Source organism: Aquarana catesbeiana, linkage group LG13 (genome assembly GCF_042186555.1).
Source record: "Aquarana catesbeiana isolate 2022-GZ linkage group LG13, ASM4218655v1, whole genome shotgun sequence".
NCBI classification, from domain to species: Eukaryota; Metazoa; Chordata; class Amphibia; order Anura; family Ranidae; genus Aquarana; species Aquarana catesbeiana.
In genome coordinates, this window is record NC_133336.1 from 31480974 (window position 1) to 31553062 (window position 72089).

Consider the following 72089-nt stretch of genomic DNA (forward strand, 5'->3'; position numbering starts at 1 on the left):
TCTGCTCTATATTCCGCTCAGAAGCGCCCCGGAAATGTCTGCCGTGTGCTTATACAGCCCCTCTCTTGGTTCGTCTCGCTCCCTGATCCGGATCTGGGAATCCCACCGAAATGTCTTCATCCCAGTAAGGGGCAATTTTGACATCTGCTCCAAGCATGTGGAATATGAAGCAGCCTCTTGTTGTTACCCCAGTCCCACTCCAACCCCCAATATTCCTGAATGCGCTAATGTTATACCGAACAACATCCGCCGCTGGATACATGGCGTCTTATTGAATCTCGGTGTCGGACAAGTTCACAAGAGACCTAAAGGGTTAAAGCCGAGACATTCCTGGGAGCCGGTAACCTAGCAACACGGAGACCCGGACTCACAGGGGATCCGGCCTAATTAATCCTAACAATGCTATCTCCATAGCAACAATAATTTGATCAGAGCATCCGTTTGATGCTTGGAAAATGGCCGTGCCTGACTCTGCACTCATCTGCTGCACATCGCCCTGCAGGAAGCCTGCCCAGAGCTACAGGGACAAGATGGAGGACGGTTGGGGCTCATGTGACTGAATGGGGAAAAGGTGACCTGTCAGGGAGCTGCCTGGAGCATTCACGCCCCCTATGATGCTACAAACAGTATTTGCTGTATACCAAACAACCTCCATTAATCTTCTTCTAATTTCTCATTCTCTCATTCTACAAGTCTCAGCCCCCCCCCTCCTTCCCTTTCCTCCTCCAATGCTGCTCTTTCTGTTGTATGTGCTTACATAAGAGGCCCACAGCATCCCGCATGGCTGCCATGTGAGCGGTCATACTTGTACAACTTGTATTTTGTAACACTGCGGATGTGTGAGCTGTAATGGGGATGTTTTCATAGACTGCATGTAGGTAAAAGGGGACAGATTCCAATGTCACCCAGTGGACGGTCCAGCAGGTAAACAGCGCCCCACTGTGGCAGCTTTGCAACTCTGCAACTCAATACCAAATTGAGAGATTTGCTGCAGGCAAGGGTCACATGTGTGCTACATGTCTGACCGCATAAATACAGGAACTACCGCGCCGCACCACTATCAAGTCCTAAAACACAACGGCACATTGTCATTTGAGGTCTAATTATATATCAGCGTTACAGGAATTCGGGATTACATGATGAAACCATCTTGTATCACTTCTACTCAGACAAAGGGTGCCAGATTTGGTGGAAAGGGCTACAAGCTTTGTAAAGGGGCCGTGTGGCATGTAGAGAAGACTTTCTCAATCTTTTTGCCTTAGAGCAGTGGTTACCGACTTATGAGCTAAAGGCGGCCTCATACGTGGCTCCTGACATCACTAAAAGGGCCGCACATAATGTTTAATATGCACTGCCCACCCCTAAATTAGGTCTACCTTGCTAGTACCGGGTTGGACCCCCTTTTTCCTTCATTCTTCACGGCATAGATTCAGCAAGATGTTGGAAATGTTCCTCAGAGATTTTGCTCCATAGTGACATGATAGCATCACGCAGTTGCTGCAGGTTTGTCAGCTTCACATCCATGATGCCAATCCCCTGTTCCACCACATCCCAAAGGTGCTCTATTGGATGAGATGTGGTGAGTGTGGAGGCCATTGGAGTACAGGGACCTCATTGTCCAGTGGTGAGATGATTGGAGCTTTGTGACATGGTGCATTATCCTGCTGGAAGGAGCCTTCAGAAGATGGGGACACTCAAATATGATCCTTCAGTTTCACAGCTCTGTTGGCGATGTGGATCTGATATAGGCTCACTATTCCATATCTTCTGGCAATGTTCCTTAATACAACCTTTTTGGAATGATGTGCATTTACTTATAGAAAAGGTAACTGGGGTGTCTCTTCTGTTGGATCCTTTGAATTACCTTTTGGGTCTTCCCCCCTCGGGGGTATCAAAAAAGATAAACAAATTGATACCCTATATATTGCTAGCCGCCAGGAGGATTATCCCATTGTTCTGGTTATCTAATACACCTCCCCCATGGTCCGGGTTTCTACATTTAGTGGCTGAGATTCGGACAATGGAGTTCTTGAAGGCTTTGGTACATGACTGCACCCCCCAATTTAATAAAATATGGGAACCATGGGATCTTTCGGAATTCGGGACCCCCATACTACCAAATATGCCCTATTCCTAACCTAATTTAATTCTACGTTGCCTGTGTATATACTCTGAACTACTCGCGGGATTCTGGGTACTTCCCCGCAGTACGTTTATCGTATACATCATAAAGATTTGATTTAATGCATATATGTGCCTTGTTTCTGTAAACACTCTTTTATCACTTATACTTGTTTGTTTTTTTGTTTTTGTTTTCATTATGTTTGTTTATAATGCACTTATGTTGATAGTGCAATGTACACCTTGATACAATTTTGTACCTATTCTTTGATACTTCAATAAAAAATACAATTTAATAGAAAAAAAAGAAGATGGGGACACTGTAGTCATAAAGGGATGGACATGGTCAGCAACAATACTCAAGTAGGTCGTGGGGTTTAAACGATGATCAATTGGTACTAAGGGGCCCAGAGTGTACCAAGAAAATATCCCCCCACCATTATACCACCACCAGCCTGGTAATACAAGGCAGGATGGATCCATGCTTTCATGTTGTTTACACCAAATTCTGACCCGACCATCTGAATGTTGCAGCTGAAATCGAGACTCATCAGACCAGGCAACATTTTTCCAATCTTCTTTTGTCCAATTTTGGTGATCCTGTGTGAATTGTAGCCTCAGTTTCCTGTTCTTAGCTGACAGGAGTGGCACCCGATGTGGTCTTCTGCTGCTGTAGTCACTCTGCTTCAAGGTTGGATGTGTTGTGCGTTCAGAGATGGTATTCTGCATACCTTGGGTGTAACGAGTGGTTATTTGAGTTACTGTTGCCTTTCTATCATCTCCAACCAGTCTGTCCATTCTCCTCTGACCTCTGACATCAAAAAGGCATTTTTGTCTATACAACTGCCGCTCACTGGATAATTTCTCTTTTTCGGACCATTCTCTGTAAACCCGAGAGATGGTTGTGTAGATCAGCAGTTTTTGAAATTCTCAGACCAGCCTGTCTGGCACCAACAACCATGCCGCATTCAAAGTCACTTAAATCCCCTAGAGCAGCAGTCCCCAACCTTTTTGGCACCGGGGACCGGCTGCATGGAAGAAAATTGTGCCAAGGCCCAGGGGTGGGGGCAAGTGATTTTTCGCTGGCAATTTGTCAGGGCAATGGCTGATGTTGACACTTCAATCATCACAGCACCATGGTTGATATGGTGTCAGGATGATTGAAGCGCATTATTTCATTGTAATATAAAATGAAATTCAACTCACCATAATGCAGAATCAGTGGGTGCCCTGAGCGTGTCACTTGCCACAAGATGTGGATTGTCACCTGCCACGTCGCTTGCCACCAGATGCAGTTTGTTACTTGCCACCAGATGCAGATTGTCACTTGCCACGCTGCCTGCCACTAGATGCAGATTGTCACTTGCCAGGTTGCCTGCCACCAGATGAGGAATGTCACTTTCCATGCTGCCTGCCACCAGATGCAGATTATCTCTTGCCAAGCTGCCTGTCAGTGCCACCAGATGAGGAATATCACTTGCCACGTCGCCTGCCAGTGCCACCAGATGTGGATTGTCACTGCATTGGTGGCAGCACTGGTTCATTTAGCACAGAGGCCGGCCTCTGTGCAGTGGTCGCTTCTGAGAGAGGGCAGGAGAGTGGTGATGTGGGGCGGGCGGTGAGAGATGACATCTCTCTGCTCCTTGCCGTAGCTCCGACATTGAAGAGGCCCGCGCTGTGAGGGCAGAAGAGCGGTGATGCGGGGCAGGCGGAGAGAGATGATGTCATCCCTGTTCACCAGCCCACTTCTCTCATCCGCACACCTGCCTCTCTGATCCACCCGGGTCACTCATTCGCCTGCCCGCCTGCCTTGCTCTCTCATGCTGTCCGCCCCCGCCACACCCACGGCCCCAGCTGCAGCTGAGACCCTGGCCCGGTAGTGAGCCACGGCCCGGTGGTTGGGAACCCCTGCCCTAGAGGACCCCTTAAAATATATTTCAAATCTCTGGAAACTTTCACAGGGGGTCAGTGGGATCGAAGCCTCTTACATTGGTGGCCAGCAGTAAGATTACCCCTATTTACAATGGTGGTCCCAATGCCACCCTTACAGACAGCTTGATTATTGGTGTCATAAAGCTTGCTCAACCTCTTGCTCTGGAACTATGCAGGCACCATCAAAATGGGAGGTAAATCAACTACAGTTCAAGGGAGCCCTATCAACTTCTGGAGGAACCCTAGTTGACAATGGCTGATCTAGTAGAGGGTCTCTATTTCCAGTTGATGGAGGACAGAGAAGAGGCCCCTCCAATGCTATCCTGTAGGGGCAAAGCATGTCATCTTCTAAAACATGGTAAACCTTATATCACCACATTCTGTATGTACCCAGGAAAAGAGAGATACAAGAAAACATTTTCAATAACACATTTATAAGAAAGTGAAATGATATATGTTTATGAATGTAACACACAGCAATACATATCCTTCTCCTCGAGGTATGGGACTGAGTGATACATATTTCTCTTCTGGGTAAACCTTTGACAAATCATACCCCTCCCCCCCACACACATACTGTACTTCACACCCCCTATACATAATCACAGAACTTTTCCTGGAAATTATATTTTCTCTATCGTTTATTGAAGGACATAGCTTGATAATAAGCCACCTAGGACAGGGAGGTTGCTAGGATTGTAACAGACCTGGAGCACCTCTGGGCAACCCAAGGAAAGCAGTAATGCATCATGCTGTGTATGCTTCAGCAACCACTGAGTGTGGTCAAACGGTTAACAGTGGGAGGGGCTTAAGGGCCATGATTAGATAAAACCGGAGCCTCCTTGTACCTATAAGGTACATAAATATGCTTTGATTGCTGTGTCACAATTAAAGTGGTTGTAAAGGATTTTTTTTCTTTTTAAATAACAAACATGTCTATACTTACCTGATCTGTGCAATAGAATTTTATAGAGCTGCCCCAATCCTCCTCTTCTTGAGTCGCACTCCGGCACTCCTGGCTCCTCTTCTCTTGCTAGTGCCCCCAACTGGAAAAGGATTATTTTTCCAGACAGATCCTAAAACTGCTGAAGGTGGTTTTATGCAAGAAGGCACGCTCCTCCATATATGGTGGACGTGTACTACGATTTAAACATTCTGGGACTCTGTAGGTACAGAAAACAACCTGTAGCAGGTGCCGCTCAATCACCTGCAGCCCCGCACCTCCCACCGCCGGGATTCACATACTGACAGGCTCGCCAGGACACAGAGCCTGTCAGCAGCTGCAGGGGAATTCTCCCCCCTCCCTCTCCTATATAGCTATACAGTGAGCGAGCAGCGCTCACAGACACGCAGCCGCCTGTTCTGCTCTCTCTCCTGCTCCCTCATTGGCAGGAGGAGAGATCCAATCATGGGAGGACAAAGAGCAACAGGGGATTGTGGGATATGTAGTCCCCAGCGCAGGCGGCCCCATAGCTAATCCTGTGGGTAGGAACTATACAGCCCAGCATGCCCACTCTTGCAGAAGAAAAGTCACACAACAAGGCCTGTGGGAGAGAGGGGGAGACCACGAGGCGCTGGAAAAGACTGGAAAGTCACACAACGAGGCCTGCGGGAGAGAGGGTAAGACCACGAGGCAGTGGAGAAGACTGCAAAGTCACACAACGAGGCCTGTGGGAGAGAGGGTAAGACCACGAGGCAGTGGAGAAGACTGGACGCCGGAGAAGGGTGCTATGATCCTGAGTCGGTGTAACTTTTGCTGCCACAGCTCCAAGGTCAGTGACGAAATCCCACCAGGGAGGGGAACTTGGGTGCATCTCCAAGCGTTCCTGAAGGTATGAGGTGTTCCAGTGGTTAGGTAGCCAGTCGGGCGACCTGAAGAACCTGTCCCAGGACATCTGCTCCTTTGGGCCTTGGTCGCATTTGCTCGTTTCATCAAGCCCTGTGAGGGGACCTCCTTTGCATTAGTTTAACCCTGCTGTAAGGGATTATCCTTAAAGAGGAAATAAACTGCAGGGTTATTTTTTTTTATTTTTTTTTCTGACCTGCAAAGTAAAAGCATAATGTGCATTGCATACTAGCACATTATGTGAAACTTACCTGCAAGCAAAGCCCTCCACCGATGCATTGTCACCGCTGGTGACTGCAGCCATCTTCGCCCGTCTTCCTTCCAGGTCCACGGGCTCCGGCTGTGTGACTGACCGGAGCCGCGTGACGTTACCCCTGCAAATGCGCGTGGGAGCCGCCAGTCATGGTACAGGGCTCTGAAAGAACAGCACGGGTGTCCGTACCTTCCTAAACGGTGCAAAAAAAGGTTCAAGTTTAGGAGATGTTTATACTACCTATAGGTAAGCCTTATTATAGGCTTACCTATAGGTACAATTAATCTATGGGAGTTTACAACCACTTTAACCCATTTGCCAAGACATTTTCAAACACACTTTGAAGAGCTGGCTGACGATACCGGACATCTCCCCTGTGAGGACTTCCATGTTTTGTCTTAATTTACCCAAGAACCCAGTGACCACACTCATTAAGGCGGAACTCTAACTTTAAGCCTAATGCCGCGTACACACGAGCGGACTTTATGGCAGACTTTGCCCGGCGGACAGGATTTCGTCAGACAATTCGATCGTGTGTGGGCTCCAGCGGACTTTGTTTTCTCAAAAGTTGGACGGACTTAGATTTGAAACATGTTCTAAATTAATCCGTCGAAATCGAGTCTGGTCGAAAAGTCCGCTCGTCTGTATGCTAGTTCGACTAACAAAAAGCCACGCTAGGGCAGCTGTTGGCTACTGGCTATGAACTTCCTTGTTTTAGTCGTACGTCATCACGTATGAATTCGACAGACTTTGGTGGAGGCAAGTCCGTTCATTCAGAAAGTCCGTCGTAAAGTACGTCGAAAAGTCCGCCGGGCAAAGTCTGCCGTAAAGTCCAACCATGTGTACGCGGCATAAAGTGTATAATTCATACTGTTGCCTGTTTCTATCACGCATTTATTATAGCTCTGCCTTTAATACCATCATTGCAGATCGTTTGGTTGAAAAAACTGCAAAAATTGGATTTGCCGCCCTTTATTTGTTTTTGGATAAGGTATTTTTTGGTCCATCGCTCCATCGCTCACAGGTGGTCAAATTGGATAATTTTGTTTCTTCCAAACGAGAAATAAGTACTGGAGCACTGCAGGGTTGTGTTTTAAGTCCCTTTCTCTATGCACTGTACACATATGACTGTACCCCCTATTATGAGACCAATAGTATAGTTAAGTTTGCCGATGACACTACTGTAATCGTTTGTATCACTGGAGATGATGAGGAGCAATACAGGAGAGAGGTTGATAGGATAGTGGACTCATGTACAGCGAATAACCTGATCCTAAACACAGGGAAAACAAAGGAACTGATTCTAGATTTCAGAAGGAACAGGCCTGAACCAGCACCGCTTTTTATTAAAGGCGTGTGTGTGGAGCGGGTCTCTACCTTTAAGTTTTTGGGAACATGCATTTGTGAAAACTTCGTGGACAATCAAGATTAAAGCCATTATTAAGAAATCGCAACAGTATTTATATTTTTTGCGACTCCTTAGAAAGAATGGATTGGGAAGGAAGGTGCTAGAGACCTTCTATCGCTCTGCCATTGAGAGTACATTAACATATTGTATTCTAATTTGGTATCCTAGTTGTATGCAGAAAGATAAAAATGCTCTAATGCCGTGTACACACGAGCGGACTTTCCGGCTGACTAGGTCCGACGGTCTTTCTGACAGACTTTCGGCGGCGTTCCGACGGACTTTCCGAACCAACGGACTTGTCACACACGATCGGACTAAGTCCGTTTAAAAGTCCAGTCGGTTTGAACGTGATGACGTAAACGGGACTAAAAAAGGAAGTTCAATAGCCAGTAGCCAATAGCTTCCCTTGCGTCGTATTTGGTCCGTCGGACTAGCACACAGACGAACGGTTTTCCCTATTTTTAGTCAGTCGGACTTGAGTCCGTCGGACAGATTTGAAACATGTTCTATGTCTAGGTCCGTCGGATTTTTATCCCGAAAAGCTATCAGACTAGCCCACACACGATCGGATTGTCCGCCGGACTAATCCCCTTGGACCTAGTCCGCCGGAAAGTCCGCTCGTGTGTACGCGGCAAAATTGTAGGGTGTGAACTTGTTTCTCTAGAAGAAATATATGAGACTCGTTGCCTTTGTAAAGCAGGAAAAATAGTGAGAGACCGGACTCATCCTGGTTGTCATTTGTTTGAATTATTGCCATCTGAGAGACGTTTTAGGGTAATTTAAACAAGGACAAATAGATTTAAAGAGAGCTTCTTTCCCAGGGCCGTTAAGGCTATCAATGCAGGAATGAAATGAAAGAGGTTACACAGTTTTCATTGTCTTTTTTCGTTTTTTTGTTTTTTTGTTTTTATATGAGGGCACTTTTTATACTTTTATAATATGGGGACACTTTTATATATATTTATATATATTATACACTTTTCAGTATACCGTATATACTCGAGTATAAGTCGAGTTTTTCAGCACATTTTATTGTGCTGAAAGTGCCCCCCTCGACTTACTCGAGTCAAGCACTTTTCTGCAGCAAAAAATTTCATTTTCCGAACCGAATTTGGGGCCCCGTATCTCAGGGCCACTTGGTGCTAGGAACCCCAAATTTGGTGTGCAAACCCAGTGGAATTGGTACCATAACATATCCAAATATGGAGTTCCTAGCACTAAGTGGCCCCGAGATACGGGGCCCCAAAATCGGTTCGGAAAATGTCATTCTCTGCTGCAGAAAAGTGCTTGACATTTTCTGAACCGAATTTGGGGCCCCGTATCTAAAGGCCACTTAGTGCTAGGAACCCCAAATTTGGTGTGCAAACCCAGTGGAACTGGTACCATAACATATCCAAAGATGGCATTGCTAGCACCAAGTGGCCCCGAGATACGGGGCCCCAAATCCAGTTTGGAAAATGTCATTCTGTGCTACAGAAAAGTGCTTGACATTTTCTGAACCGACTTTGGGGCCCTGTATCTCAGGGCCACTTGGTGCTAGAAACCCCAGCTTTGGATATTTTATGGTGCTAGTTCCACTGGGTTTGCACACCAAATTTGGGGTTCTTAGCACTAAGTGGCCCCAAGATACCGGGCCCCAAATTCGGGCCAACTGTGTCCATCTGCAGCAATGTCATTTTGGGACCCTTTGGGTTCAGAGACCCCAAATTTTGGCTGCAGCTAGGGGGAATCTAGGAACCCTTAACTACCGAGTTTGAAGTTCGGGGGACCTATGGCTGCAAATGGGCACAGTGAGGCTGCAAATGGGCATTGTTGACCCTCTTTTCCACTTACAGTAGCTGTGCATTTCTCACCCTCGTCTTATACTCGGGTCAATAAGTTTTTCCCATTTTTTTGTGGTAAATTAGGGCCTCGACTTATACTCGGAACGACTTATACTCGAGTATATACGGTAATTAAATCCTATGTGGTAAATGCAGGTTGAAAATTGTGATGTATGAATAATGTGTGGAGTAGAAATATAATTTCATTGTGATTTGTTTTACAATGACAATAAATCTCATCTTATCTTATTTACCACCTGGGCCTGATTTCAGGATTTTAGGGAAATAGACTGACCTTCAAAAAGCCATTCTTATTTCCCTTCATGCCCGAGTCACATTCGAACCATTTGGTTTAACTGTGCTATTTAAAAATTTGCATGTGACTTTGTGCTATACTGACATGTATCAGAGTTTTTTTCTATTTCTGTCTACTGGGTTACACTATTACTGTTTGCAAGATGGTAAAAAGTCTTCCAGTAAACAAACGTTCTGGTTTACCACAGTCCGTGTCTATTTACTATTGTGTTCACTGTTTACAAGGTGTGCCAGAGGGGCTGGAGCTGTTCCTGGGGTTGTAAGGCAGAGTACAGAACCAAATTTACTCAAGCGGCTCCTTAGGGGGTGGCGCTGCCTAACCCCCCCCACTCCGATTTATTTTCCATGATATACCCTCGTCTATTAAATCATTTAGAAATAGTGCAACTCCTCACTTATTACACACAGCTAAAAGCCTAAGGCAGGCCATACACAGTGTGAATTTCTTTCTTTGCGAAATTTGCATGATTCCCCTCCTCAACACGATGATGACAGGGGAATGCTTCCTGCTGAGCAATTGTCTGCTCATCAGGAGGGAGGGGGGGCGTCCCCGCCGGGAGAAGACTGTGATCATCACTAGCGGCTATGGCCAAGATCAACTTGGGTACATTTAGCCTGCCCATTAACAGTTTGAATCTCGCCCGGTTCCTGCTGAACCAGCGAGATTCTAACCATGTATGGCTGGCCTAATTCCTAGGAATTAGAAACAAGAAAGGTGCCCACCTATTCTTAAATGGACGATGGAAGGATATCGGATAATGGAAGCAGAGCAGTGAGCACTCTTACCTCTAGAGACAAACAAGATAAATTTGAGATATCTGGTCAGGATGGATGTATTATTCCCATGAAATAGGGGACCGGGGTTAGCTTCTTTTTTTTTTTTTTTCATTTAAAGCTCTGAATTTATTAAAAGGCTAAATGTTGCACTTACAGGAAACAGCACTATTGGCAGTGCTAACCATATATCACTCGTCTTTGGCAATCACTAATGAGACAACTTGGTGCAGAGATGCGCGGGATGACGTCACATAGGAGGTTCCTCATCCTATACGTACGTTACTTCCTGGATTAGCTTCTTTAATTTGGAGCTCTGCTCTTCCGATGATAGATTTGTGGATTTACCATCGATGGAACCTCACGCCATTGTGTAAGATATATGAATACTGAGGATGTATGTGTAAGTATAATACTTTTATCACTTTAGACACAGAAATCTGTTATACACCTGGGATAGTAATAGCTTTATAAGTTTGCCATGAACATAAATATGCGTGTAGCTTATGTCGATTGACATCTGGCATTTGTTCTTAGTATTCATACTATACTTATTTGTTTTTCTTGTCCTCATCAACATGGGAACCTTGTTCCCATGTTGATGAGGACAAGGGCCCCATCCCTAAAACCTGGTGGCAGTGGGAGTCTGCAGGCAGGGGGCTTATCAGAATCTGGAATAATAATAAAGTGGCCCCCAGATACCACCTCCCCCCACACGAGTATAGGGTGCATAGTACTCCTTCTCATTCACAAAAAAAAAGTTGTAACCTAGAAAAAAAAAAGATACCAAATGTTTCAGAATTCCTTAATTAAAACTTTAAAAATCCCCCAAAAATGCCCCTCTTAAATCCATTTTCAATCACAATGCCTGCCACCTGTTGACTCTCTAAAAAAAAAAAAATGCCGCATATGATTCCAAAAGTTATGCCCCGTACACACGATCAGAATTTCCGCCAGCAAAAGTCCGAGAGCTTTTTGTCAGAAATTGTGACCGTGTGTATGCTCCATCGGACTTTTGCTGGCACAATTCCAGCCAGCAAAAGACTGAGAGCATGTTCTCTATTTTTCAGTCGGAAAAAGTTCCTATCCGAAAATGCGTTAATCTGTATGCAATTCGGACGCGCAAAAAATCACGCATGCTCGGAAACAATTTAACGCATGCTCGGAAGCACTGAACTTCAGTAGTGTTGTACGTTACCGCGTTCTTGACAGTCGAAAGTTCAGAGAACTTTGGTGTGACTGTGTGTATGCAAGCCAAGCATGAGCAGAATTCCATTGGAAAAACCATCCAAGTTTTTTCTGAAGGAATTTCCGCTCGTGTGTACGCGGCATTAGACATAGCCAAATAACAGCTCCCTGAGCTGTCATCAGCTATATACAGGAAGGGGCGGGGATATTGGTGACATCATTAACCAAACATAGCCATGACTGTATTAGGCAGTGGTGCCACTGCTATCCCCTCCCCTTTGCTTAAAAGGGTGGGGATTCCCTGTGATGTCAGCGTTTCCTAGGGGCCCCACAGGTGCAAAAACAACAGCTTCCTTAAGAACCAGTGACAGCAGGTCATATATAGAAGAGGTAAAAATTCTGCTTCTTTTACATGATTTTTAGCTCTTATCATGGCTCAAATCGAGCTAAAGTTTGGGTGTTCGTTGACTCATCCCTAATCCTTAGCTTTGCATAGCTGGTGTAAGAAATTACTTTTCCCCCACCACAACTTTAATGATTTTGATCAGTGAAGATCTGAAAAGATGGTCTCCATGAAGGGTAGCTGTAACAAGGCCTTCTTTCACTGTTACCCTGATGACCGGCGCTTAGGCCAGCTCATATCTGGATAGAAGAAAGGATTACCCAGAACATTACCCCAGCTGGCATCCAATGCCACAGTGCATAGATAATTCAACACTGCAAACATCTAGTCAACGCAACCAATGATTTGGGTGTCAACTACAGCAGCTAACACATCCCTACTGAGGAATTTTGACCAGTCAGCCAAAGTTTAGTAAATTAGAGAAGAAGTGAGTATAGGGTGAAGAACAGAAAAGAGTCCACCAAGGAGTGAATGGAATGAGATATACTTTTAATTTCTTGTCAATAGGGTCCCACAAGGAAGTAGCATCTTCTATAGGAATGGCTAGACCTTTGCTAAGGTGGGACGACTATGGGAGTTTCAGACCCAACCAGGACAGGAGATTTTGAAGGGGACTGCAGGGTAGCCTCTTGCCTACTTACTATGGGCCCTGGCTTTTGAGAGGGCTCTATTCTTGGAAGGTGTGTGCCTGGGGGGACCCTTGGAATGGTCTTGCTTCAGATTCTGGTCCATGTCTCCCCGAAACACACAGACTCTGGGAATCTAGGACCAGGATACAGATTTGGGCCCTTTTTGCCCAAACCAGCAATGACTGCTTTAGCCTGTGAGACTCAGAGCAGATGTTAATATAATCAGGCTTTGCCCTATTGTGTGCCTCTCTAGGGCCTATCACATTCACATTAAAAGTCGCACAATTATACCGCGATTTTGCTGCAATTTCAGGGAATGCCTGTGTAAACTTGATGTCTGTGGACCTCAACTCACATCAAAGTCGGACCAAAGTAGTACAGGGACTACTTTGAAGTCGGTGCGACTTGAAGTCGCACAGATATGAATGGCACCCATTGTAAATCATGGGGTAAGACTTGTCATGCGACTTTGCAGTCCCAAGTCGCAGGACAAGTCGCACAAGTGTGAATTCTCATTGTTAATTGAGTCACCTATTGTTTTTGTCTGTCTGCTCATCTCTTGGAGAATTGGTTAATATTGTGACCACTTTACCCCGTTATTGAACCATTGTGGGATATTTATGCTTATGTAATGTACATTGTCTGTGCATACCCTGACTAATCAAGGCTTGTTGTTAATTAGCGTACTGTGTATGTTTATGTTGGCTGTTCCTTAGATGTGCTAATTGTCTAGGATAATGTTATCAAGTTCTTACCTAATCTTGCATGGTATATATTCTGTGTGAATTTACAATAAAGTCAGTTCCAGTTTGCACCTAAGCTAGTGTTGCCTAGTTCTTGGATGTTCAGCGATAATACCTGGTTCCTGACTGGAGGAAGCTGTATACTGAAGGAGGCACCCAAGCTGGGTACTGTATGGTCCGTCACATAGACCATTTTGTGAGAAAATCCTCCACAAGGGGATAGAGCACTAGGAACTATGTAGGGACGAGGAACTGTTTTTTTTTTTGGGGGGGGGGGGGGGGATTTCCATCAAATAGGGGATAATGAGGAAATCCAAACACTCCTGCGCTCAGACTGTAGTGCACCCAATGGTGTCCTAGCCTGTAATGCTTCACCCAATGCAGCCCACCTCAGATCAGGAAATCTTTACCAAATGCGAAAACACACAGGAGGGCGCAAACGCCTATTGCATTACCACCATAAATGTTTACTGGATCCAAAAGACAGTTGCATACCCTGGGTACATTGGGAAGAACAGGCGTATCAAATAGCAACTCCAGCCATAGGGAGATGACATTTGACCATGTATCACACAGTTGGAAGGCTGATGGGTTTCAGGGGACATGCCCCTTTCTTCAGAGCTCTGAGCTAACATGTTTTGGGGGACATGCCCCCATATTCATTAAAAGGGAGCACGCCCCCCCGAAACATGTCAGCCTTTGACCTGCGTGATACATGGTCAGGCTCTGAAGGGGGCATGTCCCCAAAACACATCAGCCTTCCAACTGTGTAATACACGGTTAGAGCTCTGAGCTGACGTGTTTTGGGGGACATGCCCCCTTCAGAGCTCTGTGATGCATGGTCCAATGTAATTGCCTTACGGCTGCAGTTGCTATTTGATACGCCTGTTCTTTCCAATGTTTGTCAGCATGCAATTGCCTTTTGGATACAATAAACATTTATGATATTAACGCACTAGTTGTCTGCCCCCTTCCTGTATGTTTTTGCACGGGATAATGAGGAAACAGCTTGGTCAAATGTTCTAAGCGAGTTAAGTCCAGACGTGGTGTTAGGGGAAGGAATGGTGGATATGAGGATTTCAAACTAGAACATATAACCTAGATTATAAATGTTACAGTTTTCTTCTGTTAAGGTAAAAAACTTCTGATTGACATTTGGCTGGTAGGGTCTGATCCTTCATGAAAGGGAGGCACCCCGCATCTGACAACAAATCCTCGGGAGCATCCCTAAAACCATCTGAGATATTAGGCATCTCAGCGTCAGATTCTACTAGGAAATGTGGTGGCGGGCAATTTAAACAGCAGCTAAGGTTTTGTTGCCACTTAATACTGCGGGTGGTGCTAAAGGAACACCAGAATTACATCAGCTACCAAAAGGCTGTGTGCAGGGCGGTGCAGAGAAGGCTGTTGAGAAATTTCGCCCCTGCATGTGAAATAAAACTGGTTCACAAAGTCCCACACAGAGGAAACCAAACAGAAGAAACAGCCCAGCAAACGAGGGGGCAAACGGGCCCCAACCGCTAAAAACAGAGGCCCGAGCAGTGATAATAAAAAAAGAGGGAAAGAAAAAGGATTTCTTCAAGCATGCTGCCCAGCCAGAAAACGGCAGATACTGTGGAAAGTTCCACACGGCCTTATGGACAAGAATAGAGAGAAAAAAATCCTCAACACAGTAAATAGACTGATAGTAACCCCACGACCGTGAGTTTTCAGAGATAGGAACGGGAAGGTGCCGCATCTCTAGTCACGAGAACTCTGCAAGGAATCCTCAGATAAAAGTAAAGTCCTGTGCTAACTGGAACACAGTTGGGTTGTCGTTGCTGACTGGAGGACTGTCACAAAGAGAACACCAGTTTACGTGAGCTGGGAAAACCTGCACTCATTGGCTAACTAGAGAGGGTTTTCAAATATCTGACCTCAATCTAGCAGTAGCTGTTAATAAAATAAATAATAATAAATAAGAAAAAATATAGGGGAAAAAAACATCCATCCTCCTAAGAACATTAAGCGAAACGCAGCAGTTGTAAGGTGGGAGGAGTTGCAGCCTCAAGGGGGTTTGACCTTCGGATTTCTTAGTGCCTAGTGTCCATTTCTCCTGTAGGCAGCAGTATAGCCATAGGTTACTTATTATCAATGTACTCCAAGAAAAATTCATCATCAACCAGAAGCGGACCACTCAACGTACATTAATTGCGGCAGGGCGGGCGCTCTGTGGAAAATCACCGGCAACCCGCTCCAGCTGTGATTAGACCCGCCGATTCCTTCGAGGCACAGGCAGACCGGTGGTCTGCATTAAGGATGAGCTCAGGTGTGTTCTCACAGCCCACGTGCAGAGCCCGCCAGGAAGTCGGCGCTGCGCTGATCACAGGTGGTGAGACATTTCCCGATCTCTGCAGCTGCACATCGGGACAATGTCTCACTGCCTGTGATTAGCGCAGCGCAGTGCCGACTTCCTGGCGGGCTCTGCACGTGGGCTGTGCGAACATGCCGGAGCTCATCCTTAGTCTGCATATGTAAACAAGGCAGAACACCGTTCTGTGACAAGGGAAGGCAGTGATCTTGTGTTTCTGCTAAGCAGAAACTTGGATCTCTGCCTTCCCACGGTACAAGGACCCCCGAACACAGCAAGCACACCCTAGGGAGACATTTAACTCTTTGACCCCCCGATGTTAACCCCTTCCCTGCCAGTGTCATTAATACAGTGACAGCACATCACTGTATTGGTCTCACTGGTACCCCAAAAAGTGTCAAAAATATCAATTAGGTGTCCGATTTGTCCGCCGCAAAATATCACGGTCCCGCTATAAGTCACTGATTGCCGCCATTACTAGTAAAAAAAAAATTAATTAATACAAATTCCAAAAATATATCCCTTAGTTTGTAGACCCTATAACTTTTGCGCAAACCAATCAATATACGCTTATTGGGATTTTTTTTACCAAAAATATATAGCAAAATATATATTGGCCTAAATTGATGAAGAAATTCGTTTTTTTACATTTTTTTACTGGATAGGTTTTATAGCAGAAAGTAACATTTTTTAATTTTTTTCAAAATTTTCTGTAACTTTTTTGTTTATAGCGCAAAAAATAAAAATTGCAGAGGTGATCAAATACCACCAAAAGAAAGCTCTATTTGTGCGAAAAAAGGACGTACATTTTATTTGAGTACAGCATCGCACGACCACGCAATTGTCAGTTAAAGTAACACAGTGTCGTATCGCAAAAAATGGGCTGGTCACGAAAGGGGTAAATCTGGAGCTGAAGTGGTTAATGTAATTGTAAAGGATCTTTTTTTTCTTTAAATAAAAAACCTGTTATTCTGACTGTAATGGCTTTGCACAAAGCAGCCCGATTCTCCTCTTCTGGGGTCACCTTGCTGGCACTCCTTGCAGCTCCTACTTTCCGAGTATCCCCCTAACAAGCTGCTTGCCAGGGAAGTACTCGTGCAGGCTCGATCCCGAGCTGCACTGTGTGGGTCTATAGACCCACACAGTGCAGCTCAACTCCACCCTCCATTCCTTCCTCACTGGATTTGATTGACAGCAGCAGGAGCCAGTGAGGAGGGAGAGAGAGAGCGAGCAGCACCACTGCTCTTGGGCTCAGTGCTGGATCAAGATCAGGCTCAGGTAAGTATTTGGTGGGGGTGGGGGGGGGGAGGCAGGGGGAGCTTGAACTAAAAAGTTTTTACCTTAAGAGACTGCATTAAGGTAAAAAAAAAAAAAAAAAAACTTTATCCTTTAATCTTTTGTTACAGTAAATTACTCATGACCTGCCATTGATTAGCTGCCCTTTTAGGTACCTGGCTGTTAAATTGAACCTCTGGCCTTAATCCTTTGAAAGTCAATGTGAAGCATGCATATTAGACCCAGTTCACACTTGAGCATTTTTCAGCTTAAAGCTTGACACTTACAAACGCTTAAGCAAAATCCCATTCATTTTAATGGACCCTGTTCACATTTGAGCGTTTTATTGCCTGCAGCAAAACGCCTGTCACTCAAAAAAAGTACATGAGCTTCTTTTCAGGCAGATTTTAGCGTTTTTGTCCCCATAGACTTCAATGGAAAATCTGAACAGTTAGAAATTAGCATTTTTTCTGGCTTTTTTTTAGCTCAAACAGCAGCTCCCCTTTTCTAGCATCACTCCACACCTTACTCAGGTTTCTATTGGCCACAGCAAAAACGCCTATAATATTTGCAAATCTGCTCAAAAAAACCCTCAAAAATGCCTGAAAATGCTCAGCTCAAGTGTGAATGTAGGAAAGTTTGATGGCCTTATATTTATTGTGCCAGGTAAGTAAAGGAAAGTGAAGTCAATGGATCAGCACGACATATAGGCAACTAGCATTTTCAGTAAGAGAGGTTGGGGTTGGGCGTCTATGTTTGTCCCATAACAACTGTCTCTTAGGCTACATTCACACATGGGCGTTTTGAATCGCGGGCATCATCTCCCCGATTCTGCCCACGTTTTCAATGAATGACAAATCGCAAAGCGCACATTTCAGACGTCATAGGATGAATGGCACCTAAAAACATGGTGCAGTTCTGCATTGATTGTTGTGTGATAAATTGCGGCAAAACCGCATTGCGTGAAGCATTTTGCCCAAAGGAAGCTCCTGAAATTTTGTTGGCGAGCTACACGCAATGCGGTTTGCCGCGATTGCAGCGCGACAATCACGGCAGAAGCGCACCGCAATTTTAAGTGCCATTCGTCCAATGACATCTGAAATGTGCGCTTTGTCATTCACACCTGTGTGTTTTAAAATCGTGGGCAGAATCGCAGTGATTATGCCCGCGGTTCAAATCGCCCATGTATGAATGCAGCTATATAGTGATCTTTTCTTTTTTCCTCTCTTTTTTTGGAAGGATGGTTTCCAGGAGGGCTGATAAATTTGACTTCTGTCACACATTTAGATACTAAAATATTACTGATCTTAACACAGAGAAATGTCAAGATAACAGAGCAATGATCCAGGCTGATTCTGTGTACAACACAGGAGAGGAAAGTGACATATCTGCCACATGCACTGTAGCGTATCACAGCTTTCCTCTTCACGCTGGAAGGAGTGCAGGCTTACCCCAGCCCTGGGATCTCAGCACACGTGTTCTGTCTTGATTGGCTGGTGTCCTTTAATCTTCCTCCAATCGAGATCTTTCCAGACAAGCTGTCAGCAGTTTCTGGAGAAATCAGAGCACATATATGTGAATGACGTGTTCCCCACATGTGAGCTGTGTGCTAACCCACAATCTGAGGACTCTAGGACTAATAATAGTAGTGGCATTGTAGTGAGAACTACACAGGAACTAAACAGAACTGAGCACAGCAGATCTGGGACAGGCATAAACCAGGAGCTGATTTATTATCAATGGACAAGAGGTGTGAAAACACGGACTGGAATAAAACTGCTCTTTATTTATGCAATGAGGTTGATTTACTAAAATTGGAGAAAGCTAAATCTGGTGCAGCTCTGCATAGAAACCAATCAGCTTCCAGTTTTTTTTTTTTTTTTTTGTCAAAGCTCAATTGAACAAGTTAGAAGCTGATTGGTGACCATGCACATCTGCACCAGATTTCCCACTCTTCGGTTTTAGTCAATCAGCCCCAATGTTCATTCTGCCGCTGGACACCGAGGGTTAGCAAGGTAGGGTTAGGAGGCTGCAGGCGGCCAGAGACCTTGTGTGTTCCAACACTAGAATCAGTTGCATTCCTGACGGGGGCCGGAACACACTGAACACATACCACCAGCCCCCGTGTCCATCTACACAAAAAGACGATTATGTCATCCCAATCACTAAGATCACAAATAAACATGTTAATCTCGATGTAAGTCATTTTTTTCCATGCAAACACTATGCAGCGAAGACGCAGACAGTCACAGGTGATCGCTGCATAGTGATTGTATGCGAGTGGCAGCAATGAGCTGCAGGAGCGGCAGCCTGCCACTGCTTTCAATGGGACTGCTTGCTGCGGGTAATCACTGAGAAACCCCCATTGGGCTTCTCACATGTAAATGTTATCGGGCACATTCGCAAGTGTGAATGTAGCCCTATCTGTATGTCTGTGCACCGAGCCACCTTTATCTGTATGTCTGTGCACTGAGCCACCTTTATTTGTATTTGTTGCACTGAACAATCTTTATATGGATGTCTGCACACTGAGCCATCTTTATCGATCTGTATTTTTTTATTTATTTTTTTTGCACTGAGCAATCTTTATATGTATGTCTGCGCAGTGAGCCATCTATATCTGTATGCCTGCTCACTGAGCCATCTTTATATGTATGTCTGCACGATGAGCAATCTTTATATGTATGCCTGTGCACTGAGCCATCTTTATCTGTATGTCTGTGGACTGAGCCATCTTTATCTGTATGTCTGCACACTGAGCCATCTTTTTCTGTATGTCTGCACACTGAGCCATCTTTTTCTGTATGTCTGCACACTGAGCCATCTTTTTCTGTATGTCTGCACACTGAGCCATCTTTTTCTGTATGTCTGCGGACTGAGCCATCTTTATCTGTATGTCTGCACACTGAGCCATCTTTTTCTGTATGTCTGCACACTGAGCCATCTTTTTCTGTATGTCTGCACACTGAGCCATCTTTTTCTGTATGTCTGTGCACTGAGCCATCTTTATCTGTATGTCTGTGCACTGAGCCATCTTTATCTGTATGTCTGTGCACTGAGCCATCTTTTTCTGTATGTCTGTGCACTAAGCCATCTTTATCTGTATGTCTGTGCACTGAGCCATCTTTATCTGTATGTCTGTGCACTGAGCCATCTTTTTCTGTATGTCTGTGCACTGAGCCATCTTTATCTGTATGTCTGTGCACTGAGCCATCTTTTTATGTATGTCTGCGCACTGAGCCATCTTTTTCTGTATGTCTGTGCACTGAGCCATCTTTTTCTGTATGTCTGTGCACTGAGCCATCTTTATCTGTATGTCTGTGCACTGAGCCATCTTTATCTGTATGTCTGTGCACTGAGCCATCTTTATCTGTATGTCTGTGCACTGAGCCATCTTTTTCTGTATGTCTGTGCACTAAGCCATCTTTATCTGTATGTCTGTGCACTGAGCCATCTTTTTCTGTATGTCTGTGCACTGAGCCATCTTTTTCTGTATGTCTGTGCACTGAGCCATCTTTTTCTGTATGTCTGTGCACTGAGCCATCTTTTTCTGTATGTCTGTGCACTGAGCCATCTTTATCTGTATGTCTGTGCACTGAGCCATCTTTATCTGTATGTCTGTGCACTGAGCCATCTTTTTCTGTATGTCTGTGCACTGAGCCATCTTTTTCTGTATGTCTGTGCACTGAGCCATCTTTTTCTGTATGTCTGTGCACTGAGCCATCTTTTTCTGTATGCCTGTGCACCAAGATATCTTTATGTCATCAGAGTGTACGCTCCTCTAGTTAGGAGACTGATGCTCATTCACATATATGGTTGGGGGGCGGTAAAAACTCCACGGTTGAGCTGCGCGTTTGCGGTTTACCAACTGCTAACCCCTTTAGCAACAGAGGCAGTGGCTAGGGGTGTACACATGCCACGGTTGCGATGCTATGCTTGGGAGATATGGCAAGAAATTATAGAGAGCAAAGCACATGTAAACGAGTCTTTATTTTTTTTTTTTAATTTATTTATTTGTTTTTACATTTTTTTTAACTGCCCTGTTGGGGGGCTTTGATGAAAAATCAGGGGTCTAAACAGAGAGTGAGAAAGGGACTGTCCACCGAGATTCATCAATCGCTTTCTCTGAAGCCTCAGCTGCACAGATGAATGAATAGAAAGCACTCACAGGCTTCCTGTTCATTCACAAACTGAAACATAGTAAACACAATTAACTATGCTTCAGTAATGAATGGACACAGGAGCGATTGGTACCGATCTCACTGTGTTCATTTAAGGAAAGTCATGTCATATTTACCAGCCCCTTTCCCCACTCTCCATCCTGAAACATTCCCCTGTGTGCCTTCAGCAACTGCTGGAGAGGAGGGAAGCCAGGAGTGCTGCGGGGGAAGTGAACACAAAAGGGGGACCCGGACAGCAGAGGGGCGCAGATACTAGAACTGAACCCCCTGCAGCACAGCCGGCAGCTGGGAAAGGAGGAGAAGCCGGAAAAACTGCAGGGGGAGGAACAAGAGGATCAATGTCTGCAATAAGGCAGTACAGCCATCCCTCCTGCTCGGCAAAGTGCCTGGGCCTTGGTACAGGAGGGTCAGCTGTACTACTTTATCAGCGGCCCTGAGTAGCCCCCCCCCCCAGCCCCTGTCTGTACAGGCTGCAAATGGACTGTTCTGCACAGTATGCACTTTTACTGTACTCAGCAGTCCTGACCGGGCATGCTGAATATATTCACTAATCAGCAAACATAATGAACTCTTGTACCTTCTCTATGGATCTTTACAATGTAGGACATGTTATGTGTCTGCTTTGCACTTTATTTATCTCAGATCTATTCATCCGTCTTTATCTTGTTACTGTTACTATATTTAATAAAGCCACTGAAAGCAGATTATTTAACATGAGATATTGCTCTTTCCATTACAGAGATGAATTAGATTCCATACAATAAAGTGCCCCAGGCTGATGGAAAAGAGAAGTGTAACATCTCCCCCTACTGGTGAAAGGAGATCATTGTAAATTATAACCAATTTGGCTTTAGACTAAGTTGTAAACCTGCAGCAAACAAATGACTTAAACTGGACACACTATACAATTTTCTGTAGATTTTTTTCTTCAGATTTATCAAAACCATATAATATGAGGTCAAACTTTAAGGGTTTCAATGTGTATGCAATCAGGCAGGCCCTTGCACTACATGGTTTTGGTAAATCTAAAGGAAATCTAATAACAAAAGTGGTATAGTGTGTATGGGGTCTTAGTTGGCTGTAACAACCAATCAGGAGTATCTATTCAATTATTATTTCTAGAAATTATCAACACATTTATAAAGCTGGCTTCTCCCAGGTTCGGGATCTTCAGCCATCTTGATTGGCCTGGCCAGGATTATTATATCTGGCAGTGGCGGCTGGTGCTCAAATGTATTTATTTTTTTTGGGGGGGGGGCAAACAAACTGAAAAATGCTGAAAAAAAACATCAATTGCAGCCTCACTGTGCCATCAATTGCCGCCACTGTGCCATCAATTGCCGCCACTGTGCCCACCAAACGCGGCCACTGCAATGCATGAATCTATCTGTTGGTGCTAGAGGGGTGGCTGGAGAGAGGGGGCGGAGCCCGTGCGCCCTTATGGATGCACCACCACTGATATCTGGATTTATATAGCGCCAACAGGTTGCGCATCGCTTTACAATATAAAGGGAGACAATACACCATCAGAACAATTCAATACAAGAAGGTTAGAGGAGCCCTGGTCCTGCGAGCTTACATTCTAAAGAGGGAGGGGCTGGTGAAACAAAAAGGTAGTGACTGTAAGCGATGAACTGATGAGGGAAGTAGAAGATTCGGTTGTTAGCTGAAGGCAGGATAGGCTTCCCCAAAGAGAGGAGTTTTCAGGAAACTGTACAGAGTAATGTGTTACTTTAATCCTATCACTGTTATCTGTATGTATTCACCCATGTCTCAGCTCAACATAATCTCATGGAATGTCGGAGGCCTTAACTCAGCAGTGAAACGGTCCCTAGTCTTTAAATTTCTCCAAAAGTACAAACCGTATGTCTGCATATTGCAGGAGACTCAACTCCAGGGCTCCAAAATTAATGGACTCCGGTGACCCTGGGTTAGTGAACATTTTCACTCAACCTACTCCAATTATGTCAGGGGTGTAAGTATTCTAATCCGGAAAACCCTGCCTTTTCGAGTACTGGAGGTGCATACTGACCCAGATGGGCGATATGTCATACTTCATGCTAGAGTATATGACAAAAAGATGGTTCTGGTGGTACTGGATTTGCCCCCTCCAGCCTCAATTACTATACTAAATGACATCATGACCATGGCATTGAGTTATGACACTTTAGCTAAATTTCTGATGGGCGACTTCAACATAGTTCCTTGCCCAGGCCTGGATAGATTGCAGAGGGTGACACGGGGTACTTCTGCTTTGATGCAATGGGCCTCCACTTTTGCTTTGGCAGATGCGTGGCGGCATCTGCATCCCGACGCTAGAGAATACACTTGTCACTCTGCCACCTTTAATTCCCTTTCACGGTTGGTTCTGGCTTTTGCCTCTTCTGACAGCCTCCGCTAGGTTACTGAGGCGTGTATACTCCCACGGGGGTGTCGGATCATGCCCCACTTAGTTTAACTCTCTCCCTGTCAGCCCCACTAGCAGTTAGGATGTGGCGTCTCTCCAGGTTTTGGGCAACGGATGATCCAAGAACCAATCACAGAATCGGTAAGCAACAAATGGACTATGAATGGGGACAATGAGTCTCCTATGGTACGATGGGATTCTTTTAAGGCATGGGTCAGAGGTGCGTATATATCTCGCATTGCGACGCTTTAGAGAGAGGGGTCTCACTCAGAGTTTCTGGAGGCTCAGGCGGCTGGGTTGGAGGCAGACTATGTCTCCTCTCCAACTCCGGATAGACATCGGGTCTGGCAGAGGACTCTGAGACAGCTTTCCCTTCTTCACGTAGAGAATACTAAAAAGGCCTTGCTTTACTCTCAACAAAAAGTCTTTGAACATGGTGGTAAAAATGGCCGAACATTGGCATGGCTGGCAAAAAAGCAAAGTCCCACAACTCACATTGCTAGTGTACGGGATGTTAATGGACACTTGCTAGTGGACCCAGACCTTATTAATCAGAGTTTTATGCAATTCTTTCAGGAGCTTTACGAGTCCAGGGTTTCATATGCCACAAATGATTTGACCGCCTTTCTAGACCCCATTAAGTTTCCGGTGTTGGACAGGGAGGATAGGGAGCGCCTTGAGGCAGATATCTCTCTGGAAAAGATACAGACAGCTATTGGGAGCTTACAGGCAGGTAGGTTCGGATGGATTTCCTGCTGAATTTTTTTTTCCAACTTTACTGAAATTGTACCCCCCCAAGCTTACAGACCTTTTTTCTAAGCTGTCTCCTGGAATCTATGGAAGAGGCGGTTATTGTTCAAATTCCCAAACCTGGCAAGGATACCCAAGTATGTGCCTCTTATAGGCCTATCTCACTCTTAAATGTTGATGCAAAAAATTCTAGCGAAAGTGCTAGCTATTCGCTTATCCACTGTCATTGAAGATCTGATACATATTGATCAAATGGGATTCATGCTGGGTAAGGGAACAGACATTAACTTGAGACACTTATTCCTAAACCTCTCTATACCACACGACAATCAAGGCACAAGAGTCATTGCCTCGTTGGACGCTGAGAAAGTAGAGTGGGTATATTTATGGGAGGCCCTGAGGCGTTATGGCTTTGGCCCCACTACCTCCACTGGCTTATGATGCTCTATAGGGCACCCAGGGCAACGGGTCTGCACCAATAGTAGGGGTACGCGGCAGGGATGCCCTCTGTCTCCCATCCTGTTTGCCATGGCCCTGGAACCCCTGGCACTCCTAATTAGGGAATTATCTGAGGTCAGGGACTTGAGGGTGGGACGCCTGGAGGAGAAACTATCCTTATACGCGGATGATGCCTTACTATATCTGAATGATGCGGGTCCGTCGCTTTCAGCAGCCCTAAAAAATTTTGACACGTTTTGTACTTTTTCGGGAATACGGATTAATTGGTCCAAATCTAACCTTCTTCCAATAGATGACAGAGCGGCTCACGTGGCCGCATCCTCTCCTCTACAGTGGGTTGAGGAATTTAGATAGTTGGGTGTGCAGGTAACCAGACGAATGTCGGATTTTTTTTACCGTAATCTTCAACCACTCTTAACCTTGCTCAAAAAGTGTTTTTTTTGTCGTGGTCCGGGCTCCCGCTGAACCTGATAGGCCCAATTAATCTGGTCAAAATAATGCTCCTCCCACGTTTCAACTACATCTTTCGCAACTGTCCAGTCTGGGTCCCTATCACCTTTTTTAAAGAAATAGACAGTTTGCTGATTTCCTTTATTTGGAATGGAGCCCCCCCCCCCCCCCCGCATGGCTAAATCTACTCTATATCTTCCTCCAAGGTTGGGAGGATTGGCTTTACCGAATTTTCTGGTTTATTTCTGGGCGGCAATACTGGTATCTGCCTACTGGTGGTTCCAGAGTTTCAGGGCCAACACGGCCACTTGTCTAGAAGCGGCTTTTTTGGGAACTTTAATGGATCTCCATAACTTAATTTATCTGGGTCCACGGGCATATCATTTTTTGCCAGGGCCTACGCATGCTACATGGCGGATATGGAGAGCAGCTACACAATGTTTTTCTGCTTCAGGCCAGCTGTCTCCTGCTCAACCCCCATGGGGCAACCCTGGACTCCTTCACTTTTGCACCATCCCGGATCCCTACCTATGGACCCTTTATGGGATTAGAACTCTTGGGGACATTATGCCTACAGGCACCCTTCTATATTTCTCATCACTGTCTCGGAAGTTCGGTCTGCCTGGCTGGATGCTGTTCCTGTACTTCCAGCTGCGAAATGCAGCTAGAGCTCAGTTCCTTAGATCTCCTACTCTCAAAGCTGACCCCATAGAGGAACTTTTGACACCTTGAGACCTAAACAAGCCACTATAGACTCTCTATGGCGCTCTTCTCTGTACCGATATACCCAGGATGGGAAAACTGTGGGAGTACTGGAAGGGGGATATTCCATCTCTAGATAGAGAGGATTGGGAGGATTGCTTAAAACAAGGCCCAAAGCTTGTGATTTTGTCTCAGGATAAGCTGATTCAGGTTAAATTTCTTCATCGGGTATATTATGCCCTGGAGAGGCTACACAGGGTCTTTCCTGAGCGCAATCCTGTCTACCCCAGCTATAGATTACGTCAGGGTTCCTATAGACATATGTTCTGGGAATGCCCCTCAATTACAGTATGTCATACTGGGAAGCTGTGTTTGTTGAAATTAACCTTAGACTACAACTCACCTTAACACCTACTCCTTCCCTAGCCCTACTGGGAATCCCTGGTGATGAACAGCGTTCCCATCACTCTAAGCTGCTCATATCATACCTCCTATACTATGACAAAAAGAATTGGCTACCTCCACACCAACCTGATGTGGCCGCCTTGGAGACGATGGTAAAATAGGATTTTTTCGTCATATTCATTACATGCTGGGTTATACTTCTTCTCCAGGTGAATGGACACTGGTAGACCAAAGGTCTTTAGACAGGAAGTGATCCCCTATATAACCCCTCCCACAAAAGAAGTACTTAAGTTTTGTAGCAAGCACTGAATCCTCAAAAAGAGGGGAGGGACCCCTGTGTCCCATGAGATACTCAAAGAAAGGGATTTTACAGGTAAGTTTGACGAAAAAATCCTATTTTCTTTTTCATACATCATGGGACACAGAGTTAGGTTAATATTCATTACCTGACTTCCCAGAGCAATAGCCTTGAGGGGAGGGTGACACCCTGCCAAACAATTGCCATCAGACTTTATACGGCAGCCTGCGGTACACTGCGGCCGAAAGCTGAATCCTCGGCTGCTCGAACATCGACTTGATAAAATTTTGTGAACGTATGCACTGAAGACCAGGTAGTAGGCTTACAAATCTGAGCCACAGATACCTGATGGCGAAAAGCCCAGGAGGTTCCTACACCCCTGAGCTCTCACCCTAAAGGGAGAAGCTTTACATTTCACACCATAGGCCTTAATGACCAATTAACGGACCCAATTGGCAATGGAAGCTTTGGAAGCTGCCTGTCCCTTCTTGGGTCCTTATGGTAAAACAAAAAAGGAGCCTGATCCTCGGATCTCTGCAGATCTAGACAAATAAACCTTGACTGCCTGAACAACGTCCAAAGAATGCAGTCGTCTCTCTTCCGCCGAACGAGGCTGAGAGAAAAAAGAAGGCAAAATAATGTCTCGATTTAAATGAAAGGCCGACACCACTTTTGGCAAAAAGGATGGAACAGGTCATAACACGACCCTGTCGTGGTGAAGGATCAAGTACGGTTCCCTGCATGAAAGGGCCGCCAACTCCGACACCCTTCTAGCCGAGGTGATAGCCATCAGGAAGGCTAGCTTGAGTGACAGCAAGTCTAATGTAATTTCCTTGATAGGTTCAAATGGTTGTTTCTGTAACACAGACAGCAACAAGTTCAAGTCCCAAGGACACATAGGTGACCTAATGGGGGGAAGCAAGCGAGTTTCCCCCTGCATAAAGGTTTGGACCAGTGAATGGGAGGCTAAAGGCCTTTGGAAGAATACTGATAGGGCCGAAACTTGACCTCTGATTGTAGTCAAAGCCAATTTGATTTCCACAGCTGACTGTAGAAAAGAGAGAATTCTTCCAATCACATATTTCCGAGGATGCCATTTTTTTTTGGCTTCACACCAAGCAATAAAAGGCTTCCAGACCTTATGACAGATCTTCCTAGTGACAGCTTTTCTAGCATTTACTAGGGTAGACACCACCGTTCCCGAGATGCCACGGTCCTTTAACACCCTGGCTTCAAAAGCCATGCCGTCAAATTTAGAGACTGTAAATTGGGGTGGAATATAGGACCTTGAGACAGTAGATCAGGGCGCTGTGGAAGCGTATATGGCCCGTCTATTGTCAGTCTCACAATCTCCGGGAACCAGGGCCTTCTAGCCCAGGCTGGTGCCACCAGAATGACTGGAACTCCCTCTCTCTGAATCCTGCGCAACAAATGTGGAAGAAGAGGGATCAGAGGGAAAGCATAAATAGCTCCATGGAACTACCAGAGCATCTGCTCCGATTGCCAGAGGATCTCTTGTTCGGGACACAAACTGCTGTAGCTTGTTGTTGAACCTGGATGCCAGTAGGTCGACCTCTGGCCATCTCCAACGTTGGCAAATTTCCTTGAACACCCCTGGGTGTAGGAACCATTCCCCCGGGCAGATCTGCTGGCGGCTGAGATAATCTGCCTTCCAGTTCTCTACTCCCGGGATATGGACTGCCGATAGAATCATCACATGTCCCTCTGCCCAGGCTAGTATGTGGTTCACCTCCTTCAGAGCTGAACGACTCCTGGTACTGCCTTGATGGTTTATATAGGCCACTGCAGTGGCATTGTCGGACTGAACCCTGATAGGGCAGTCCTGAAGCTACACTGTCCAGGACCTTGAGCTGTTAGCCCCTCTAGGGTCGCTCCCCAACCTGAGAGACTGGCATCTGTAGTCAGTACTCTCCAAGTTACCGGGAGGAAGGATCTTCCCTTTCGCAGGTTCTGATCCTGCAAACACCAGTTTAGGCTTAAGCGTGCCCAAGAAGATTGGATAATCCAGGGCTTGTCCTCTCCTGTTCCAAGCCAACAAGGTGTCTTGTTGTAGAGGCCTGGAATGGAACTGGGCATAGGACACAGCCTCGAAGGAGGATACCATCCTCCCTAGAAGACTCATACAGAGCTGAATGGAGGGTTGTCTGGTGCCCCTTATCTGATGCACCTGATCCTTCATGCCACAGATCCTTGCAGGTGGCAAGAATACTCTTGCTTCGACCGTATCTAGGATCAGACCTAAATACTTTAGACTCTGCGCTGGTCTCAAGGTTGACTTTTCAGTATTTATGATCCAGCATAAGCTTTCCAAATATCGCACTGTGCATGTTATGCTCTGTTCTAGAGCCTGTAGTGAGTGATCTCTGAGCAGGAGGTCGTCCAGATACCCGAGCACCAGGATCCCTTGGGCCCTTAAAAGACCCAGTACTGGTGCTAGGACCTTTGTGAACACCCGGGGAGCTGTAGCAAGCCCGAAGGGTAGAGCCACAAACTGAAAATTACGTTCCTCTACTGCAAATCGCAGGAACCTCTGATGAGGCTGAAAGATAGTTATGTGTAAATACGCATTCTTTATATCGATGGAGGTTAGAAAGTCTCACATCTGGAGTGAGGCTACTACTGAGCAGGCAGACTCCATCTGAAAGGACTGGATCAATAGATACTGGTTCAGGAATCTTAGGTCCAAAATGGGCCTTGTGTCCCCATTTTGGTTTTTGAACCGTAAATAGGTTCGAGTAAAACCCTGCGCCCCTTTCGGGTACAGGAACCTCTACAATCACTCCTTGATGCACTAAATGATGTAGTGCCTGAAGCAATAAGTCTCTTTTTAGAGGATCCGAGGGAATGCTGGATCTTAAAAACCTCTGAGGGGGAACACCCCATAACTCCAGCTCGTAACTGCGGGCTATAGTTGAAGTTAACAACTCATCAGGAACTATTGTTCTCCAAATGTCCGCAAAGTGCAGCAGCCTTCCCCCCACCCGATGGAGTGGGGGCATCCCCTCAAAAGGAGGGCTTGGTGTTGGGCTTAGAAGAATTTTGGACCCAGGGCTTTTTCTTGCCCTGGCCCTGCGGTTTGCCCCTGGTCCTAGCGCCCTGTTGGCGGCGGAATTGCCTTGGCGCAGAGCCATTTGAGGAAGCAGTCCCTGAGGGACGCCTGGTGCTTTTCTTCACAGGTAGTAGAGAACTCTTCCCTCTGGAAATATTTTGGATATATTTGTATAAGTGATCACCAAATAAACGTTCCCCATGAAAGGGGAAACCTGCCAATAACTTTTTACAAGGAAGCTCGGCTGACCAGTTCTTAAGCCACAAAAGTCTGCGCATATGTACAGACAAGAGAGCCAAATGAGAAACCTGCTGTATTGAATCCTTTAAAGTGTCAACAGCAAAATACAGCACTCCAGGATGGAGGCAATCATGCCAGCAATCCAGTGCTCTAACCCGGTGTTCTGTTGGGTAGTGCCCGCTATCGAGAAGTGCCCGGGATGTACTGCGCATGCGCCGTATGGAACAACACAACAGCTGAGTTTACAATTGTGCTGTTCCGTACGGCACATGTGTGGCGCAAGCACCGTTCGTACCGGGCACTTCTCGATAGAACACCAGCTAGGGCTGAGGACAGTTCATCCTTAGTGATAAAGGGTGAAGCAGCAGCGTTGACTGTAGGCACAATCCCAGATAGGTGCAGCGGCTGAGATTGCCCGGAAGCCTCTGGTCCTTCAGGAGATACAACACTAGGGATACAACCAAGTTCATCAGAAACTACTGATGACATAGGTGTGCCCTTCCCTGTAGTGTTAGTCCTGCTCCTCTTTTTTTGAAGACATTAACTAGCCACAAAAAGGGAGTACCTGGGTGTAGTATTAACACACCTCAGAAGGGAGACCCTTTAATAGGGCTCACCAAGCCCCTATGCAACAAGCCTGCCAAGCAACACCTGGTGACTCACAAGACCCAGGTAAGGAGAAATGAATCGCTGCAAATGCCTGGTCCAGAGCCTGCTCTGTGTCCCACAGCTGCCTTCTGGAAGCACCACATGCTTGGCATACACAGCTTAAATAAGCTGGCTATGCACCGGGAACATTCTACGCATGCGTGCACACGCACGCGCGCGGTCCCGGAGAACGAGTGTGTCATACAGGTAAAAAACAGCCAGACACACGTAAAAAAGGTACACTTTGCAAACACTCACAGCTAGCCCAAAACTCCCCCATATGGTCACTGCACACAGGTGTCCAGCCTCTAGCTAGCTTGACTGATTGTTACAATCACTGGGACACCCCACAATAATAATAAAGGGGTTTCACTTACCCGTCCAGGTGCAGGGCAGCTTAGAAACTAAGAGCCCAATCTTCACCCTTCACGGCGGGTTCCTGTCACTTGAGGACCTTCAAGGACTGGGTACCCTTTTTATGTTTAGGGTCAACTCCCTTGGACCTGTACAGCACCCCGCAGGAATGCCTTAGCGCTGTAGTGTCCAGGATTCCACTTTGCAGGGTCCAGTGCCTGGAGGCTGCATTACAGGCAAAACCTTGCAGGATCTTGGTTCTTCTTTATGAGGCTCAGGTACCATTTATCTAAACATGTAAAGCCTGTGTCAAATGGATCCGATCGGTCAACCCCTTGATTCATTTAAGAACCGTTTGTGAGACTAGAGACCTGGAGAGCTCAAACAACCGTGCCATCCACCTTGCAGACATTGGTAAAAAACTGAAGTACTTCCTGTATGGGAGGGGTTATAGAGGGGAATACTTCCTGTCTAAAGACAGACCTCAGCAGATAAGGACCTCCCTAGATTGGTGCTCAGTGGATAAGAACTTCCCTAGATTAGTGCTCAGCAGATAAGGACCTCATTAGATGGGTTCTCAGTGGATAAGGACCTCCCTAGATTGGTGCTCAGCAGATAAGGACCTCCCTAGATTGGTTCTCAGCAGAGAAGAAGCTCCCTAGATTGGTGCTCGGAGAAAAAGGACATCCCTAGATTGGTGCTCAGCAGAGAAGAAGCTCCCTAGATTGGTGCTCAGAGAAAAAGGACATCCCTAGATTGGTGCTCAGCAGATAAGCTCCTCCCTAGATGGGTTCTCAGCGGGTTAAGGACCTCCCTAAGATTGATGCTCAGCAAATAAGGACCTCCCTAGATGATTTCTCAGCGTATAAGGACATCCCTAGATTGGTGCTCAGTGGATAAGGACCTCCCTATATTAGTGCTCAGCAGATAAGGACCACCCTAAATGGGTTCTTAGTGGATAAGAACTTTCCTAAAATGGTGCTCAGCAAATAAGGCCCTCCCTAGATGATTTCTCAGCGTATAAGGACATCCCTAGATTGGTGCTCAGTGGATAAGGACCTCCCTAGATTAGTGCTCAGCAGATAAGGACCTCCCTAAATGGGTTCTTAGTGGATAAGAACCTTCCTAAAATGGTGCTTAGCAGATAAGGACCTCCCTAGATTGGTGCTCAGCAGAAAAGGACCTCCCTTGAGTGGTGCTCAGCTGATAAGGACCTCCCTAGATTGGTGCTCAGCTGATAAGGACCTCCATAGATTGGTGCTCAGTGGAGAAGAATGCCTCTTACATTGGTGGTCAGGGTAGGAATTCTCCATACACTGGTGTCCTCTTACATTGGTGGGCAGAGGATTCCCTCTGGGGGTCCTGGTAGAAGACAGACTGAGCAATAGAACGCAATGTCAAGCTGCAGCAAGCAAGCAAAGCCAGCAGACTATTAGGCTCCATGCACACTGAAGCTCAAAAAAGCTTTTTCTGGATGCCAGATTGCTGACAGAAAACTCTGGTTTTGTACTAGCGTTTATGATCTTTTTTAGCATTAGCGTTTATGGGCGTTTTTAATAAAAGTACACAGAGGACACTCCAAAAATCCCACAATGCATTCCAAACTCCCACAATGCATTGAAAAAATAGAACGCCGAACGCTAATTAACGCACGTTTATCTGCGTTTGGCGTTAAAAAAAGGCACTTTGAACGCAAAATTCTGGCGTTCAGAAAAAAGCCCATAAACTCCACTGCTCATTAAAGCTAAAAAACGTCCATGTGTGTATGGACACATAGATATAGATATGATAGTGATATAAAATACCTCAATGGTGATCCCAGCGTAGGAAGAAAACATTTCAGTCTCAGAGAGTGTAAGAGGACACGGGGCCACACAATGAGACTGGAGGAGAATTTGTTTAACCTTAAGTTGAATATGGGGTTTTTCACTGTCAGGGTGATAAGGATGTGGAACTTTCTTCCACAATTGGTGATGTCAGCAGGGAGTGTTGATAGTTTTAACCTCTTTGCGCCCGCGCTATAGCCGAAAGACGGCTGGAGCGCGGATGCTAATCGCCGGGAGGCCGCCCCTGGACGTCCTTCTGTTTGCTCCTGCGGGCGCGCATCGGGGAAGTTCTGTGCTGGCCCTGTCCCTTGGACAAAGCCAGTCAAAGATCGCTGAAAACGGCCAATCATAGCGGCTGTTTTCAGCGCGATCGGCGGTGCCAATGAGAGTTGATCTCATATGTAAACATATGAGATCATCTCTCATCGCCGGCTCTCCCTCCTCACACAGAGACAGCGTGTGAGGAGGGAGAGCGAACCGCTGCAGTGGTAAGTGTAAAAAAAAAACAAAAACGAGGAAAAAGTGTCCCCACTGCCATCTGTCCCTGCCATCTGTCCCCACTGTCATGTCCCTGCCATCTGTCCCCACTGCCATCTGTCCCCACTGCCACGTATAAGTGCCATCTCTCATCAGTGCCACATATTAGTGTCACGTGCCATCTGTCATCAGTGTCACGTGTCATCAGTGCCACGTATTAGTGCCACCTGTCATCAGTGCCAAGTATTAGTGCCATCTGTCATCAGTGCCAAGTATTAGTGCCATCTGTCATCAGTGCCACGTGTCATCTGTCATCAGTGTCACGTGTCATCAGTGCCACGTATTAGTGCCATCTGTCAGTGCCACGTATTAGTGCTATCTGTCATCAGTGCCACGTATTAGTGCCATCTGTCATCAGTGCCACATCAGTGGTATCAGTGCCACGTCAGTGTCACGTGTCATTGTCCTGGTGCTCTAGGGCCTTCAAAAGTGTAATAGGTAGTCAACAAGTTAGATGTGTAATTTATGCTCCTAGATTAGAACACCTGACGGTGCTCCCTGCATGTTGGGCCTCTCTATGTGGCCAGGCTGTGAAAAAGTCCCACACATGTGGTATCGTAATATTTAGGAGGAGTAGCAGAATGTATTTTGGGGTGTTATTTGTGGTATATACATGCCATGTGAGAGAAATAACCTATTACAATGACAATTTTGTGGGGAAAAAAAAAAATCTTCATTTTGCAAAGAATTGTGGGAAAAAATTACATCAAAAAGCTCACCATGCCTCTTACTAAATACCTTGGATTGTCTACTTTAGAAAAAGGGGTCATTTGGGGGGTATTTGTACTTTCCTGGCTTGTTCGGGTCACAAGAAATTAGATAGGCCACCAGTACATCAGGTGTGATCAATTTTTTATGATTTGCACCACAGCTTGTAGACTCTCTAACTTTCACAAAGACCAAATAACATCCACTAATTTGGGTTATTTTTACCAAAGATATGTAGCAGTATAAATTGTGGCCAAAATTTATGAAGAAAAATTAATCATTTGCAAAATTTTATCACAGAAACTAAGAAAATTTTTTTTTTCAAAATTTTCTGTCTTTTTTCATTTATAGCGCAAAAAATAAAACACCCAGAGGTGATCAAATACCACCAAAAGAAAGCTCTACTTGTATGAAAAAAAGGACAAAAAATTAATTTGGGTACAGTATTACATGACTGAGTAATTGTCATCCAAAGTGTGAGAGCGCTGAAAGCTGAAAATTGGTCTGGGCAGGAGGGGGGTTTAAGTGCCCAGTTGTCAAGTGGTTAAAAGACTCTGGGAAATGATTATTGACATTGATACACCTACACAGGTTGAACTGGATGGACTAGCATCTTTATTCAACCTTAGCTAGTATGGAACTATAACTTTGGTGGGCATTGGGAGTCAATAAGAGAAGGGCCCCATTACATCGGCGGTCTGTGGGAAGAGTTCCCCTTACATTGGTGTTCATTGGGAATAATGTTCCATTACAGGTAGGTGAATGGACTACTAATGTAAGTAATAACTTACCTGAGAGGCACAAATCGCTCTTTGCTCAAGGATTGCCTAGTAACCTCTGGAGGAACCCTGGCTGAGAAATGATGATCTAGAAAACATTGATCACATGAATGTGACACCCTTATAGCAATACAGGAGATCACTAATTGTGCTTATCATTTCCGATACAATATGGATACCTGAATGATCTGCCCAATCAGGAGAAATCCAGAAATGCGCTGGGTCGTCTCACTGTGCGTTCTTCACTACCTTCCAGAAGGCTTCAGCTCAACTTATTTCTAATTAAAAAATAAAATGCGTATTACAAGGTGGGAGCTGGTCATGGAGGAGCCCCATTGCAAAGTTCACACGGTAGGTGCCAGACACAATGTACACACGATTCAGAAATGAGGGGTGTAAAGGAAACTTTATACACTATATTATCAAAAGTATTGGGACACCTGCCTTTAAACGCACATGAACTTTAATGGCATGCGGGGAAAAAAAAGTCCCTGCACCTTTTTTATGCGAATCCAATGCGAGTTCAGCCATCAAACTATATGGCTGAACTCGCATTGCACAGACATTGCATTTGATCGGCACAGCAGTGCGGGTGTGAATCACATGCAATGTCTGTGTTTGCAGTAGTCTGAACCCGAGCTTAAGGTGTCAGCATACCAAGACAGTTTGGACATTTCATGCCCCCAACTTTGTGGGAATAGTTTGCGGACGGCCCCTTCCTGTTCAAACATGACTGTATACCAATGCACAAAGCAAGGTCCATAAAGACATGGATGAGCGAGTTTGGGTTGGAGGAACTTGAGTGCCCCCCCCCCATTGTATGTAAAGCCCTGTGCAAATTGACAGCGTTTATATAATAAATCCCTCTTGTATGGTGTATTGGACTCACCCCTTATGTACGAGTTGAGCTGGCCGTCCCATATAAGTGGTATGATGTACTGGACTGACCTCCCCCATGTACAGAACAGTGTATTGGAATGACCCCCCCCCCCTCATATACAGAGTACAGTGCATTGTAATGACCCCCCCCCCCTCATATACACAGTACAGTGTTTTGGAATGACCCCCCCCCACATATACACAGTACAGTGCATTGGAATGACCCCCCCCATATACACAGTACAGTGTATTGGAATGACCCCCCCCCCATATACACAGTACAGTGTATTTGAATGACCCCCCCCCATATACACAGTACAGTGTATTGGAATGACCCCCCCCCCCATATACACAGTACAGTGTATTGGAATGACCCCCCCCCCATATACACAGTACAGTGCATTGGAATGACCCCCCCCCATATACACAGTACAGTGTATTGGAATGACACCCCCCCCCCCATATACACAGTACAGTGTATTGGAATGACCCCCCCCCAATAATATACACAGTACAGTGTATTGAAATGACCCCCCCCCTCATATACACAGTACAGTCTATTGGAATGACCCCCCCCCTCATATACACAGTACAGTCTATTGGAATGACCCCCGCCCCCGATAATATACACAGTACAGTGTATTGAAATGACCCCCCCCCTCATATACACAGTACAGTCTATTGGAATGACCCCCCCCCTCATATACACAGTACAGTCTATTGGAATGACCCCCGCCCCCGATAATATACACAGTACAGTGTATTGAAATGACCCCCCCCCCCCATATACACAGTACAGTGTATTGGAATGACCCCCCCCCATATACACAGTAAAGTCTATTGGAATGACCCCCCCCCCCCCCCCGATAATATACACAGTACAGTGTATTAAAATGACCCCCCCCCCTCATATACACAGTACAGTCTATTGGAATGACCCCCCCCCCCCGATAATATACACAGTACAGTGTATTGAAATGACCCCCCCCCCATATACACAGTACAGTGTATTGAAATGACCCCCCCCCCCATATACACAGTACAGTGTATTGGAATGACCCCCCCATATACACAGTAAAGTCTATTGGAATGACCCCCCCCCCCGATAATATACACAGTACAGTGTATTAAAATGACCCCCCCCCCATATACACAGTACAGTGTATTGGAATGACCCCCCCCCATATACACAGTACAGTGTATTGGAATGACCCCCCCCCATATACACAGTACAGTGTATTGGAATGACCCCCCCCCCATATACACAGTACAGTGTATTGGAATGAACCCCCCCCCCCATGTACATAGTAGAGTGTATTGGATTGACCCCCCCTGAGGGTGACTCCAGGTGATATCAGACACACCATGGGGGGGGGGACCCGCCATACTGCCATGTAATGCCTCCTAGGGGCTTCTAGCGGTTATTTTTCCTCCATGTTGGTCTATGTGTCGGTGGCGCTAACATTGGAGTTCAGAGGCAGAAAGAAACCTCACAGCCGGTGTGTCTGGGGGCAGCAGAGTTTTGGCAGAAAAAACATTTCATGCGCCTAACCATGTTATCGTGTCTGTGTGATGGGCGTGTATAATCGTGTCTGTGTGATGGGCGTGTATAATCGTGTCTGTGTGGTGGGCGTGTAAACGTGTCTGCGCGGTGGGCGTATTTTCTATGTGGTGGGTGTGTAAACATGTCTGTGCAGCGGGCGTGTAAACGTGTCTGTGAGGTGAGGGTGTAATCATGTCTGTGTGGTGGGCGTGTAAATGTGTCTGCGCGGTGGGCGTGTGTCTGTATGGTGGGCGTGTAAACATGTCTATTCGGTGGGCGTGTAAACGTGTCTGCGCAGTGGGTGTATTTTCTATGTGGTGGGTGTGTAAACGCGTCTGTGTGGTAGGTGTGTAAATGTGTCCGTGCAGTGGCTGTATTTTCTGTGTGGTGGGCGTGTAAACGTGTCTGCGCGGTGGGCGTGTAAACGTGTCTGCACAGTGGGCGTATTTTCTATGCGGTGGGCGTGTAAACGCGTCTGTGTGGTGGGTGTGTAAACGTGTCTGCGCGGTGGGCGTATTTTCTATGTGGTGGGCGTGAAAACGTGTCTGCGCGGTGGGCGTATTTTCTATGTGGTGGGCGTGTAAACGCGTCTATGCGGTGGGCGTGTAAACGTGTCTGCGTGGTGGGCGTATTTTGTATGTGGTGGGTGTGAAAACGTGTCTGCGCGGTGGGCGTATTTTCTATGCGGTGGGCGTGTAAACGCGTCTATGCGGTGGGCGTGTAAACGTGTCTGCGCGGTGGGCGTATTTTCTATGCGGTGGGCGTGTAAACGTGTCTATGCGGTGGGCGTGTAAACGTGTCTGCGCGGTGGGCGTATTTTCTATGCGGTGGGCGTGTAAACGTGTCTGCGTGGTGGGCGTATTTTCTATGTGGTGGGCGTGTAAACGTGTCTGCGCGGTGACCGTATGTCTGTGCGGTGGGCGTGTAAACGCATCTACGCATTGGGCGTGGCCCAAATACATTATTCTTGCCAAATAAATTATTATTATAATTAATAATTATTATTCTGCTTGGACCTTGAAGAAGGGGACACACCCCGAAAGCTCGTCCTGAAAAATGATGTTAGTGTAAATAAATAAAGTATGACGGACAGGACTCCATTTTCTGTCACAATTGCACTAATACGGCTTCAATCACATCGAGGCCAAATAAATAAATGAACACCCAAGTACTTGACACGCTTACACACATTACACGGGATATACACACACCAAGTGTTTTTGCTGCCGGGAGGAAAGGCGTCTGGGAGAGAGATGGTAAAATGTCCAGTGTCCAGGAGCTCTAAGAACAGAATGAACAGGCTGCATGAAAGAACCTCTCACACTGTGTCTGATACCTGAGGAGAGCCCGCACTCTGCCCACACCAAGATGGCGCCGGCCGCTATGTCGGAGTATATGAGAGGTATGGTGTCGGGGGACAGGCGGGGCTCAGTAGGGGGCGGGGTTGAAGGTCAATGACACACCGCTCGCTCCCCTCACTGAGGACATCCAACATGGCGGCGGGAGTTGGACGGCTGTGGTCAGGTCACGTGTCTGGTTGTCATGGTGACCCGCCTCTGTCAGTGCGGCCTACACAGTGCCGGGGAGCCTGACTGGCAGTAAGGAGGAGGCCGAACACAGGGGGAGGCCCAACCGGGGAGAAGGGTAACGACCTTTGTATTATAATTATGTGGGGGGCAGTTTTACCACCACTGGAAATATTATCGGAGGGTCCATTATTATTCTTAGAGGAATGTTGGGGGGGGGGGTCTCTATTGTTATAATTCGATTATTATGGGAATGGTGGTGACTCCTGGGGGTGTTATTACTGTTATTTGGTCAGATCCTTTGTTATTATAAGCGAGAGGAGGATGGGGGATGGGTAATATTACCATTACTGTTATCCCCATGGGAAAGGGGGTCTCCATATTATTTGTGGGACTTTGTTGATGTTAATATTGGGGGGGGGTCTCCATTATAGCTATTATTGAACTCTTATTTTATAGGCACTTCAGTGCTCCAAGTACAATAATCAATATAATGTGTGCAGCATGGCGGACCGGCTAATGTAGGTGTGCGCCCTTCTCAGGAAATTTGATGGTCGGTATTGGCGGGGTGAGACTTCATGGACAGGTGTCAATGGTGGTGACCCTTGATACGGGGTATCAGTGGTAGTGACACGTGGTGGGAAGATATCGGAGGTAGTGACACATAGTGGGCAAATATTGGCAGTGGTGACACCGGATGAGTGGGTATCAACAGTAGTGACACGTGGTGGGAAGATATCGGCGGTGGTGGGTATCAGCGGTAGTGACACCTGGTGGGAAGATATTGGCGGTGGTGACACCGGATGAGTGGGTATCAGCGGTAGTGACACCTGGTGGGAAGATATTGGTGGTGGTGACACCGGATGAGTGGGTATCAACTGTAGTGACACATAGTGGGCAGATATTGGCAGTGGTGACACCGGATGAGTGGATATCAACGGTAGTGACACGTGGGAATATATCGGCGGTGGTGACACTGGATAAGTGGGTCTCAGCGGTAGTGACACCTGGTGGAAAGATATTGGCGGTGGTGACACCGGATGAGTGGGTATCAGCGGTAGTGACACATAGTGGGCAGATATTGGCAGTGGTGACACCGGATGAGTGGGTATCAGCGTTAGCGACACGTGGTGGGAAGATATTGGCGGTGGTGACACCGGATGAGTGGGTATCAGTGGTAGTGACACATAGTGGGAAGATATTGCCAGTGGTGACACTGTATGAGTGGGTATCAGCGTTAGCGACAGGTGGTGGGAAGATATCGGCGGTGGTGACACCTGATGGGTGGGTATCAGCGGTAGTGACACATAGTGGGAAGATATTGGCGGTGGTGACACCAGATGAGTGGGTATCAGCGGCGGTGAGACGTGGTTGGAAGGTATTAGCAGTGGTGCCACCTGATGTGCGGGTATTGGCGGTTTTGCCAGGTGATAACTGTGTATCAATGATGGTGACACCTGATGAGTTAGTATCTGTGGTGGTGATGACTTCTGATGGGCGAGGATTGGCGGTGGTGACACCGGATAAGTGGGTATCAGCGGCGGTGAGATGTGGTTGGAAGGTATTAGCGTTGGTGCCACCTGATGTGCGGATATTGTCAGTTTTGCCAGGTGATAACTGTGTATCAATGATGGTGACACCTGATGAGTTAGTATCTGTGGTGGTGATGACTTCTGATGGGCGAGGATTGGCGGTGGTGACACCTTTATGGGAGGGTATCAGCAGTGGGGACCTGTAATAAGTGGGTTTCAATGGTAGTGACACTTAATGGGAAGGTATTGGCAATGATGATATCTGATGGGCTGGTATTGGCAATTTTGATATGTGATGACCGGGCATCAAGGGTTGTCACACTGAATGGGTTGGTATCTGTGGTGGTTGATGACATGTGATGAGTAGGTATCTTCAGTGGTGACGTAATGGCAGGGTATCCATGGTCATGACACCCGATGGTTCATTTTCTGTGATGGTGATGACAACTGATGGGCAAGAATTGGCGATGTGATGAGCGGGTATTGGCAGTGGTGACATCCGATGAGAGGTTGCTGATAGTGGTGACATCTGATAGGCAGATATGGATGGTGGCATACAGCAGATGTAAAAAGTCTACACACCCCTGGTAAAATGTCAGGTTTCTGTGATGTAAAAAAATGAGACAAAGATAAATCATTTCAGAACTTTTTCCACCTTTAATGTGACCTATAAACTGTACAACTCAATTGAAAAACAAACTGAAAACTTTTGGGGGTGGGGGAAAATAATAATAATAAAAAAAAACGAAAATAATATGGCTGCATAAGTGTACACACCCTTAAACTAATACTTTGTTGAAGCACCTTTTGATTTTATTACAGCACTCAGTCTTTTTGGGTATGAGTTTATCAGCATGGCACATCTTGACTTGGCAATATTTGCCCACTCTTCTTTGCAAAAAAACACTCCAAATCTGTCAGATTGCGAGGGAATCTCCTGTGCACAGCCCTCTTCAGATCACCCCACAGATTTTCAATGAGATTCAGGTCTGGGCTCTGGCTGGGCCATTCCAAAACTTTAATCTTCTTCTGGTGAAGCCATTCCTTTGTTGATTTGGTTGTATGTTTTGGGTTGTTGTTCAGCTGAAAGATGAAGTTCTTCTTCATGTTCAGCTTTCTAGCAGAAGCCTGAAGGTTTTGTGCCAATATTGACTGGTATTTGGAACTACTTTTGTGAATTGGCGCGGTGCCGCAAATGTGACATCGCAACGATTCGGACGGTGCCATTGCTGGCAATAGACGCCGTTTTGGCATGCGATTTGACATGTCAAATCGCTGCAATGTGAACCAGGGCTACATGTGATTGCTTAATTCTGAGCACACCTACATCCCCAGTTATAAGAGGGTGTGCACACTTATGCAACAACATTGTTTTAGTTTTTTATTTTCACTACTACAATATATATATGGTAGTAGGTATCGGTGGTAGTGACGCATGATGGAAGGAATTGGCGGTGGTGACATCAGATGGGCACGTGTTGGCATGTTTTGACGTGATCACACCTGATGTGCTGGCATCTGTGGTGGTTGACGATATCTGATGGGTAGGTATTGGTGGTGGTGAAAAGTGATAAGCTGGTATGTTCAGTGGTGAAATGTAATGGAAGCGTTCCCACGGTGGTGGCACCTAATGGTCATGTATCTGTGATGGTGATGACATTTGATGAACAAGGATTGGTGGTGGTAACAACAAGTGATGAGCGGTTGTCAGGAGTAGTAACACCTGATGGGAGGGTATCAGCAGTGGTGACAATGTGATCAGTGGTAGTGACACGTGATGGGAAGCTATTGATGGTGGTGACATTTGGTGGGCAGGTATCGATGGTGATAAAATGTCATGAGCTGGTATCTTTGGAGGTTATAGGTGATGGGAGGGTATCCATTGTGGTGACACCTGATGGTCGATTTATCTGAAGGGGAAGGATTGGTTTTGGTGACACGTTATGAGCAGGTATCGGTAGTGGTGACATCTGATGGGAGGGTATCAGTGATGGTGACATCTGATAGTTGGATATCGGTGGTGGTGACACTTGATGTGTTGGTATTGGTAGTGGTGCCACCTGATGGGAGGGTATCAGTGATGGTGAGATCTGATAGTCCGATATCGGTGGTGGTGACATTTACTGTGTTGGTATTGGCAGTAGTGACACCTGATAGGTGGGTATGAGTGATGGTGAGATCTGATAGTCAGTCAGATATCGGTGGTGGTGACACAAGATGTGTTGGTATTGGCAGTGGTGAAGCCTGATGGGTGGGTATGAGTGATGGTGAAGTCAGATATCAGTGGTGGTAACATTTACTGTGTTGGTATTAGCAGTGGTGACACCTGATGGGAGGGTATGAGTGATGGTGAGATCTGAGTAACCACTGAGTAACAATGGTTGGCAGAGTAACCACTGCCAATACCAACACAGTAAATGTCATCACCACCGATATCTGACTGTGTTGGTATTGGCAGTGGTGACACGTGATGGGAGGGTGTGAGTGATGGTGAGATCTGATAGTCAGATATCGGTGGTGGTGACATTTACTGTGTTGGTACTGGCAGTGGTGACACCTGATGGGAGGGTATGAGTGATGGTGAGATCTGATAGTCAGATATCGGTGGTGGTGACACTAGTTGTGTTGGTATTGGTAGTGGTGACACTTGGCTGCTCCTATCACAGTTGTCACTAAACTCCTCGGCATCAATATTACTATTTTTCAGTTGACACCGTGCTCCTTCTATCGGGGGGAATTGCGTGAGTTTTGATTATTACATTGTTCTCTATATCACATCACATCACATTGCACTGCACATTATATTCTTTTCCTAAAACAGAAGCTGTCCTGGTAGTATTCCCCCCCCCCCTAACATACAGGGCAGTGGTCACTGTACAGCATCCTGTACATTATTGGGTAAATCTATCAGTATTTTGGCTGTTGTGCTCACTCTGGAGCTTGCACACTGGTGCATTGTATTTTTTGGCTGCTCACTCCGGAGTCGGTGCGCTCGTGCATCGTTCTGACGTGTACTCATGAATGTTCTAGTCAGTACATGAAGAACACTCAGAGGTGTGAACCGTTCGCTGCCGTGGCACACATCCCATCATGCACTCTGACATGCATTTGTCTACACCAGAAATGTTCTAGTGTGACTGGTGCCCCCGCACTCCTCACAGCTGAGCGGAGCAGTGCACTATGGCCACACCTGGGACTTCGCATCTAGTGGTGCCATCCAAACCTGTGCAGCTGTATTGCTGTGCTCCCTGACAGTACGCTCCCAGACTCCACATGCAGCAGTTTAGCTGCCCTATCCTGAGAGTAACATTATAGGCGTCTTTTACGACTTCTGTGATTTATACTAAATATCACAGCGATGTTGATGCCTGGAAATCTAGAAAACATGACATGTGGAATCACCACCTCTGGGTGATTCCCTATAAAATACTTTGGTGGTATTATCAGTATCCAGCAGACACACATTTTTCTTCTTTCCACAGGGAGTCAATGAGCAGGCATGGAGAGGAAGCGGTTCGGCGTGGCTGCTCAGGAGAAGCGACAAGCACGGACTTGCCACAGGCCTGGAAATCCCCAGACTGCTCCAGAATCTGACAAGGACTCCGGGTTCTCAGGTACTGTCATTTGTCAAAGTTTCTTTACTGCAGCTTACTGTGTACCCTGGCTCAGGTAAGAACTGTCTGTGTTGTCCCTCAGCAGCTAAACAGATACAAAAGTTCATTTTCCAGTGCAGGTTTGGCAGAGATTTGCAACAAAGTTGCGCACCATTGTTGCACCATCAGAGCCTGTTATTGGAGGAACTTGGAGGGTGCCATTTCTGAGCCCCCGGCTTCAATATAATATGAGTTAGAGCCAGAACAAGAATGCTAATGGCCACATCCACCATGTGTGTTAGTGGTGGGATCTCACAAGACCTCCTCTGACAGTCATCATCCATATCTGAGTCTGAAAGTGCTTCATAAAGCTCCACAAGGGGAGGCGGCACCCAGAAGGGTGTCATGATTGTATGTTCATGGATAGGGTGATCCTTCTCTGGGCCCAGCAGGGAGTTGTGATGGATTCATTTTCATTGATGAATTGAATTGCCCCATGCATGGACCTTGAATCCCATAAATGTTCTGTTTTACTAAGGGTCCTTTCACGCAGGATTTTCCGCTCAGCAAACTCTGCTTTGCTCAGCAGGGGATCGATTTGCTGATCCCCGCTGAGCAGGCGGATGACAGGTCCGTCTCCACTCACTGCTCCATAGAGGTGAATGGAGTGTGCGATCAGGTCCGCCTGAAAAAACCGACAGGCGAACCTGATCGGAAAGTCCGTGTGAAAGGGGCCTAAGAAAGGCCAAATCCACCCTAAGTTAACATCCCAGGCTTCCAATTTTGTTAGCAGGTGAAATCTACAAAGCTTCTTATAACACTTGGGAATATCAATGATGATGAGCTCTGTAAATCAAATTTTACATTATCATGGGAGTGGCAGACGCACAAATTACCATTGTGGGGAGGATGGGGGTAGAGACAAACTATTACAAGAAAATCCTACCATTGTGGGAAGGGCAGAGACACAAACTATTGCAGGTTAATCTCACCAATAGTGGAAGGGAAGAAGACACAAACTGTTTAGGGCAAATCTCACCATTGTGAGAATTTCGGAGGCATAAACTGTTGTCAGTTGTGGGTGGAGTCGTGTTTTAATAGCCTAGAGCAGTGATGGTGAACCTTGGCACCCCAGATGTTTTGGAACTACATTTCCCATGATGCTCATGCATTCTGCAGTGTATTGGAGCATCATGGGAAATGTAGTTCCAAAACATCTGGGGTGCCAAGGTTCGCCATCACCGGCCTAGAGCATGTGTGTCAAACACAAGGCCCTCACACCCATCCTGCAGCTGCAGCACACCCCTGGCCTAGAGTAACAGTTAACACTCTGCAATATAAATATGGATAAGGTTAATAACCTTAATTACATATCCTGATGCAGACACTGCCCCTTGTAGCTCTGAGGTTGGGTTCACACTTGTGCAATCACAGACATCGTGTGCAGATCACATTCAATGCCTCTGCGAATCAAATTCAGCCATAAAACTATGTGGCTGAAATCGCATTTGCACCAAAATTGTGCGGGACCCTTTTTTCGGTCTGCACTGGAATTGAATCGCATGGGTGTTCACACCTATGCGATCTGATTCCTGCACCATTTCACAGTTGGCACTGCAAACCAATAGGGGGATGTCATTAACCACTTCCGGACCGCCGCACGCCAATATACGTCCTAAATTTAAAGAGGAATATTGTTGTTATGGCAGCAGCTAGCTGCATAACCCTGATATCCTCTTTCTCAGTCCACGATCCGGTTTCCGATAATAGTGGTCTCTGTGGCAGATTCGCCGCAAGATCGCTTTTATCAGCGGTGGGAGGGGCCCCCTCCTGCCGCGCTCCGGTGCCCTCCGCCGCTTACCGGAACCGTCGGCAGAGGCGATCGAATCCTCTCACGTCAGTGGCATGGAGACGAGTGAGGGCAAGATGGCCCCCACCCATACCATATCTCCATACCATTGCAAGGCGGAAGTGACGTCAAAACGTCACTTCCGCTCATAGCTCTTAATGCCTCATGTACGCTGCTGCTGGTAAATGGATGTTCAGAGGCAGTTGGATGCTTTCAGCTGCCCCTGAACTCATCCAATGTTATCTTATGTGTACATGTACACAGGTTCGTTTAATGTCGTTTTTAGGCAGTTGTGTTTATAGACTCTTCTTTGAAGGCAAAAAAATGAGTTCAGACGCTGACGTTTCAGACACTAAATGCGGTAACTCGCCTTTAGCCGCATTTCTTTTACAGGCGTTATTCATTTTTGGCTATTTTGAAAAAAAAAAAAAAAAATTTTTTTTTTTTTTTTTTTTTTTTCAAAAGCTTCTAAATGCAACCGCGGCATGTAAAAGCAGCAAAATGGACGTTTTTAAACGTGGGTTAGTATCTGTCAAGTTAAATCATTCAGGAGAGGTTGTAAAAACGTCCCGTGTACATTAAGCCTAAAGGGCCTTTTTTTTTTTTTTTTTTATTGCATTTTAGTGTAAATATGAGATTTGAGGTCTTTTTGACCCCCAGAGCTCATATTTAAAAGGTCCTCTCATGCTTTTTTTCTACTACAAGGGATGTTTACATTACTTGTTATAGAAATAAAAGTGACACAATTTATTTTTTTTTGTAAAAGAACAGTGTAAAAATAAAAGGTAAAATAAATAAGAACAAATTTTTTTTTTGTTTAAAACGCGCCCCATCCCCCCGAGCTTGCGCGCAGAAGCGAACGGATACGTGACTAGCGCCCGCATATGAAAACAGTGTTCAAACCACACGTGAGGTATCAGTAGAGCGAGAGCAATACTTCTAGCCCTAGACCTCCTCTGTAACTCAAAACATGCAACCTGTAGAATTTTTTTAATGTCGCCTATGGAGACCTTTAAGGGTAAAAGTTTGTCACCATTCCACGAGCGGGCGCAATTTTGAAGCGTGACATGTTTGGTATCAATTTACTCTGCGTAACATTATCTTTCACAATATAAAAAAAAAATTGGGCTAACTTTACTGTTGTTTATTTTTAAATTCAAAATTGTATTTTTTCCAAAAAAAAAAAGTGTGCTTGTAAGACCGCTGTGCAAATATGGTGTGACAGAAAGTATTGCAACGACCGCCATTTTATTCTCTAGGGTGTTAGAAAAAAAAATGTATAATGTTTGGGGGGTTATAAGTAATTTTCTAGCAAAAAAAAACTGTTTTTAACAACAAATCTCAAAAAGAGGCTTGGTCCTTAAGTGGTTAAATTTACATTGACACCTGCAGCAGATGTCCGCGTGAACCGCCGGAGATTCAGATGTGATGCGGGAACCAGCACAGGATTTGCAGGGTTTCCCGCATCGCACCTGTGTGAACCAAGCCTAAGTTCACTTTTTTAAGAAAATAATCAAATAAATGCACATCTTTTGAAGTTAAAGCGGTGTTCCAGCCACAATTTTTTTTTTTTTTGAAAGTCAGCAGCTACAAACACTGTAGCTGCTGACTTTTAATAAGGACACTTACCTGTCCAGGGAGCCCGAGATGTCGGCCCTCCAAGGCCGATCCGTCAATCGGATCGGGTGCCGGCGCCGCAATCTTAACGAAGGGAAACAGGCAGTGGAGCCTTGCGCCTTCACTGCCCGTTTCCTACTGCGCAGGCAGACACCGGGGCACACATGTCCCAGAAGACAACGGGGCAGCTCGCCGAAGAGGAGGAAGCGCCGCGGAATAGGAAGAGGCAGATTAGGAAGACTGCCTAGCAACAGGGGTTTCTGGTAAGTAAAAACATTTATTTTTCTTTCAAATTTTTTTAATATATTTGTTTGAGAATGTTAATGTCCGCTTTAACAAAAGTGCATTTATTTATTTTACACAGGAGCAGGAAAAGTATCACACCTGTGATCAGTGGATCACAAATGTAAAGTCAGGCTCCTGCTGACGCTTCCTCCAGCTCTTTGCTTGTACCTCTGCATGGGCTTTCAGTTACGGAGCTGCAGGAAGTGTCAATGGACCGACGAGTGTGTTGACTAGGGCACTCGAGTCCATTGAGAACTTAAAGTCCGTCTGCCATGGTGGAAGGTGGGACTTTTAGTTTACTCATTCACAGATCTCTGTAAACATGTTCAGTTGCTCTCATTTTTAGGCACTGTGCTGAAAAGGTAGAGGCCGATATGCTGACAGCCTGAACAATTTATGCTGTTCAGGGGCTTTGGGCTTCAGCAAAATGGCAGCCTCCAGCAAGAAGGAACAGGGACAATGCTGGAGGCAATTTACAGCACTCACTAATTTTGCCAACATAATTATTAATGTGGAATATACGTATGTTCCTTGCTGATGAACATTATTTTTTATCAAGTTGTTATGGGTAAAGTTCCACTTTAAGTCCTGTGTAGTGTGATGCCAGACAATAAGTGACATATCTGCTGGTGTATGGTTATTAATGTTCATGTATTGTTGCTCTTGGGTCAGAGTCTATAACTACACTGAAATAGAATAGAATAAGATGGTATCATCATCATCATCATCATCTCCCAGTGGCTGAACAGAGGGAAGGAAGGGAAGTATGTAATACTGGAGGTGGGGATGACTGAAGTGACCATCTGAGACCCCATTCACACAGGGACGACTTGTCAGGCGACCTAGTCGCCTCCCGTTCTGTACTATGGAGCCGTTCTAAGGGGAGCGACGCAAGTCGCTCCGACTTAGAAAAAGGTTCCTGTACGACTTCGGGGGCGACTTGGGGCGACTTGCATAGACTTCTATGCAGAAGTCGTTTTGCAAGTCGCCCGGGCATTCGTTTGCAGGTCGCCTCGCTGAGGCGACCTGCAAGTCGTGTTGCCCCTGTGTGAATGGGGTCTAAATGAAGTCTGTTGATTTGCTCTGCATTGAAAAAAACATCCACAGATGGTGAGATGAGAGGCGCCTGATTTGATCAGTTCTGGTTCCCCTAATATGCTGATGCTAGCTGTGTCTGACATGTATGTCTGTGGGCACTATTCTTTGAATAGATGGCAGAATTGTACACGTTAAATTACTATTTCTTTGTCATGATGCAGAATGTGAAAATGTAGAAATTGCCTTATTGGTATATACAGTGAGGGAAAAAGGCAGTTGATCCCCCTGCTGATTGTGTACGTTTGCCCACTGACAAATGATCCGTCTATGATTTTAATGGTAGATTTATTTTAACAGTGAGAGACAGAATAACAACCAAAAAGTCCAGAAAAAACGCATTTCAAAAAAGTTATAAATTGATTTGCATTTTAATGAATAAAATAAGTACTTTAACCCGTTTGCAAAACATGACTTAGTACTTGGTGGCAAAACCCTTGTTGGCAATCAGAGGTCAGACGTTTCTTGTAGTTGGCCACCAGGTTGCACACATCTCAGGAGGGATTTTGTCTCACTCCTCTTTGCAGATCCTCTCCAAGTCATTAGGGTTTCGAGGCAGACGTTAACTCGAACCTTCAGCTCCCCCCACATATTTTCTATGGGATTAAGGTCTGGAGACTGGCTAGGCCACTCCAGAACCTTAATGTGCTTCTTCTTGAGCCATTCCTTAGTTGCCTTGGCCATGTGTTTTGAGTCATTGTCATGCTGGAATATCCATCCACTTCCTATCTTCAATGCCCTGGCTGAATCTCACCCATGATTTGACGGTACCTGGCCCGTCCATCGTCCCTTTGATGCGGTAAAGTTGTCCTGTCCCCTTAGCAGAACCCCCCCCAAAAGCATAATGTTTCCAGCTCCATGTTTGACGGTGAGGATGGTGTTCTTGGGGTCATAGGCAGCATTCCTCCTCCTACAAATACGGCCAGTAGAGTTAATGCCAAAGAGCTTGATTTTGGTCTGATCTGACCACAACACTTTCACCCAGTTCTCCTCTGAATTATTCAGATGTTCATTAACAAACTTTAGACGGGCCTGTACATGAGCTTTTTTGAGCAGGGGGACCTTGCGGGCGCTGCAGGATTTCAGTCCTTCACGGCGTAGTGTGTTACCAAATTGTTTTCTTGGTGACTATGGTCCCATCTGCATTGAGATCATTGACCAGATTCTCCCGTGTAGTTCTGGGCTGATTCATCACCGTTCTCATAATCATTGAAACTCCACGTGGTGAGATCTTGCATGGAGCCCCAGACCGAGGAAGATTTACAGTTATTTTGTGTTTGTCTTCCATTTGTGAATAATCGCACCAACTGTTGTCACCCTCTCACCAAGCTGCTTGGAGATGGTCTTGTAGCCCATTCCAGCCTTGTGTAGGTCTACAATCGTATCCCTGACATCTTTAGACAGCTCTTTGGTCTTGGCCATGGTGGAGAGATTGGAATCTGATTGATTGCTTCTGTGGACAGGTGTCTTTTTATACAGGTAACAAGCTGAGATTAGGAGCACTCCCGTTACCTGTTTAGGAGACACCTGGGAGCCAGAAATCTTGCTGATTAATAGGGGATCAAATATTTATTTCACTCATTAAAATGCAAATCAATTTATAATTTTTTTAAATGTGTTTTTCTGCATATTTTTGTTGTTATTCTGTCTCTCACTGTTAAAAGTTTCACTTAGTGTCTGACGCAATGTTGCAGTCCCGCTATAAGTCACTGATTGCCATCATTACTAGTGAAAAAATTAAAATATGCCATAGTTTGTAGATTACTACCATTAAAATTATAGACTGATCACTTCTTTGTCAGTGGGCAAACGTACAAAATCAGCAAGGAGTCAAATACATTTTTCCCTCACTGTAAAATACAACTAGTGATATAGATACATAGGATACAGAAATACACTACACATAGTGGTGGTGTTTATCATAATGGATACAGAGATAGACATAGGAAAGCAGTATCTATATCCCCTCTATCGTGTCTTCTGCTTTGTCCTTCAGATGTGGCATCAGAGTGCCTGAGCTCTGTGGAGCAGAACGATCCAGAGGAGGCTTTGCTGACATCGTGCTGGAATGCCGCTCAGAACCCCCTGGAGGGCCCTACACCATGCCCTCCCCCTCTGCTCATCTTGAAGAATTTGCTTGTAGATCATCAGGTAAGGCTGGTTCCAGATAAGTATCTTTATTTCCTACAAATAGCTGCGCGGTGGCAGGGGAATCGTTGAATAGCATACCTCATACCTAAGCTCCAGTGCAGATGTGTTCCACGCCTTTACACACATCCCCCCCCCCCCCCGTCAGTTATCTGCGATAGAGTCCTGCCTGGGTTATAGACAGAAAGGCATAAAGTCATAAGGCAGCATCCCGGGCCTCTCCTTCGACATGTCTATCTGGCCTCTCTTCTCTATCTCCATCCCGGCCTTTCCACAGTGTCAGTCGTTAATAAAACTTTGTATCTAGCACTTAAAATCTGTGCATTATGGGAAAAGCCTGCCATACTTGCATTGTTCTGGAGTGACCTCTCTTTATAAGATCCTCATACTATGCTGTATATACTGGCCTTCCTCTTTGTAAGATCTTCATATCATGATCTACATACTGGCCTCTCTCTCGATAAGACCCTTCTACTGTGCTTTACATACATGCATTCTAGCTGTGGGTAAAGTACTCTGTCAGCTCTAATTAATGTGACCCTCTCAAGATTTACAGAAAGCTGCTTTTTCCAGTATAGGGCATTGAGCAGAGACACTAGAGATCACGCTGACCTGTATAGCGTACTGAGCAGAGGGTAATTGCCCCAGAGATTACACCAACCAGTATAGTCCACTGAACAAAGGGATGATTGCAGGGACCCCAGAGATCACACCAACCAGTAGAGTCCACTGAGCAGAGGGGTGAGTGCATGGACCCCAGATATCACACCAACCAGTAGAGTCCACTGAGCAGAGGGGTGAGTACAGGGACCCCAGATATCACACCAACCAGTAGAGTCCACTGAGCAGAGGGGTGAGTGCATGGACCCCAGATATCACACCAACCAGTAGAGTCCGCTGAGCAGAGGGGTGAGTGCATGGACCCCAGATATCACACCAACCAGTAGAGTCCACTGAGCAAAGTGCATGGACCCCTGAGACCACAGAGAGGTAATTGCAGAGGCCCTAGAGATCATGTTGACCAGTATAGTGTACTGAACGGTGAGGGTAATTGCAGGAGCCCCAGAGATCATGAGGAAGTAATTGCAGGGACCTCAGAGATCACAATGACAGGCAGCTGTGACACCATTACCCATTTTGACTGTAATTTTATTCTCCCCCAGGGGTCCAGCTCTGACCCACATGGGCACTCCTGGACTGTCCATCCCTCCTTTCAGCTGCTTCCTACCACTTCACAGATCTTGGTTTTCCCCTCATCAATACCTCCGGCAAAACCTCAGTCATCCAGTTTAAAGACCACCAAATACTTGCCTATTCTGAACTCCTACCCCAAGATCGCACCACACCCATCACAGCTGGCTCTGCGGGGACACAAGAGAGAAGCCGACACCTGCCACCAAAACCAAACAAAAAAGCAGCTTCCAGGAACACTGCACTCAGGTGCTGGGGAGAAGGCAAATTCCTCGAATTGCCCGGAGGAGCCTGTGCTCAGTGATGTGGCTCCAGACTGTGAACTGGGCCTGGCCACCACACAGAATGAGACCAAAGACAGCATGGGCACAGATGGCACTGATCTCCAGGCAGCTCCATTTTCAGATACCTCTAATAAGACTCACCCTTCAGTGCCATCTCAACCGAAGAACAAAAGTCGCAGGTTTCAGAACACTCTGGACGTTTTACACCGTTCTGGGCTGCTGAGCATTGCTATAAAAACTAAAGAACTGGCCAGGCTTAACCAGGCCACCCAGACCCAGCTGGAGAAGCTGCAGGAGCAGGTGAGCCTGTACACTAAAGCCATCAGCAGTAATAACACGGAAGACTGGCAGAAGCTGCAGGAATCATTGGTTGAGCCTAGTGGGCTGTTGAAAGAGATCCACATGTGACTCCGGCCCGTTCTATAAATGGAAGGCTTTGTAAGCCTAGCAGCGAGATAGTTTAGCCATACAGGTTATGGTGAGAAGGAACTAAAGGAATTGTGAAGCCCTCCAACTGAATCCATGCGTAGCACAGTAAGCCTACTTGGAACAGAAGGTATTCACATGCCTCGTTCCACTGCATATCCCAAAACTAAGAGGATTACACCTCATTTCAGGACAGTGGATGGAGCCATGGAAATCATTCCTTTATGTTCTATCAGCCGCATCCAGAACTGCTGCTGTGTAATGCAAAACCTAGCATGATTCTATAGAGCCATTTATTTCAAGTTGCTAAGTCTAGCAGTAATATAGTGGGACATTCCCAAGGCTCTGACCAGTCATTGTGAAAACCCATGTAGCTAGTCCAAGCACTGTAGTGAGTAGTCAGCTGCGCCCAGGAGAGGGGAGGGTCCTTTTTTAAGGTGGTTGTAAAGTCAGAAGGTTTTTTTTTATCTTAATGCATTCTATGCATTAAGATAAAAAGCCTTCTGTGTACAGCAGCCCCCCTAATACTTACTGGAGCCTCATCTTTGTCCACGAGTGTCTCAGCCATCCGGGACTCTCCCACCTGATTGGCTAAGACACTGCAGCAGCGCCATTGGCTCCCACTGCTGTTAATTAAAGTCAATCAGGAGAGAGAGGGGGCGGGGCTGAATCTCAGCTTCTAGTCTGAATGGACACGTGGAGCTGCAGCTCGGCTTGGGTGCCCCCATAGAAAGCTTCTTGCTGTAAGGGCACTCAACCGGAGGGAGGGGCCAGGAGAGCTGAGGAGGGACCCGAGAAGAGAAGGATCGGAATGCTCTGTGCAAATCCACCGCAACAGGGCGGGTAAGTACAATGTTTGTAAAGTCCCCTTTTTTTTTCTTCAATAAAAATACAACAATCACTTTAACTGTCCACTTGGGGACTAAATGTAGGTAAGGTTAGCCAGTCAGATAGGTCCAGCACCATCCTATGAGAGGCCAACCACACTGCTAACTTTGGTTACCCTCACATATGAAAGCAGAACTGTTTGTGTTGCTTACAGCAATCAGCCAAACTTTTTATTTTTTTATATTTATTAATCTTCACTGAAAGCATAAGAGAGAGAATCTGATTGGAAGGGTAACACAGGCCCCTTTTCGTATGATGAAAGCTCCCCCTCAATCCGGCAATGTGCATGAGAGCTGGGCTTCTTCCGGGTCTCTCATTCCACATTGGCTGAGATGGCAGCCTAATCCATTGGCTTTTGCTACTGTCAATTACAGTCACTTGGCCAATGAGGAGAGAGCGGGGGGCGGGGCTGTGTCTTATGGATGCATAGAGTGGGACCCAGGAGAGAGCACGCACCTGTGCTCCCAGAGCAAGCGGCTTGCTATTGGGGGGACTGGCTGAAGAGGCGGAGCCAGGAGCACTGGCGGGGGACCCAAGACGAGGAGGATCAGGACTGCTCTGTGCAAAACCACTGCACAGAGCAGGTAAGTATGACATGTTTGTCAATTTAAAAAAATATATTCTGCCTTTTTTAATGTCACTTTAAACCACCATCTACCTCCATTTCCCATCCATTTCACTTTTCTCCTCCAGTATCATTTTGTCTGAGTTCAGATGAGTTCAGTATAGTCAGCTGCTATCAGAAAATGGTGCTGTCATTAGCCGTACAGGACGGAGTACAAGGATCCCTTTTGAGTACAATATGGCTGCCTGCCCAAAATATGGCCTGTGTTTGGCTGGTTTCCAAGGCCTGCAGGAATGTCTCCTCTCCATGCCAAGAGCTCTGGCTCATATTCATGCCAGACCACTATAAAGATTGGTCTGGAAAGTTCTGTAGATTCAGCCACACAGAAGGACTGAATGAAGACCGGTATTATAAAAACTGTAACATAAAATGAACCTTACCATGTTGTCATACTGTATTTTGTTCAATAAAACTTTTTTTGTTTTTTGTTTTCTTTAAGAGTGGTTTATCTCTCTGAAATTTGAGGTGAGCAGAGCCCTCCTATAGATTGACCCTCACATTAAAAAGATGCTATCCAATTCTCACTGTGACAGATATGTCCTCAGTAACTATAAACTTGAAGAGGCTGCTACCCAAATTACCCATCACAGATCTCTTGACTATAGTACATATATATTGGTCCTCATGAGGCTCTGCATGAAGAAGATGCTTAAAATGAAAGAGCCTCGCGCTATGGAGATAACCAAAGAATGCTTTTAGTGAAATTTCAAAAAATTAAAGGATCACCAAACATGTTTATACTTACCTCCACTGTGCAGCTCGTTTTGCACAGTGGCCCGACCCTGGTCTTCTGAGGTCCCTTGGCGGCTGTCTCGGCTCCCCCCCGCAATGACTCAACACTTTCATGAGAGCTCCCTCACATGGTGTTGAGTGCTTGCGGGCACGCTCCCGTGATACAGCCGGCAGCCATACCCGCTCACTGTATCACTCGGCCCCGCCCCCCGATATGCCGCATCATTGGATGTGATTGACAGCAGCGCGAGCCAATGCTGCGCTGCTTTCAATCCATCCACTGTAACCAGTCAACGGCCAGGCTGAGCAGCGAAGAGGATGTCGGGGGCGAGCGTGGGACTTTCGAGGGGTCAGGTAAGTAAAACAGGGGGGGTTGGAGGGGGCGGTATTGTCGGATGTTTTTTCACCTTAATGCATAGAAAAAAACGTTTAACTTTACAACCCCTTTAAGCTGTTTCCCTCAAAGTGCATTGGTGCTATCTTTGTCTGATTTGGGGGGGGTGTAGTCGTAGGGGGCGCTGTGAGTAATATTAATTTGTATTCAATTATGACAATTCCTGTACATAAACAAATGATTGTGCATAGTGCTAATTAATAGTATAATATAAATAATTCATAAATCCAGATTTTCTAGTGCTGAAATTAATTGTTGACAGTGAATCGAATTATTGCATCGGAAACAAAGTTCATAAATCTTTTTTGGTGTGACTTCAATCCTTAAACCCATCACCAGTGACAAGCTTCGTGTAGATCACCCGGTGGATGAGAGTGAATTGCCTACTCACCAGACCACCATGACCTCTTTAACTAAAAAGAAGGTCAGGTTAAGCTGTTAGTATGGATCAACGGTCCTGCTGGTGTACCAAAGGAGATGTAACTGGGAACCTTGTTGTTTCTCCACCGCAATTCCTGGTCACGTCACTCCCGGCCACTTCCGGTTTCATCTCACCACGGCGGTGGAACGCACGCTGAACAACAACAGCGCAAGCGGGACGGCTGCAGTATCCATCAGTCTGGTAATTCATGCTACTATCCTCAGTGCCAGGAAAAGTCACCCATTAATATAAGCAGCCATTTGGCGCATGTTTTTAAAATAAACTGCGTTAAACTACGGTCCCGTTTTTATATATCCTTTTAATGGGTTATTGCAGTGGAGAAACAACAAGGTTCCCAGTTACATCTCCTTTGGTACACCAGCAGGACCGTTGATCCATACTAACAGCTTAACCTGACCTTCTTTTTAGTTAAAGAGGTCATGGTGGTCTGGTGAGTAGGCAATTCACTCACATCCACCGGGCGATCTACATGAAGCTTGTCACTGGTGATGGGTTTAAGGATTGAAGTCGCACCAAAAAAGATTTATGGCCTTTTGTTTCTGATGCAATAATTCGATTCACTGTCAACAATTAATTTCAGCACTGGAAAATCTGGATTTATGAATTGGTTATATTATACTATTATTTAGCACTATGCCCTTTAATTTGTTTATGTACAGGAATTGTCATAATGAAAACAAATTAATATTACTCACAGCGCCCCCTACGACTACACACCCCAAATGAAGACGATATGTATGTGTGATATAACCTCACACATACAGTGCCTTGAAAAAGTATTCACACCCCTTGAAATGTTCCACATTTTGTCATGTTACAACCAAAAAGGTAAATGTATTTTATTGGGATTTTATGTGATAGACCAACACAAAGTGGCACATAATTGTGATATTTACAAATAAATATGTGAAAAGTGTGGGGTACATTTGTATGGCGCCTCCCCTGAGTCAATACTTTGTGGAACCACCCTTTGCTACAATTACAGCTGCAAGTCTTTTTGGGGATGTCTCTACCAGCTTTGCACATCTAGAGAGGGACATTTTTGCCCATTCTTCTTTGCAAAATAGCTCAAGCTCTGTCAGATTGGATAGAGAGCATCTGCGAACAAATAAAAGAAAAAAGGCGCCACTAAGTGCAGAATTAAAACTTAATATTCCCAAACAAGATTAAAAAAAATTACAGAATCAAGGGTAAGAAAAGGCATAACATGGATGTATGAAGCAGGTGATCCGGCATCAGGAGGTCCCAGTGTATCACAGCTTTCTAGGGATAACGATATGCAGCAGCAGAAGGTCCCAGGATAACCAGCAGGTGAACACCACAGACTCTGGGAACACTGGTGAAGCAATCGCGTCGTCTGAGTCAGCGTGGAGCATGAATCCCATAAATTACATCAGCGGGAGGGGACAACAACCAGCATGGACCACAAACAGGAAATATGTCATCAAAATGGGACACGTTACGGAACTACTGATTGGTTCCTTCCTCAAGCCAATGACCCAAGTGTTTGAAGACCACTTCATCTATCCAATAAAGACACTATCTGCCTGCTCCTGACATTCTGAGCACCCTTGACATATGTTTTATCTAGCGTCTGTGAACAGCGATTTTGCCACAGATTCTCAATTGGATTTAGGTCTGTGACTCTGACTGGGCCATTCTAACACATGAATATGCTTTGATCTAAACCATTCCATTGTAGCTCTGGCTGTATGTTTAGGGTCGTTGTCCTGCTGGAAGGTGAACCTCCGCCCCAGTCTCAAGTCTTTTGCAGACTCTAATGCCGTGTACACACGACCGGATTTTTCGACCAGACTGGTCTGACGAAACAAATCCGTCGTGGGCTTCAGTGGACTTTTTCTGTCGAAAATCAGATGGACTTTAGATTTGGAACATGTTTCAAATCTTTCTGACGGACTCGAGTCCGGCCGAAAAATCAGTTTGTCTGTATGCTAGTCCGATGGACAAAAAAGGACGCAAGGACAGCTATTGGCTACTGGCTATGAACTTCCTTATTCTACTCCCTTCGTACGTCATCATGTTCAAACCAACGGACTTTCAAACGGACTTTAGTCCGTTTGTGTGTGGGCAAGTCCGGTCGTCCGAAAGTCCGTCGGATCTTTGATGCTGAAAAGTCCGCCCGTGTGTACGCGGCTTTACAGATTTCTTCTAAGATTGGCCTGTATTTGGCTCCATCCATCTTCCCATCAATTCTGACCAGCTCCCCTGTCCCTGCTGAAGAAAAGCATCCCCACAACATGATGCTGCCACCACCATGTTTCGCGGTGGGGATGGTGTGTTCAGGGTGTTGTGCAGTGTTCGTTTTCTGCCACACATAGTGCTTTGCTTAAATTTAGGCCAAAAAGTTCAATTTTGGTCTCCTCTGACCAAAGCACCTTCTTCCACATGTTTGCTGTGTCCCCCACATGGCTTCTCACAAACTGCAAATGGGACTTCTTATGGCTTCTTATAACAATGTCTTTCTTCTTGCCACTCCATAAAGGTCAGATTTGTGGAGTGCACAACTAATAGTTGTCCTGTGGACAGATTCTTCCACCTGAGCTGTGGATCTCTGTAGTTCCTCCAGAGTTACCATGGGCCTCTTGGCTGCTTCTCAGATTAACCACTTCAGCCCCTGAAGGATTTACCCCCTTAATGACCAGGCCATTTTTTTCGATACGACACTGCGTCGATTTAACTGACAATTGCGCAGTCGTGCGACGTTGTACCCAGTCAAAATTTATGTCTTTTTTTTTCCCACAAATAGCGCTTTCTTTTGGTGATATTTGATCACCTCTGCGGTTTTTATTTTTTGCTCTACAAACAAAACAAAAAAAAACTAATTTTGAAAAAATAAAGCAGTATTTTTTACTTTTTTGCTAGAATATCCCCAGAAAAATATAGAAAAACTAATTTCTTCCTCAGTTTAGACCAATATGGTATTTTTTTCTACATATTTTTGGTAAAAAATTCGCCATAAGCATATATTGATTAGTTTGCGCAAAAGTTAGCGTCTACAAAATAGGAGATCGATTTACCGCATTTTCCTTTTTTCCTTTTTTTTTTACTAGTAATGGCGGTGATCAGTGATTTTTAGCGGGACTGCAACATTGCGGCGGACAGATTGGACACTTTTTTTAGGACCAGTGACATTTATACAACGATCAGTGCTATAAAAATGCACTGATTACTGTATAAATGACACTGGTAGAGAAGGGGTTAACACTAGTGGTGATCAAGAGGTTAAATGTGTTCCCTGGGAGGTGTTTCTAACTGTGGGGGGGGGGACTGACTGGAAGTGGAGAGAGATCGCTGTTCCTGATCACTAGGAACAGACGTTCTCTCTCTACTCCCCTGTTAGAACGGGGATCTGTTTGTTTACATTGACAGATCCTCATTCTGGCTCTCTGTGGAGTGATCGCGGGTGGCTGGTGGTCATGCGTATCGGCGCCGCGGCTGCACGCCCACTGTATCAATTGCACAAACCGACGTACGGCTATGGCAATTCACGCAATAGAGCCAACCTGCTGCGGTATAATTACAGCGGCTGGTCGGCAAGTGGTTAATACGCTTCTTGCCCAGCCTCTCAGTTTAGATGGACGGCCATGTCTTGGTAGGTTTGCAGTTCTGCCATACTCTTTCTATTTTCAGATGATGGATTGAACAGAGCTTCGTGAGATGTTCAAAGCTTGGGATATTTTTTTATAACCTAACCCTGCTTTAAACTTCTCCACAACTTTTTCCCTGACCTGTCTGGTGTGTTCCTTGGCCTTCATGATGCTGTTTGTTCACTAAGGTTCACTAACAAACCTCTGAGGGCTTCATTTTTACTGAGATTAAATTACACACAGGTTGACTCTATTTACTAATTTGGTGACTTCTGAAGGCAATTGGTTCTACTAGATTTTAGTTAGGGGTATCAGAGTAAAGGGGGCTGAATACAAATACACGTCACACTTTTCAGATATTTATTTGTTAAAAATATTGAAAATCATTTTCCTTCCACTTCACAATTTTATGTGTCACTTTGTATTGGTCTATCACATAAAATCCCAATAAAATACATTTACGTTTTTGGTTGTAACATGACAAAATGTGGAAAATTTCAAGGGGTGTAAATACTTTTTCATGGCACTGGAGATTGTCCTTCACATGGCTCCGCATGAAGAGGATGCTACCCAATTGTCCCTGTGACACAGATCTGTGACCTCAGTACAGTACTATAAATCGGACCTGACTGGGCAATGCATGAAAAGAATGCTACCCAATACATCCTGTGACATGGGTCTATGACCTTCGTACCTATAGACCAGGGGTGTCCAAACTTTTTTTGAAAGAGGGCCAGATTTGATGAAGTCAACATGCCTGAGGGCCGACCATTTTGCCTGACATTCTTTGAACCATGAAAATTCGGTCTTATGCCCCGTACACACGGTCGGATTTTCCGACGGAAAATGTGTGATAGGGCCTTGTTGTCGGAAATTCCGACCATGTGTAGGCTCCATCACACATTTTCCATTGGATTTTCCGACACACAAAGTTTGAGAGCAGGATATAAAATTTTCCGACAACAAAATCTGTTGTCGGAATTTCCGATCGTGTGTACACAAATCCGACGCACAAAGTGCCACGCATGCTCAGAATAAATAAAGAGATGAAAGCTATTGGTCACTGCCCCGTTTATAGTCCCGACGTACGTGTTTTACGTCACCGCGTTCAGAATGATCGGATTTTCCGACAACTTTGTGTGACCGTGTGTATGCAAGACAAGTTTGAGCCAACATCCGTCGGAAAAAATCTATGGATTATGTTGTCGGAATGTCCGAACAAAGTCCGACCGTGTGTACGGGGCATAAGTGTGTTTGTCAGAGCACTAATACACTGCCCAACAAGAGTTTTCCTGCCTTTGTGGCTGTGTGTGGTGAAGAGATGAGCTCGGGCGTGATATTTGGCTATACCGTATTTATCGGTGTATAACACACACCTTCACTTTAAGTTTCCGGAAAAAAACGTACATTTTAAATAAAGAACTATAAAGCAAAATAAGGGTCAGTGCCCATCTGCAGCCCCACCGTTGCCGCCTCCTCCCTGTCCCCTCCAAGGCAGCCAGCATGTATATCTTTTGGGGCCCCCGGCGCTCGGGGATTCGTTGGGGGCCACAAAAGATATACATGTCCAAATTACCAGGCGAGCCACTCAAAAGCGGAACGCAGGCCGCAATTGGCCCGCGGGCCGGACTTTGGACATGCCTGCTATAGACCAACCAGAGGTTGCTATGGGTTTCTTGAGCTTGATCCTAGAGGGTTGATTGACCCCTCATCTGTAGGTGCCTGCATAGTTCCTAGGCCAACACCACTTGACAAAGCTTACAGCATTACACCACGTTAACTTTTTAGCTGTCTGTAATCATGGCATTCTGACTACCACTGTAAGGGTTGCATTTTCCCTACTGGCTACTAATGTAAGCGATATTTTTCTCATAGACCCCCAATGAATTTGTATTAGCAAGGTTTCCTCAAGACCTGAAATTATTTTAGGGGTTCCACTGGGATGAAAAGGTTGAGAAAGGCTGCTGTAGACTGCCCAGCAATGGGCCCAACTTAAAGAGCCTGCCACCCTACCCAATCTTTCCTCTTAAAATATACCTTTACACACAGATTTTTCCTCACAGGGCCCTGCATGAAGAGGACCCTACCCAGTTGTCCCTGTGACACAGATCTATGACCTCAGTGCCTATAGATTGATCCTCACAGGGCAATGCATGAAAAGAATGTTACCCAATCCATTCTCTGATGTATGTCAATGTCCTTCCTACCTATAGACTGTCCATCATTGGGCCCAACTTGAAGAAACTGCTACCCAATCCTCCCCCCGACACAGATCTGTAACCTTAGTACTTATAGATTGTCCCTCATGGGACCCCACATGAAGACTGCTCCTTAGTCCTCCCTGTGGCACAATTCAATGACCTCAGTACCTATAGATTGTCCCTCACAGGACCAGAAATGAACAGACTGCTAACCAACTTTCATTGTTTAAGGTAGTGGATTTATGGTTCTAGAACCTTAAGTAGGTATTATTTGATACAAGATTCGTTTTGTTAAAACTATTTAGAGTGTCCTACTGGGGCATCTGGATTATATGGGGCTGCTTTCATGTGCCTGAGAACTCCCATTGGAACCTCAGGATGCATATGTAGCACCACACCATCATCCAACGTCCAAAATTAGGTATTTATGACAAAAAACAGAATAGATGCATCACAGTCCCACCTCCCTGCTTGCCACAAACCTCAGCTTTCCCCCACTCAGCTACTGCGACCCTGTGGAAGACTCCTGCCTGGCCTGCCTTGGTTACCGGCTCCCTGCTCTGTTTCTCCCCTGCTGACAGGCTGTGTGTGGTCCTGCTCTGTGGCCAGACCCCCCTCACCATGACCTGGCGCACTATTATTATACAGGATTTATATAGCGCCAACAGTTTGCCAACATAAGGGCAGACACTACAGTTACAATACAATTCAATACAGGAGGAATCAGAGGACCCTGCTCTTTAGAGCTTACAATCTAGGACTACAGAAGAACCCTGCCTGGCCGGTCTCACCTAGCAGTCCTGGCATTCCCCTGCCTGGAGGGGCTGTCTGGTGAGTCCTTAACCCTTGCTGTGCCCTGTCGGTGCTGGGCACCCTAACGTTCTGCTGTGCCAACTCCGCTCTGGGTGCCAAGGACTTAACTCTGTGTGCCCTGCCTGTGCTGAGGAGTTACCACCCTGCTGTGCCAACCCTGCTCTGTGTGCCAAGGACTAACCCCCCTGTGCCCTGTGCCCTGCCTCTGCTGAGAACTTACTACCCTGCTGTGCCAGCCCTGTTATGTGTGTCAAGGACCTAACCTCCTGTGCTGCGCCTCTGCTGAGGACTTGCCGCCGCTGCTGTGCCCACGCACTGCCCTGCCCTGGGTGCCGAGGACTTCCACCCCTGCTGTACCCACAAACTGCTCTGCCCCGGGTGCCAAGGACTTCCACCCCTGTTGTACCCACACCCTGCCCTGCCCGTGTGCCAAGGTCTTAAACCCCACCTGTGCCAAGTCTTGTTTGCCCTGTGCCTGCTACTGTTCAGGGGACTAGGTCTCCTACTGTCTGTACCCCTAGGTTCCCCCCAATAAATGCCCGCATGTCGGGATTTGTGTGATCTGCCTCCATGTGCTCTCTGCGCTCCTAGTTCGTCACAAGATGGAACAGCCAATAGGTATTGGTGGGACACACTTCATCAGGGCTTAGGAATACAGCTAGTAAGGACTGACTGTAGAAACAATTGAATATCAAACAGTATCTTAGTATCGATCAGCAACAGTGCTACCCAACCCTCATTGTGACACAGACCTGTGACCTCAATTGCTAAAGATCGGCCCTTACTGGGCCCCCCCCCCGCTAAAGAGACTGCTGGCCAGTCCTCCCTGTGTTGGAGATCCATGACATCAGTCTGGCGTGGATTGTTGAGATTTGAAGTTCCACGCAGCTGGTCAGGCACTGTTTGTAAAAACATTCAGTCATCTTAATCTCAGTGTAAACATAAGACGATGCGCCTTCATGGGCTGCACATTTGTCTCCTGTATGATATACTGTCCGCACTTGCCTCTGGTATAGTGGCCCTTGGTGGGTAAAGAACTAGAGAGTTGAAATTATGAGAAGTGTCTTACCTGCCAAAGTATTTGTAATTCCGTTCAGTCAGTCTTATGATCTAGACTCCCTGTCTTGACAGTTATATTGTCAAAAGTAATGGGACGCCTGCCTTTATATGAACTTTAATGGCATCACAGTCTTAGTCCGTAGGGTTTGATATTGAGTTGGCCCACCCTTTGCAGCTATAACAGCTTCAACTCTTCTGGGAAGGCTGTCCACAAGGTTTAGGAGTGTGTCTATGGGAATGTTTGACCATTCTTCCAGAAGCGCATTTGTGAGGTCAGGTACTGATGTTGGACGAGAAGGCCTGCCTTGCAGTCTCCGGTCTAATTCATCCTAAAGGTGTTCTATCAGGTTGAGGTGGGAACTCTGTGCAGGCCAGTCAAGTTCCTCCACCCCAAACTAGCTCATCCGTGTCTTTATGGACCTTGCTTTGTGCACTGGTGTGCAGTCATGTTGGAACAGGAAGGGGCCATCCCCAAACTGTTCCCACAAACTTGGGAGCATGAAATTGTCCAAAATGTCTTGGTATGCTGACACCTTGATGCCGCGTACACACGAGCGGTTTTGCCTTCGGAATAAACACTGAAGGTTTCGCTGGAATTCCGCTCAAACGGTCTTGCCTACACACGGTCACACCAAAGTCCGACCGTCCAGAACGCGGTGACGTACAACACGTACGACGGGACTAGAAAAAGGAAGTGCAATAGTCAGTAGCAAATAGCTTCCGTCTCGTACTTGCTTCAGAGCATGCGTCATTTTTGGTACGTCGGAACAGCATACAGACGAGCGGTTTTCCCAACAGTAATTAGTTCCGTCAGAAAAATTTAGAACATGTTCTCTATCTAAGTCCGTCTGAATTTTTGGCGGAGAAAGTCCGATGGGGCATACACACGGTCGGAATATATGATGAAAAGCTCCCATCTGACTTTTTCTGACGGACATTCCGCTCGTGTATACGCAGCATAAGGGTTCCCTTCACTAAGGGGCCAAGCCCAACCCTTGAAAAACAACCCCACACCATAATCCCCCTCCACCAAATGATTTGGACCAGTGCGCAAAGCAAGGTCCATAAAGACATGGATGAGCTAGTTTGGGGTGGAGGAACTTGACTGACCTGCACAGAGTCCTGACCTCAACCCGATAGAACACCTTTGGGGTGAATTTGAGCAGACTGCGAGCCAGGCCTTCTTGTCCAACATCGGTGCCTGACCTCACAAATGTGCTTCTGGAAGAATGGGCAAACATTCCCATAGACACACTCCTAAACCTTGTGGACGGCCTTCCCAGAAGAGTTGAAGTTGTTATAGCTGCAAAGGGTGGGTCAACTCAATATTGAACCCTACGGACTAAGACTGGGATGCCATTAAAGTTCATGAGGGTGTAAAGGTAGGCGTCCCAATACTGTTGACAATATAGTGTTTAACTGCTTTATGCTTCTATTGACGTCAGTGAATATACTTTCGAATATATAAGTGATGCCAGCTTGTCTGCTGTGACCCCCATCCACCTTTGGGTCATCTTCTATATTTGGGGGTTCAGAAGCAGCCGACAATTTTTTCTGCACTAATAAACAGAATACAGCCTGCTGCCCTCCATGTAAACTTTCCTCTCCCTGCATACGTGTGCGAGTCCAGCCAAATCACAGTGATCCAGATCTTACATGACAGCTCCGGGGGGAGAGGTGTCTGCAGACTGCACACTGTAGCGTTGGAAATGCCGAGGCTGCGGGGAAGCTGAGTCACCAGCAAACAGCCAAGCTGGGCTCTGGTTGAAATGTCATGCTGTACAGGATAATGCAGGGTGACAGATCTGAACAAATTGCATGTGACGGGTAGCAGCCGCCCCATCGCACAGGGAGAACTCTGCATTAATTATTCACACCACTCCGGAATGAGTATGTGTCAGGATTAGAGGAGGACCTCAGGGAGGACTTTGTTCCCTTTCCAGAGCCCCTTCTTCATGGAGCCATCCCTGCTGCCAACACAGCCACCAGGCAAGACCCCCCCCAGGCTCTGTACTGACCCATGACAGTCAGCATCCTGCCAGCCATTCATTACATCAGGCTCTTATAAGGACTTCAGATCACACACAGCCGCTAGTGGCTCCTAGCTGCCATTTTCGAGTGCTGTGAACCAGATTGGTCTCCTGACACTTTGCTATACGTGGCCCTGATGGGGCTCACATTTTCAGTCATACACTACAGCCATGGCCAAAAGTTTTGAGAATGACATAAATATTAATTTTCACAGTCTTTTGCCTCAGGTTTTGATGATGGCAATTTGCATATACTCCAGAATGTTATGAAGAGTGATCAGATGAATTGCAATTAATTGCAAAGTCCATCTTTGCCATGAAAATTAACTTAATCCCATAAAGAACATTTCCACTGCATTTGTGAAGAAAGCTTCGGGGCGCCCAAGAAAGTCCAGCAAGCGCCAGGACCGTCTCCTAGAGTTGATTCAGCTGCGGAATCGGGGCACCACCAGTGCAGAGCTTGCCCAGGAATGGCAGCAGACAGGTGTGAGTGCATCTGTATGCACAGTAAGGAGAAGACTTTTGGAGGATGGCCTGGTGTCAAGAAGGGCAGCAAAGAAGCCTCTTCTCTCCAGGAAAGAACTCAGGGACAGACTGATATTCTGCAAAAGGTACTGGGATTGGACTGCTGAGGACTGGGGGAAAGTCATTTTCTCTGATGAATCCCTTTTCCGATTGTTTGGGGCATCTGGAAGAAACCTTGTCCAGAGAAGAAAAGGTGAGCGCTATCATCAGTCCTGTGTCATGCCAACAGTAAAGCATCCTGAGACCATTCATGTGTGGGGTGGAGAACTTGTGGTCAATCCTCAAGAGGCGGGTGAACTTGCTCATCCATGTCTTTATGGACCTTACTTTGTGCATTGATCCAAATCATTTGGTGGAGGGGGGGATTATGGCGTGGGATTGTTTTTCAGGGGTAGTTCCAGTGAAGGGTGCATAGCTCCCAACTGTCCCTGATTTGGAGCAATGTCCCTCTGTCCCTCATTCCTCCTCATTTGTCCCTCATTCTGGTCTGATCTATATAGATGTATATAAAATGCACTTTTTATCTATCAAAAAGTGTTTTCCAGCGCTAAACCTTTCATCTGATTTCTAAATTGCTGCATTGTAAATTCCAAAAGCCAATATAAAGGAATATTAGTGGTAAAAAAGCCCTTGTGGGTTTAACCAATCTTGTTTTTTTGTACAATTCTCCTTTAAGGGGGCGTGGCAAAGGGTGTGTCCTATGCCTGCATGCTTTTGCCGATAGGTGTCCCTCATTCCCATTTCAAAAAGTTGGAAGGTATGAGGGTGGGCCAACTCAGTATTGAACCCTATGGACTAAGATTGGGATGCCATTAAAGTTCATGTGCGTGTAAAGGCAGGCGTCCCAATACTTTTGGTAATATAGTGTGATTTGAAGGGAACCAGTCACAACTGGCCTTATGTAACAATATCCTGTTATGGGGATGGTTCTCTGCAGCAGGGACTGGAGCACTTGTCAGGATAAAAGGAAAAATGGATGGGGCAAAATACCATTAAACTCTTGAGGAAAATCTGCTGCCCTCTGCCAGAAAGTTGTCAATGGGAAGAAGGTTTACCTTTCATCATGACAATGACCCAAAGCACACAGCAACAATGAGCACACATGGGGTGAAGGAGAAAAAAGGTGAATGTCCTTGTATGGCCTAGTCAGAGCCCAGACTTAAAGCGGAGTTCCACCCATATAAAAGTCAGCAGCTACAAAAAGTGTAGCTGCTGACTTTTAATAATCGGACACTCACCTGTCCCACGATCCAGCGATGTGGGCAAACGAAGCCCCGCTCCTCTCCCCTCCCCTCCGAGGCGCCTGAATGCTGACTGTGGGCGCCCGGCTGTGGCTTCACAGCTGGGCACGCACTGCGTATGCGTGAGCCGCACTGCAGGGAAATCTTCTGGGACCTGTGACGTGTCCCAAAAGATTGCATGGAGGGAGGGGGGAGAGGTGAACTTCCTTCCAGCACTGCGGAGCCTCGGGAGGAAGTGGGAACTGTATCCCTCCTAAAAAGAGGGTATCCGCTCCCCCCCCAAAAAAAAATGACATGCCAGATGTGGCATGTCAGGGGGTCACATTCACTTAAAGCGGAAGTTCCGTTTTTGGGTGGAACTCCGCTTTAACCCCCATTGAAAATCTGTGGAATGACCTGAAGACTGCAGTCCACAAATGGTCACCATGAAATGTTCTGTACAAATATTGCAAAGTCTAGGTGTGTAAAATTAGTAGAGACAAATCCCAACAGACTAAAGGCTGGAATTAAGCAAAAAGTGGTTCAACAAAATACTGACAATAAGGGGGGGTCCTTTTTCCATTTCAGTGATTCTGTTTTTGAATTTTTTCTATTTTTTTCTATTGTATCTTTCACTTGGATGTTATAAGTTGCACTAGTAAATGCAGCTGGATAAAACAAAAACTTTGTCTGTCCTCATTTCAGTCTGTAAAGAAAAATAAAGTGATTATTTTAAAAGAGGCGATTCTTTTCTATACCCACTGTAAATAGGCGCACTGTGATTCCTCCACGATAGATGTGTGGCCACTTACCGAATCATCAGATCTCAACATAAAGGAGATCATTATGCGCTTTTCAAAATAGCACCGGCCAAGCTGTCATCCTGCCAAAAATGGGAAGTAAAACTTTCCAGCAACACCTTTTATCATGTGTGACAACGACGCACTTCTCCATGCAGCTGAAACCTTTCAGGCACGATAAATGTTATTTAAAGCAGTTGTAAACCCCGCTTGGTGATTTTTACCTACAGGTAAGCCTTTAATAAGGCTTAGAGAAAAGCTGTAGGTAAAATGAATATCTCCTAAACCTGCACGGTTTAGGAGTTATTCACCCTGCATGCAGCCGCTGACGTCAGCAGCTCATGTGCTCTGAAGGTCCAGCTTACCGTGCCGGAACTTCAAAGCTTTTTGCCTGAACCCAGGGCTTCTGTGCGCATGCGCTGGAGTTTTTCATTGCGGCTTTAACCACTCACAGCGCTGGAGCCCGCGATCCCAGAGGAAAGGAATGGAGAAGATGTCAGCCCTCTCAGCAGTGACCGGATGCCGCTGGGAGGGCTTTGTTCTATGGTAAGTATTTCATAATGTGCTAGTATGCGATGCATGTTAGCACAGTATGCCTTTGTCTTGCAGATTTTTTTGTTTTTTTTCCTAGGTTTACAACCACTTTAAAGAGGAGTTCCACCTGAGGTCCAGTCAAAAAAAAAAAAAATTAAAAGTCAGCAGCTACAAATACTGCAGCTGCTGACTTTTAATTGGACACTTACTTGTCCCAGGGTCCAGCGATGCGGGGGATCGAAGCCCCGCTTGTCTCCCCCTCCGTTCAGCGGCGCCGGCATTGCAACTGTGGGCGCCGGGCTGTGGCTTCACAGTCTGGCACCCACTGAGCATGAGCGAGTGGCGCCGCGCGCCGTGATTGGCCGCTCAGTCACCTGGGACCTGTAATGGGTCCCAGATGATTGACCGGAAGGAGGGAGCAGAGCTGAGCCCTTCCTGTGCCGAGGGGGGAAGTGATGTCACCAGCCCAGGCACTGGAAGGGGCAGACTACGAGGGACCCCCTAGCAACAGGCATTTAGAGGTAAGTTTAAAAAAAAAAAAATATATCCAAATTTTTTTTGTTTTTTTTTTTTTTTTAGGATTTTTCATGTATTTTTTTTTTTTTTTTTTTGGGTGGAACCCCACTTTAAGGTTATTTTTTTGTAACTATTTATTGCATTTTTTCACTAAGGCACTTTAAGGCACTTTTAATGCATGTAATTTTGGATATTTACTGATTTATTGTGTTTAGAGTAGCACACCCTACTTTTACGATTATTGTTGAAGTTTCAGTATTCAAGCTATTGTGGTTGCTGCACCCAGTGCAAGATTTATCATTTTTCAAAGCTGGCATCTTCTCCCCAGTTTCTTCCAGATGCCAGTCTTCCACCGTTTTGATTGGGATTACCTCACTCCTGCGCATGCACCTTACACATTGTACCTGAATGTAAACTGAGCTGCAGCTCAGTTTACATTCTGCAGGGGATTCCGAACAGGCAGGTAAGCAGATTTTTTTGCAGGAGGGACATAGTATATCTCTTCTGCAATAAAGAGTCTGGCTGTTTAGTTTTTGTCAGCTTTATTTTAACTTAAAGAGGAGCTCTAGGCTCCTTCAGAACAAATTGAAAGTCAGCAGCTACAAATAGTGTAGTTGCTGACTTTTAACATTAGGGCACTTACCTGTCCAGGCATCCAGCGGTGTCCTGATTATTCAATCGGCTGTCAGGTGCTGGCGCTGCCATCTTGACTGGGAAGTCGGCAGTAAAGAATTGCGGTTTCACAGCTGGTTTCCTACTGCGCATGCCCATGTGAATGGGCTGCAGTCTTCTAGGACCTGTGAAGGGGGGAGGGCAACTGCCAAAACCTGGTGCCCCCCCCCCCCAAAAGGTGCCACATGTGGCAGCAGAGGGGGGAGGAGGCAGGCCCTTTTGGGTGGAGCTTCGCTTTAAGGGGGCTCTAAACTGAACTGTCAAGCCATCAAATGGCTGGTGTCATAGCTGACCACATGAGCAACACCATGGGATCTGCTGATCAAACGGAGGCCAAGATGACAGCTTCCTTGACTGTAAAGGATAGAAGGGATATGTAAAGTATGTATGTAATATTCTCCAAAGTAAATGACCAATAATGTGTCATTCTGATTAAAGGAGAAGTATGGCCGAAGCTCATTTGGCCCTACTTCTCCTGTGGGTCACAGGAGTTCTGCACTCCTGTGAACCACATCACGGAGCCGACCCAGGCTCTGCAGGGATCCCAACAATAATGTTAGGCTCTGCCTTGATACCTGATCGACAGCTGGCTCAGCCTCTCAGTGTGCCTCCAGGAGCCTGAGCCAGCCGCTCCCGCCCCCTCCACAGTCTGTCGCTTCAGTGAGCGGGGGTGGAGGGAGCAGAGAGCACTGAATGAGTGTGCTCAAAGCGGACCTAAGAACTGAGCAATCAGAGGTCTTTGATCGCTCACTTTTCGGTGTAAAGGCGGCAGGGGACAGCTGCAGCTCGGATCTATACTGCATGTACATGATGAGTATAAATTTTTTTTTAAACCGATTCTTTTCTTTTAAAGACTAATGCCGCGTACACACGGTCGGAATTTTCCGACGGGAAATGTTCGATGGGAGCCTGTTGTCGGAAATTCCAACCGTGTGTAGTCTCCATCGGACATTTTTTGTCGGAATTTCCGACAAACAAAATTTGAGATCTGGATCTCAAATTTTCCAACAACAAAATCCGTTGTCGGAAATTCCGATTGTGTGTACACAATTCTGACGCACAAAATTCCACTCATGCTCGGAATCAAGCAGAAGAGCCTCACTGGCTATTGAACTTCATTTTTCTCGGCTCCTCGTACGTGTTGTACATCACCGCGTTCTTGACGATCGGAATTTCCGACAAGATTTGTGTGACCGTGTGTATACAAAACAAGTTTGAGCCAACATCCGTCGGAAATAAACCATGGATTTTATTGTCGGAATGTGCGATCGTGTGTACGAGGCATAAGACTTCCAAAAATGGATACTTCTCCCTTGTGCGCTTCTTGTAAGTTGAATCATGTGCTGGATTCTTATATATCTGGGAGCGATAATGGCGAACTGTCCTCACCAGAGTTGCTATCTTTAGCTAACTGCCATGGTCCCGGACATTGCAAAGCCTAATGTCAGTGTTTACTTTTTTAGTGGCTCTAACATAATGTAGAATAAAATAATTGTGAGGTTCAACTGTGAGAAAGAAGGACACCTGGTGCTTTAAATGGGTGGATACTAGTAAATGTGTACAGTAAATGATTAATACAGCCCAGTGCCAACAGCTCTTGTTTACGTCCGAAAGAAGTTCCAAGAATGTGGGACGAAACGCGTTGACATCACAGTGCACGTTTCCCCACCACTTATATCCTCCATGTTTGATTGGAATCTGCGCAGATTTGAACCAGCAATTGTGGGCATCGGTGAAATGGGGGAAAGCTGACCTGTCCATGCATTGTGGTGTTTGGCCCGGGTAGTCCAGTGGTATCAGGCTCAGCAGTGGAATCACAGACCAGACCTAGTTCAGCCTATCGGGCAATTTGTAGCTTAGACCATTCCATCAGGTCGTGTTTGCTAGCCCAGCACACCACCAACAGTTTTAACAGTTTTGGCTTATCACACATAGCTGATGATTCGGCTTAATGGATACATAACAGCCCTGCCTGTGTCGGCATCACTTGTGCTTACTATAATCTGTGATGGCCAAATAGAATCATATCCCGGCTTAAGCACAGGCATACTGCTGATGGGAGATTCAAACTAGCGGCATCAACATCTGGCGATTTATAGAGATGTGCACAATGGAAAATGTTGTTTTTTATTTTATTTTGGATTAATTCATTAAGTCAATTATTTAATTGCGTCATATTTGTTTTTGG

At 46.0% G+C, this 72089-nt stretch overlaps 1 protein-coding gene and 1 long non-coding RNA gene across 4 annotated transcripts; one reads left to right on the plus strand and one right to left on the minus strand.

The window, feature by feature from the left end:
- The first annotated feature begins 10728 nt into the window (after nucleotides 1-10728).
- Nucleotides 10729-54793, plus strand: CIPC (CLOCK interacting pacemaker). Of its 3 annotated transcripts, none has more exons than XM_073610187.1 (4): nucleotides 10729-10875; nucleotides 43837-43968; nucleotides 50790-50944; nucleotides 52105-54793. In XM_073610187.1, exons 2-4 carry the CDS (start codon nucleotides 43854-43856, stop codon nucleotides 52822-52824), a joined length of 990 nt encoding a protein of 329 aa, XP_073466288.1. In that variant the 5' UTR covers nucleotides 10729-10875; nucleotides 43837-43853; the 3' UTR covers nucleotides 52825-54793. The 3 variants fall into 3 exon arrangements, with proteins under 3 accessions (XP_073466288.1, XP_073466289.1, XP_073466287.1); XM_073610188.1 differs by lacking the exon at nucleotides 10729-10875 and adding an exon at nucleotides 38676-38698; XM_073610186.1 differs by lacking the exon at nucleotides 10729-10875 and adding an exon at nucleotides 38747-38940.
- On the minus strand, nucleotides 18278-38720 carry LOC141117358 (uncharacterized). Its single transcript, XR_012237144.1, has 4 exons — nucleotides 38508-38720; nucleotides 35054-35152; nucleotides 34887-34962; nucleotides 18278-18611 (listed from the first exon to the last, which is right to left on the minus strand). It is a non-coding gene; the product is annotated as an uncharacterized lncRNA (long non-coding RNA).
- Nucleotides 54794-72089: the final 17296 nt, after the last annotated feature.

Bases quoted from the DNA above. Each gene is read 5' to 3' on its own strand.
- CIPC (XM_073610187.1), top strand. From the start codon at position 43,854: ATGGAGAGGAAGCGGTTCGGCGTGGCTGCTCAGGAGAAGCGACAAGCA. The intron at 43,969-50,789 runs GTACTGTCATTT...TTTGTCCTTCAG, and splicing joins CAAGGACTCCGGGTTCTCAG to ATGTGGCATCAGAGTGCCTG. The intron at 50,945-52,104 runs GTAAGGCTGGTT...ATTCTCCCCCAG, and splicing joins ATTTGCTTGTAGATCATCAG to GGGTCCAGCTCTGACCCACA.